Source organism: Haliotis rubra, unplaced genomic scaffold (genome assembly GCF_003918875.1).
Source record: "Haliotis rubra isolate DU_JTF1 unplaced genomic scaffold, ASM391887v1 Scf46, whole genome shotgun sequence".
NCBI classification, from domain to species: Eukaryota; Metazoa; Mollusca; class Gastropoda; order Lepetellida; family Haliotidae; genus Haliotis; species Haliotis rubra.
In genome coordinates, this window is record NW_025767146.1 from 972,770 (window position 1) to 1,044,858 (window position 72,089).

A 72,089-nucleotide genomic window follows, 5' to 3' on the forward strand; every position below is an offset into this window, starting at 1 on the left:
ACACGTGGTAAGTAACAGCGACAGTGTGTTACGAGAAACACGTGTCAGGTGAAATCGTTATGGTGATTAATGTGACTCAGAAGCTATTGCAGAATTCATATTGCCAATTAAACAATACCGACCTTCCGCTGACAGTCACATGACAGTCACGTGAAGCATTCGTTAGTGGCGCCAGATTAGGACTGTAATTAATCGATACCACTCTAGTCAAGACGCCAGCTTCAGGACAGTACAGGTTCGAGAGCCTTGATCTGGGAATAAATAGATAGTTGAGTAGTCTGATTGGATATAAATATGTGATAGAGGTAATGATTGCAGTGCTGTGGCGTGCTGGCGAAGCCGGACAGCGCTACTACCAGGGCAGGTGTGGGACTTGGGCTCCCGGGGACTCCGCACTCCGACAGCCTGTGCGTGAGAGGGTTGTGAGGGAGGCCAGAACGCGGCTGTTAACTCGGGAAATCTCAAGCCCTCATGCAGACGAGGAAGTCACACCCGTGTGCTGGATGTAGTGTCGTACCCGAGGGACGGACTCTTACGTTTCCACATCTTCTGGCCACCACGTGTCTACCGCCGGTCTCCTCCAGGACCTGTCCTCTGCGATGGACGTCGTCTCTTCAATTTGCTCACGTTGGGTGCGTACATATCTTGTATGTCATTACATGTGTTTCCCACAGCACCAGCGGCAACTGAGAGGCACAACCAGTGATTTCCCTCACAATGTTAACACACTGTGCATTGTCCACCCACCGTATGTTGTAGAGCCCAGGTATTGCTAGTGTAAGGAGTATTGATTTCCAAGCTTTGGGAAAGAGACAGTCGAAAAGGGCACAGAGGCTTCCTCGCTCGCTGACACACCGTTCTGTTATGACATGCACACTCAGCGATAGTTATTACACTTCATACCACGAACGTATTGTATACGCTTTGTGCTACCTGATACTACATTGTATCTTCAAACTATCTGGTCCACGCCCCCAACCACACAGTGATCTCCTCGGAATCCTACCCTGTGTACAAACTATTCTAATGTATTAATGCCGCACCTTAGAGTACTCAATGGGAGTCACAATGACAGTCAAGCCCCGCATACATTGTCCATTAGAATAGTTAGATCCTGAAAACATGTTTCCGAAATATTCCAGGGAAATATTTTTCCATACCAGTTGAACCCCTGGATGACATTTGATAGGGTTTTGCTGCAAGTGCTGTAGGAAGTGCCAGGGTTATAAATAGGATTAGAGACGCTGTCAGTGCCGCGCCGGTGGGAGGGGAGAACGTGGTGGTAAGTGTCTCGTTCTGCCGTCACTGGCGAAGTGATCACTGTTCATGTTGTTGATGTTGTACCCGAGTATGTACCATCCATGGCGAATCTGAACATCGTATATAGGATCAGGGTTGTTTTGATCGCTGGGTAAACAGTGCGTACGTTGCACGTAATGTTACGCCGTGTTTCATTGTCTTGGTAACCGTTAGATTATTCGTACGTCGTACATATTTTGTCAAAATTTGTAGTTTTCATAAGTTGATGGATTGTGCATACACCGTAGGTTGTTTCACAATGTCTAGATTGTCTTGGAGTATATAGTGTCATTATGTATGGCTAGCCATTAGGTGTTGTGTACGACGTATTGATACGTATTACAAAAAATCACACGCTATTGGTGTAGCCGTTTGATGGGGATCTCATTGCTCATAGTGTCTCTGTGTCTATCTACCCGTTATATGTACACGTCGTAAGTATTGCTCATAGTGTCTCTATGTCTATCTATCCGTTATATGTACACGTCGTAAGTATTGCTCATAGTGTCTCTATGTCTATCTAACCGTTATATGTACACGTCGTAAGTATTGCTCATACTGTTACGAGGGCAAGCAGTACGACATTTCTAATTGTACACGATCTGGCTAATACCGTTGTCTCCTAATTCTGACTTCACTACAATGTCCTTACGTATCTCCGGAAACAAGTCGTTTAAAACAACATCTTCATTTTCAAATTGAAATGTTGGCCCAAAGTGTGTGAGTGAGATATAAATGCATGCCGCATGATGTCAAGTTCAGTTGTGAACCTAAATGAATTCATTAAGATGTACATAAATTATTTGACTGACATTTCATCTGGCAATCCCCGGCTCACTACGGTGATTGGATTTGTATAATTATGTAGCCGAATTCCAGATCTATGTGTGGCTGCCATACACAAACCTTTCATCGTGTTCTTAAACCATTGTGTTAGAAACCGCCACGACAGCTGGTCTGAAACTATGTTGATAGACAAAAACAGCTTGAAATGTTTTAAGTCATCCTTGTCAGAAAGGATATCATTACCAACCACCATACTGCGGCAAACCTTTCTGCTGAAAGCATCACGGTAGGTCAGATGATAGTTGAAGTGTATGGAACCGGGGGAAACACTTTACATATGCATGTGGTGATACGTACTTCAATGTAAAAAAGTCTGTTACGGCATAAAAAAACGTGTTTGACATGTTAAGCTCTAAGCGTGTATGGAATTGTGTTTAAAACCTTAAGGGAACAAAGGTTGTGCGCGTTTTATCTTAACACGTTTAGGATCTTAATACATGAAAGGGGCTAGGATTTCTTTAAATTCTCCAAACATCCCTTAACGTTCCGTCTGTGGAGGTCTAAACATTTTTAGCTCTTAAGCACATTTAGATCATTTAGATTATGACCATGTGTAAACTTGAAAGGGTTTCAGGAAGATCTTCTGTCATTTAAATGGGTATATGAAACCTATGAATAGCCGTAGGTAAGTAGGAGAGTGGATTTATGGCCGCTGTGAACATATTCCAGGTACGATGAACATTGAGAAAATACTATCACATCATAATTGCATTAAAGATAAGCCAGAATATATATATATTCATCCATTTTTAATAGGATTTTTCCGTCTGAAGCTAACTTTTTTAACTGAACAATATTTTAATGATATTTTCTCGTCGAAATATTTGACTTTGTACAGGACTGTTTTACTCTCAGTGAATTGTAGAAAGGTACTTATTTAAAGTGACATGTGTTAACTTGGAAGCTCTTGGAATTGCCCTTGATGCTGAAGTCTTGCAATATTTCTTTTTGCTTCTACGAATATACAACCGAATAGTAGTTACACCAGCTGAAGGTCATGACAGAACTATTCAAGAATCTAAAAATTTGGATTTGGTTCTCAACTCGTTTATATTATGAACACTTCAAATATTTTTTACGAATGTATTGACGTGTTTAGGCCCCTGATCGCGGTTGCGTTACCATCATGTGCCAAGGAACACCACGGGGTTTGTGTTTACAGTTTTCATACAACGTGAACAAAATGAGGTATCGCTTTGTGTCGACAGTTCTAAGATGCATGTAGCTCAGATTGAAGTTTGCTATCCGTGTAACAAAGGTGGGAAGTGCTTAAAGCATTTTCTCGTCACGATGATTCCCCCATGTATAAGCTGCATTAGATTCCTGCTTCCCCGTGCGGTGCCGTGATGTTGCTCCAACATCAATACCGTCATTGTAAAACAATACTCTTTCAATCACTTTCCATACAAGCCATATGAGATTTGCACGGACGAGGTCGTCACGTTCAGTTCCATTACTGCAAAACCCCATGAAGATCCGGGTTAGAATCGAAACCCATGTTTGTCATAGGAGGCAACTAACATGATCGCGTGCCAAGGCTCTCTGCCTTGTGTAATGTAAGTCCTCATACCAAAGTTGCATAGATCAAACAAATAAACAAACAAATTTGAAAACCCCCGATAATGTTGTTTATGTATTGTATAAATTATACAATACGAAGTAAGAATAATTCTCATGAAGTGTAGTTCACAGAACGATTCAATGGTTTTCCAGTTGTTTATTTCGATTCATTGAGGTAAATAGCATTAAATGTTAGCTGTTAAAATTCCCAGAACAAACAACCACTTACTGTTTAGGGAAAATATATCGTTTCATATGATTATGTGTTATCTCGCCGAAGACCTTGCTATCATCTTGAAAGGCTACCATAAACGTGCCCTAAAGTGTCTGAACGTACACGCTGTAATGTTGTCTAAAAAGCGTTTCGTACCTGTAGGTGGTTTATATATACATTATATACACATCCATACTTCGCCAGACCTACCTTCCACTGTAAAATAATGCGCAGCAGATCTGTTGAAGTCATCTCGACTATACTGCTTTGTAGAAGCACGAGACTCGAGGAAAACAATAACATTTCCAACAATAATGCTGGTATCTCAAGTAGAAGAAAATCTGTTGTTGAATCAATGATAATTACTTTTGTTTTTTTATTCTATCCGACCGTCTCACCGTTACCGAACGAGACATGTCTGTGGACATGATCATATGCAAATTGTTGCTCGCAAGGGTTTCCTAAGAAGTGCTCGTCTCTCCACGATGGTTCCCGGAACTTATGGAGTGCCTCACGCGACAAAAGCGTGGTGTCTGCGCGGGTGATATTAGACACAGTCGGCATTCCCATACATTTAATTGACGGACATTTTTGTTGGTAAAAGGCAGAATAAAACAATAAACGGCAAGCGCAAGGTGATGAATAAGGCATATGTACCATTCAATAACACGCCATGAATTGCATTTTAGAATACATCCATTTGTATTGCAAAGATGTGCAACAAGAACACGCGCCCATGTTGCTTTCCGATTGAAAAATTACGACCTAATGTCGGTAATTTTAAACGAACAGATTTTGGGCTGTGTATAATTTTGTGCCTGTAATAGAACTGGAGACGTGTTTCAAACATCGATGTAGCTTTTGGTGTAACATCCCTTTTTTGCTTGATCTTGATGGATTGTAATCTTTGAGAAGCTCACAGGGGCCTTTTGGCACTACGCCATTGGTAGACTGGTGTCAGAGACATGATGCTGTACTCAAGTCCTTCTGCTAAAGGCAATCAGTGAGAGGACATCGGTGTGACTGGAGCAGCGAGACGATCCTGAGACAACACCAGCAGCTGTGACCTCTGCATTCTCACCGGCTACATGGTGTCATGGCTGGACGGTGATTCCTGAAAGTAGTTGGTTCATCAATTTTACCCTTAATTTTGTTCCTTTAGTATTTTTTTCTTTGTGAGGAGGATACGAATAAGAGTTCTCCGAAGGCCACGGTGTTTGATTAACCCTCCATACGTTCAGTGTCAGATCTGGAAAGACAGATGGAAACCGCCATGGTATCTCAGCACAAGACTTTTCCTGTTCTTGTTTTGTGTTGCATACGTTGGTCCTGCATATAATTTTTGTGATCCGATATATTTTCTTCCAATTTTGCTCAGGAGTACGGAAAAAAAGCGAAGGAAGAATGGTCTTGTTTCTTTTGTTGTATTTGCTTCTGAAAATGTTCATAATGTATCGTTGTTTCGCTGCTCAATGTATGTCCAAACACAAGTGGAATTCACATTGTGTTTATGATAATGCTTGTATTGTCCTGGAATGTCATCTGACATTTGTGATCAGTGTATTATTGTAGGACTTACAAAATAGTGTATGGCCGTATTAGTCATCACTGAGATAGGAGATGACCATGCCGTTTTATCAGGCATGTTTATAGGCATCATCGACCATGTTGATTCCTGTGTTGAATTGTAATGTTAAGTGTGGGCATTTTGAGCAGCATTTGACCATGCTTTGATTCCCCAAGAAAATTCATGATCTCCCACTTGATGTATGATAATATACTGAACAGCAAAAGAAACGCAAGTCTGGCTTTTTGTCAAGTTTTTGAATAGAAGACAACCCAAATTATGTCTAATCATTTATTCTATAGAAAACACTGTCAATGTAACAGCTAAAGTTGCTGTTGACATTAAATTGCAATATGTTCAAATTGATCACAGTCCGTCAAATGGAGATACCCCTGAATGCGAAAAGTGACAGTCTCTTTAGTAGCGCGTATAGCCACCTTGAGCTCGCACACAGGCCGTGCAACGTGACCTCATTGAGTTCACTAGAGTCTGAAAGAATGCCTGATGCAACTGGTTCCGCTCAAACACCAATCTCTATTCCAATTGTGCAAGTGTGAGTGGCTGTCTACCTGCAGCAATCCTCCGTCCAATTTCGTCCCAGAATGTTCAATGGGAGCCATATCCGGGGAAAGAGACGTTAATGTTGTTCTGAGCCAGATAATCCATCGACACCCTTGCTGTGTGAGGGCTGCAAACGTCGCTGGCGTTGTTGACGTGCCAAAATTGGCCCCAATATGGCCTTCGGTAGTGGATTCCAGCAGCCCGACGACGACGCCTATGTATCACTTGGCGCTGCTCCCCTTGACCCAAGAACTAAGGCTGCTTTTACTGTTGCTGCTTCAGTTCGGTTCCTTAGATGAGTGCCCCGGATGAATCGATGTTGCGCATGAGTTGTCACTCGTTGCCGTCCGGTACGGGGACGATCAGCAGCATCCCGCTTTGCTGATGACGTTGAGGAAGTCGTGTAATGGTGGTAAGCTGACAGCCCAATTGTCTAGCCACAGCGGTTGCAGTGCTATCTCCGTGTAACTTTCCAATGGCCATTCCCCTCTGCTCAGTCGTTAGTCTAGGCATCGTTTGTGTGGCGTGTACACCTCCTAGCGTCAATACTGAACTGTTTTTGACACAAACCTTTATAAAGGATACCTCAGAGTGAAATGCATGCTTTTCATCCATAACCGTCGATGCACGTGCTAAAATTATGGTTTTGCTGCACTGTTGGTGTGTTTGTGCGAATGTTTCGTATGGACGTCAAATTGTATGACATCATCTCATCTGGGATCATTACGTCACTTTACCATGAACGTTCCATAAACATGCACGCTTACCTTCATGAGATTTCATTTTTTTCGAAACTTGCGTTTCTTTTGCTGTTCAGTATATTTCCGAAAGCCCAAACATATCTTACTATGATAGGGAACCTGCAGAATGTGGGACGTCATAGAGTGTGGTCAGGCTTGTGATTCCTTGATAAAACAAGCCTATTTAAGCATGCATGTATGTGCTTGCATTCTGTACATGTATTAGAAGGGACGTGATAATCCACCTGACCTCGGGTCAGTAGATACTATCTTGGCACAACTATTTAACCTTTAGTTTCGTTTGGTGCAAATTTGGCGTAAATCCAAAACTGGTGAAAATTATATGAATGGATCACTAAAAATCAGTGTTGACACCGGGTGTTCGTCAAAAACGTGAACATGCCTTGTGAGCAAATGATGAGTTGTAACTATTTCAATACGGATGGTTTATATAATTAAAGTTACATTATAACAATACTGGTGTATGTGAAAGTACATATAATAAATACAGCGTGGGTTAGCAGAAACAACATCACTAGTCCTTTTACCCCAAAAAACCCCAAAGCAGCATAACACAATAAAGTTGCAGTTATGTTCTTGTAAGGCCTTTACAGTGTAACACATATCCATATGGCTGTTGGCAAGTTCTCCCACCACGTCGCTACATGCATGACAACGTCCCCCACGACAACCAGGCTTGTCAATGATGATGTTGTTGCTCCTGCTCCGGGCCTCTCACCGCATTGCTGTCGCATCATGTTCGATGGCGTAAAAGGAATGCTTGAGGTATTCTCTGTCACTTTGCCACTGCGAATTAAGCAAAGTACTGCTCCCGGGATGAAGCTTGTTACGAAGTCTTCTTCCGTGGTGCCCTACATGCCGCTCATATCGTTTAAGATTGACATCCTCCACTCACTGTTTTCCCTGGGTCCCACAATGGCCTGCCGCCATTGGCCCATGTCACCGTGTTGTCCTCCGTCCCCGTTGCACTGCAGCTATTTACGTATCTCGCGTACCCCAAAAGTCTGGAACAAATATTATTCAATCTCGCCCACCTAATCCGCTGGTCTACCTATCTCTATCCATCATAATACTCCACGTATGTAACCTAACGGTCATATAATGCAATAGTCGATCGTCGTTTGTAGCTTACATTGTCTGAGACCTCTACAAGATTAGCCCCTAACATTGACATGACCCAATATTGCCTCACACCGACATTGTGGTTGATATGCCACAAAAGAGCACCTTCATCATATTTCCGTCTTGATTTTTTCTTTGACGTATACCTCTTTAGTAGACATGGTTAAACGTTCAACATTTAACTCTTTTTGCGTTGCAATGTTTGTTGAAAAGAACACTTGATTTACTTGTTGCCTCACGAGCTAAGGAATTAGGACGAAAGCACACCTGGCGATATCTTCCTGTTCTAAGTGATGACGTTTCTCGTCTTTCCATATGCTTGTGAGTGTTCAGTATACCACTGTTTGGTATTATTCCACGCCGACACTGGTAACTAACGACAGAGGAGACAAGGAGATATCGCATGTTAATTGCTGAAGCTGTCAGAGGAATTGGTTGTGTTGAAACGAAACTGACAAGAGTGACACTGAATATGTATTCACATATTATTCCAGAGCTATAAGCGTGCTCCTCGTCGACATAGTTGCTGCATGATCTGGCACCATGGTGTTGTTACAGAAACACTTCTGCCCAGAAACGTCATTGTTTTGCTGTTACCATAACAACCCGAAAAAAGGTGATAATGTGATTACTATGGCAATTTTGGTTGCTAATTGAACAACTATAACCCGACAATAAGGATGTATTGCCGAGCCTAAAAGCGGTGATGCTGATTGTCCTTGGGCACTTTCACAACACAAAACTACAAATACGAGGCGAGTACTGTTAATTGCAAGTGACGCTGATTGAGTTTTTCTAGCTCGCTATACACGTTATTAATCAGTGATATTTGCGTCCCAGGGGAACATAATTTACGTAACTGTATCCGGTTGTACGCTGTCCAGAGGACCTTGTAGATAAGATTTTAATATGATAATATAATAGAGCTGCATTTGGGATTTCGGATTGTTCGATAAATGATTGTGTTCCTTATAGCCTCTACTTAAGTGTTCTGTTTTGTATGTAACATACGAGTATTAGTGGATGGTGTCACTTCTCTGTTTAGGGTAATGTATCATCAGTTGCTCTTTATGCTTGGAGTGGATGGAGATGGTGAAATATATGATTCCATTTCAAATACCCGAATCTTACATCCCTTAAAATACATAGAGGAAGGACGCCCATTCAGTCCCGTCTTTGTTCCAGAAGTACCATCTATTGAGGGCCCGTTGGTACAATTGGTACAAATATACCGTTAACCTTTTGTTTTTTAGGACTGAGGACATTCCTCTTCTAGTGGACCATTGGCGAGATGTTTGTTTACGGGTTCCTGTCAACGTTGCTGTTCTTTCTTAGCTTGTGTGGTAAGCATTACCGAAAGACGAAAACATACGCCATTATGCACAGCACACAGTACTATACACATTGACGTGATCACCATTGTTCCACGAAGATCCAATTTTTCCCCCACACGACACCAATACCTCCTGGATCTCGGTGATATTCGCCATCACATATCTCTACGGGACCGCCTCCGTGGTGTAGTGATTAGAGCGTCCGCCCGGAGAGCGGACGGTCGCGGGTTCTATCCCCGACCGCGTCATACCAAAAGACGTTAAAATATGGTACTTGTTGGTCCCTGCCTGACGCTCGGCATTAATGGGAACAACAAGGACTGGTCGGCACGGAGTCAGTATAATGTGTATTCATGCTTCACTGCGGCATGGTATCTCAGTGAGCTAGCACTATAAAAAAACCCAGCTTAAGTCTAGGCTAATACAAGCGGCCGCACATACACATACACACGCATGCACGTCGTCATATGAGCGAAATAATCTCAAGCACGACGTTAAACCCAATTTCACCTCACCTCACCTCCAACACTACGGAACGATGGAACCAGTACCACCTGGTGTTCTGTGGTATTCGTCATCACATTTAACTTCCAGCAAGATAGTACACGTATGCATTATTAGTGTGATGTATGGCAGGTGAAGATATGAATCCATCACCTTGAGCAACATGTAAAGATACAAATGTCGGTGGAAAGGAATACCCAGTCTAGACTTCAGAAACAAATTCCGTTTGGTGTAGAGGGAAAAGCAGATCAGAAAAGAAATATGAATGGATCACTGAGAATGACACCAGGTTTTCGCAAAAATGGTACGTCCTACCTGCAGAACACGCTATTCACCCCAAATGCCGAAAAACGGGAGTATTTGAGCCTGACGCCGCACCTTGCGAAGATAGCCAATAAACAAACAGACAATCCAGTGATTGACGGAACAGAAAATCCAGTTAGATAATTTTGAATTACGACTACTGTGTGGAAGTACAGAGCTTTATATCTATACTCATAGTAAAGAAAAACGTTAGTTAATAGATTTGTTTTACAACATATTAGGGGACACTTTTAATTGTAAAGACACGCCTTCACCACCTACTGTAAATTGTCATGTGATGACATTGTGATGACATGTTCCCATCACCACTGTAACATGCTTCAGCATGTCATACATGGCGATAGATCCGTTACAAAGTACAACATGTTATGTTTGACCAAGTAAGCATTACCCGTGGCAGCCTGACATGTTATGTGTATATATATATTTCAGATTCCAAACGTCCAATAACGACACTGTCCTATGAAGATCAGCTTGTGAAAGAAATCCTGCACAAATACCGCGTGCGAGGCAAATATGGCCGCCCAGTCCGGCGTTTCAATGACACTCTGAAGGTCGCGTTTGGAATGCAGTTGATACAGATCATGGATCTGAATGAGAAGGATCAGATTCTGACGCTGAACGTATGGGATCAGTATGTAAGTATACGTCTCAAGTCAACGGACACTGCACCACATTCACGGATGCACGCGGCACTATCACGTTGTTTTCCTTGGGCAGTATTGCCATACATCTTTACTAAACTAGCACGCCACCGGCACCACCTACACATCTGAAATAACCGTTCATGTACATATCTCAAGAAATCACATCCTGGATGTATTAAATAAGCACGTGTTGAAAGTCCTAATGAGTCCCTACAACTGTTTATGTAAACAACATTTAAGCACATGTCAGGTGTACGCATGAGTATCTGATACAGTTGTGACGATTATGCAGAAACCATGTGTGCTGGGTTCAGCCCCAAATATGTCATGTCATATTTCACTCGTACTTACTCCCGGATGTCGTCGATGTAAAGTTTCACCGGACGTGAACTGCAGTCGGGTGATGATGATAATATGTGCATTACTTCAGAATCAAATCTCATGGGCCCTCTCATGGGCATGCTTTCCAAAATTAATGATAGTTTGGTTTAGTATAGTTTATATAGTATAGTATAATGAATGTCGATCCCTGCAACGTGACAAGGGTTTATTGTTGAAGCCCTGTAAATATTCAGCAACAGAAACGATCCCCAGTTGCTCATGCTTGCAACATAGATGGCGATCAAGGATGCAAATCTCTTGAACGTGTCATCGAATCATAAGTGTGGGGATGGTCACTCATGACGTCACTCACTTGTTGGTCCGGCCAAGATCAGATTGTTTTCTCTAGTGTTAAACAGCATCGCATCTATACATTACGACGTTGTTTCACTGTATCAACATCAACAGCTGAGATATTACTGACTGGACTTTAAACATTAATCACTATTTAAGTCTCTACAAATTTGACCCCAATCCTGGCACAGCGTGTTAACTCCGGGAACTCTTATAGCCAGACATGAAATTAATATATTTCTTCCTCCTTTCCAGACTGCCCTCCATCCTACACATTTATGAGCCCAGTGTGAACGATTTAAATGACTGTTACTTCCTGGTTTCAGTTTATTATTGAGTCAGTTGTTCCTGCCTCTTATTTTATCTTACTTTCAGATCAGCGTTGTGTGTTACTTTTGAATATGCCTCACGAGATTAAAGCAAGGCAGTATAGATCAATACGGTTTACATGTATTAAAAAATGCATGGTGGTCAAAACATCATTTTGCCATAATATTAAGCTGTTATGTGTATTATTGTATGATATTTTCTATAATAAGTGAAATGTGAGGTGAGGGGATATGAGGTTTAACGTTTAACGCATTTTATTGCTAAAAGAACAACCCGCATGCACTTGTGTGCAGGTGCAGGTGACTGTATGTGTATTTGTGTGCGTGTGTGTAGGTGGGTAAGTGCATGAGGGTTACATACCTTAGCCCTCCGATAAACCATGCCGCACAGAAATACACAACTGAGACTTACATACTGACTCAAAGCCAACCAGTCCCTCTCCACCCTCGAAATACTGTCAGAGCGTTCGGCAGCTTATAACATATACTAACATCTGCATATGTATGTAATATGAAATTTCCTCACCAGCTCAGAATTAGGTGTTCATTCGGTTTGTGAAAATTCCAAAGTTTGTTTGTTAATAGATTTTATAATTTTAAATATATATGAACATGTATTCTCACAATCATGATCGTCTTTCCTTTACAAGTTGTATTCTGGTTTGCATGTTGAGATAGGTGTAGAGGTGAAAGAACAGGCTCAAACTGGAAGATAATTTGTGTTCCGCAATTTAAATGTTATAATTGAGTAGGTCGATAACAGGTGTAATTGAGTAGGGTGATAACGTCTGTAATTGAGTAGGGTGATAACACGAGTAATTTAATAGGACCACGGAAGAAATAATTGAGGAGGATGACAATATGGGTAATAGAGTGCATCGTCGTTTCTTACCATTTCAGACTCTTTACAAAATGTGCAATATGTACGTACTTTATTAGATTATCAACAGCTGATGAGGAATAAAATTAAGCCATGTGGAAATACCATCAATATAGCCAGAAAATATCATTTGTATAACCTAGTTATGTGTCATTCATTTGCCTTAACTAAATCGTCAAAGAGATGAAGGAGTAATTATGGTACTCTACTCACAGACGAGTGCTTACGAAAATGTTTAAATGGCAATTTCTTTGAAAAACACATTTACTCAATGCAAAAAAGTAACATTATAAATTCAGTACATATTTCTCAACTTAGTTGATATATACTAGGAAAATATATTCTTAGATTGTAAATAATTTTGTGAAGAAATATTTTTGCTGAAAGGTGTTTGATTCGTCGAATCAATGTGGCAATCCCCAGGACGATTTGGAACTTTACATTGTCCAAGAACGACAGTAAACAATGTACACGTCAGCTAATCATGAACAATCCCATTGTGTTAGCTCCTCCGAACGTCTTTTCATCATCAATTCTCATTTGCAAATGAAAGTATCACAACCCTTTTCCGTAATCAGAAAGTAATCCCTACTTTAAGCCAAGTCCATCGCGCGATTCCCACCATATCATAATCATGTGCTTATAAATCACAATCATGTAGTGATTTCACCAAACATCATTTTTGTCACGTCAAAATCTGATGCATCAAATTATGAAATGTCCTCCACATGTCTACTATAAAACTCTTTTTGAAAGCAGAACATGAATTGTTGAATCGGTTGAAAGGTGGTTAAGGACTTAAACACGAACTGCAGAACGTTGTATTGCAGGAGAAAATAAATATGTTCATGAATTATCTGTTATTTAACAGTGGGTAGTAGCGAAGGTGCATTAAACAGTAAAATAGAAATGATTGTAAGTTTAAGGGTGGGATTACATATCAGTATCTGGGCAACTTATATCGAGGAACTATTTTGTTGCCAAAGTTTGCTTGAGTCGAATATAAATGACGAGAAAATGGTTAATCAGTAGAGTACAATATTAGCAAATAACACTGAGACAACATTAGCAACTGATAAAATAACAACACTAGCGATGATAAAATGACAACATTAGCGATGATAGAATGACAACATTAGCGATAATAGAATAACAACAGTGGGGAATGATAAAATGACGTTAGCGAATGATAAAATGACAACATTAGCGATGATAGAATGACAACATTAGCGATGATAAAATGAAACATTAGCGATGATAAAATGACAACACTAGCAATGATAAAATGACAACATTAGCTATGATAAAATGACAACACTAGCGATGATAAAATGTCAACATTAGCGATGATAAAATGACATGAGCGATGATAAAATGACAACATGAGCGATGATAAAATGACAACACTAGCGATGATAAAATGACAACACTAGCGATGATAAAATGACAACAGTAGCGATAATAGAAAGACAACAGTAGGGAATGATAAAATGACAACGTTAGCGAATGATAAAATAGTATCATTAACAAGTAACAGGGTAACATGAGAACCTTGTAGGAGTACAAAATAGGGGTTATTCTGAAGTGATAGAACGGCAGCAGCTGAAAGTATGACATCATTAACAACAAATATGTTCTCATCATTATCAACTGATAGGATACCAACAGGGGTATTCCAGAATGATGACAACATTAGCAATCGAGCAGAACGGACAATATGAGTAATTGAATTGCTTTACAGCACTGAATAAGCTTGTGCTATTTGCAGAAATGGAGAGATGACGACGTTGAATGGAACAAGACAAAGTATGGAGGCGTGGATAAGGTCCGCATTCCCTGGAGCAAGGTTTGGCTGCCTGACATCAAACTGTACAACTAGTGAGTGTTTGTTGTTGTTTGCGGTAGAAATTGCACACCGCAAGAGTCATTCCTGCATGAAACAGATAAGGAATGTTCTTTCGCCATTTTTTATATGTCGGCGTTGATGGAAATTACAAAGCAATACGTGTGCCAACTGAATATGTTTTTCTCTCGGCTGGCTGTGAGTCATCATTATTTACCGCCTCTAATTGAAAATCAAATATTAGAACTGGCTAACAGTGTACATGCCACAAGTAGAAATACCTTCTCCCTTTCTACAGGGAGCGTTGACCTTGAAATAGTACTAACCTATGTTGTTAGAACTTTTTGTCTGAACAATTAGAACGTGCCCTTATTCAAACCCACATATCAATTTTGCAAGCAGTGGTATTCTTGTGGCGGCCGCACTCCCCTGTATATTTGCGCGGAAACCAATTCGGCGTATTTTGTATATATTTATTTCAACTCAAGTAGGTTGGGTTGTATTGTGGTTAAAGTGTTCGCCTGTAGCACCGACGGTCCATGTTCGCTTCCACTCATGGGTACAATGTGTAAAGCCCATTTCTGCTGTCACCAACTGTGGTACTGTGGGAATATCGCTAAAAGGAAAAAGCATACACTTAATTTGAAGTGTATTTGTCTTGTACTTACTTGGTTTGTAAACAGTGTCATGTTGTACTGGTATTTCTGAAGATGTAATGTAACTTACGTTCAAGTGTTCGCTGAATCTTTTCAGTGTCTGATACAGTTTGAATTGTTAACTCTTTCTTTATCAAGATAATTCGTGTACTGATTCAATCCATGGATTCGTTTTTCTGTTAAGATTGATACAGATATCAAGTTTGTGTGCCAATTATTTTTACGACGTTGATACTGTCAATAGTACCCAACAAAATATATTTTTGCGATACTTGTTTTGCTGCCCTTTTAACATAGAGACAGATATTGTTGTTATATAATGTGATTAAATGGAGCCCAATGCTTAGAGTACACAAATGTAATTGTTAGGCGTATTGACGTGTTCCACTGAAAAACTTGCAATAGGCGTGTTCTACTGGAGTTGCGAGTTCGAACTTGATGAACAGCAGTTGGGATTACAAGTTGTCTTGGTGTGTAGGAAGTTGTGGATGTGCTCCACTAGAGATGTGAATAGTGGGAGGCGAATGTGCTTTACTTGAGTTGTAAATAGTGGGAGGTGAATGTGCTTTACTTGAGCTGTGAGTAGTGGGTTGTGAATGTGCTTTACTCGAGTTGTGAATAATGGGTTGTGAATGTGTTAAATTGAGCTGTGAGTAGTGGGTTGCAAATGTGCTTTACTCGAGTTGTGAATAGTGGGTGGTGAATGTGCTTTACTTGAGCTGTGAGTAGTGGGTTGTGAATGTGCTTTACTTGAGTTGTGAATAGTGGGTTGTGAATGTGTTAAATTGAGCTGTGAGTAGTGGGAGGCGAATGTGCTTTACTTGAGTTGTGAATAGTGAGAGGTGAATGTGCTTTACGTGAGCTGTGAGTAGTGGGTTGTGAATGTGCTTTACTCGAGTTGTGAATAATGGGTTGTGAATGTGTTTAATTGAGCTGTGAGTAGTGGGAGGCGAATGTGCTTTACTTGAGCTGTGAATAGTGGGAGGTGAATGTGCTTTACTTGAGCTGTGAGTAGTGGGTTGTGAATGTGCTTTACTTGAGTTGTGAATAGTGGGCTGTGAATATGTTAAATTGAGCTGTGAGTAGTGGGAGGTGAATGTGCTTTACTTGAGCTGTGAGTAGTGGGTTGCAAATATGCTTTTACTCGAGTTGTGAATAGTGGGTGGTGAATGTATTTTACTTAGTTGTAAAATGTGGGAGGTGAATGTTTTTTACTTGGTTGTGAATAGTGGGAGGTGAATGTGCTTTACTTGAGCTGTGAGTAGTGGGTTGTGAATGTACTTTACTCACATTGTGAATAATGGGTTGTGAATGTGCTTTACTTGAGTTGTGAATTGTGGGTTGTGAATGTGCTTTTCTTGAGTGCCCAGGCGGTGTAATCCTATGGGGCTGTGACGGGTTGGTGTTCTCTGCTTTGTTGGGATCTAGTCCTGCATGATATTGAGTGCTGGGACTGGTGTCCTTGGCATGTTATGCAACGTACTAGAATAGGTAAGTTGCTGACGGCGTACATTACTGGAATAACAAGTAGTTTTATCAAACTGGCTGTCTTTTTGGGTAGGAGTGTTTGGCGTGCGCCATTGTATTAGCGAGTTGTTTTTATGTTGACTGTAGACGTTTGATCATTCCAAACCTTATTTCTCATTCTGTAAAATTAAAATTTGGCTCTTTGCCCTTAACCACTATTTAGACATTCTCAGTGGAAAATCCATGTTTACCCTCGAGACTGTATTTGATGCCTTTAGTTTGTAAGAGTGGTGTCAGGTTTTATACACAGAATCTTATATATCTGTGGTTTAAATTGTGACATTTGTCGAGAAGTGTTGATTTGATTCAATTTATATTATATCGAATATCGTTCTCCTCAACAGGAAATATACAAAGTGATAATTATTCAATGTGAGGAATCCATGCGAAAAATACCTACATGTTGCAACTTTGCGTTGTTCCGAAATTATAGAGCGAGATGTGATTCGCCCACAGACCATTCCCACTGATCAGAAAATCATGTACGAGTTCCCGACACCAAGTGGCGTCAGGTTACAGCGTCGCTATGCTGTGACGTATTCCCAACGTTTTGATCCCTCGCTCAATCAATTCCTCAATAACCAATGCGGTCGGTATTTCTTACGGCGATTTCATCACAATATCAGGCTCAAAAATGCTTTTTTGAGTTTAAAATAGAAAAATTAGGTGAAATTCGAACATTTAAACCTCGCGATAATGTTTATGTCAACAAACCAATGGGTCATCAGGAAAGCAATATCTCCTCCACATAGCTTCTGTGCTGCCAGAATTAGATAATAAATATCCGCAGATAGCAAGTGTCAGTACCAACATGTATGTATCTACACCCATGTAGAGGAAGCGAGTCAGCCTCTTCCTCACGCTTCCTCTACAGCGTTGAGTTATCTGTGTGGGTGCATCAATGCGAGAGTATCTTGACGAATGTATCTGTACGGGTGTACGTTTGACCAGCATGTCAGTAGAATCGCTCAGTAGTTCTGTGACCCGACTGCCTCGCAGCTTGCTTTCCAGTTTATTTCCACTTCAGCTTACGATTATTTTTGGAAGCTAGGAATGCGAGTTTTTATACAGCTTTGCTTGTTGAAACGAGAACCTGTTTCTCTCCAAAGTAAAACACAAGATTCTACTTTAACAAACAGTGTATATTATGGTGGAACCACAACAGTCTACAGATCATTTGCATGCAAGGACCGTGCATTCTAAAATACTACGGATCAATATGGTCCTATCAAGTGACTACTAGCTGTCAGTTTGCATCCAACACACTACAACATTAAGTACATTAAGGCAAGCACTACGGGGCCACCAGGGTCCCTGTGCTCACAGTGTGTGCTTCCCAGGCCATGGGTCGTGCCTTATCTTTGGGAGATGTTGTGGAATTGTGACTCTGACATCTGACTTTATCTCGACTGACAAACAGGTTGTAGAATTGTGACTGTGACATCTGACTTTATCTGGACTGACAAATAAGCTGTAGAATAGTGGTTGTGCCATACAGTTTCTATTCGATACGAATTATGCTGAAAAATAGCGAATTATTGATAGAAGATTTACAATTATTTTCGGTGAATAATATGTTGCGGAATAGTTACTTTGTGAATCGAAACTTTGCTTGACAAGCAGCATTTTGTGACCCTGTGGCAAGTGGGTTCTGTTCTGGATGAACAATATCAATATACGATACAATATTTACGAATGACCTTTGTGATACGGAATGCGTGGAATACTCGGACCAATTACCGAACGTCGGGCATACGTAATGGTTTACGTGAATGTTGGTGTTTATTATTTTCACTTTTATCGTAAGATTTGATTACACATGTTAGTTCACAGTGGATTGTCCACTGGAATTGATAACATTCCTCTGAAATAACGTCTATCGAGTTATAGAATAACGCGTATGAAAAAGACACATTGCTATGCGACCAAAATGGCAGGCATACTCAATCTTGACATTCTGTACTCGATACCATATTTGCATCTCCTGGGTATCTGCATCTCTGGCACTAATATTGTCTTTAAACACGATCAGGACCACAGCTGAGACCAAGACCGTGGCCTAGCATTCGCTGCCTGAAGACTCGGCTCCCTGTATGTGGTGCAATGCGTGAAGCCAAAATCTCGTGTCCCTGTCTTGACATTACTTTGTATCTGAAAAACTCCCGGAGTTAAACCACTAATTTACCCTTTAATGCATAATATTATCATAAAATTAAAAAAACCCAAACGTTTCGTTCATTACAACAACCCCCCCCTTTCAAGTACTCAAGCATCGCATAAACATTATGAAGTGAATACGTTAATACTATTTATTTATATAGGGATACATTATTGTAGCAAGCCCTCCATTTATTGAAATCAGTATTGAGGTGTGCTATTTGTCCTGAACTTGATATATCGTCGTTGAACACTTAGATGTCGTATTCTTGTTTCTTCTACCACTCTCAGACTGCAATATTCCAGCTATATGACGGCATGGGGTGTAAATATTCAAATATGGGCCATACCTAACCTGACCACCTCTTACGACAAACAAATGTTGTTGAAAACCTGCGCTGAAGGCTAATTGTCAGCCGGATCTGTCCCAGATAGCATTCAGACGTTGGCCCAACGTCCGAATGCTATCTGGGGTGTCATAAACTTTATATCGGTGACATACATGAACAGTAAATTCATTGCCGTGATGACCGTTGTAATCATATCCACACCTGGCCGCCATTTTGTCCAATTAATACATGTTTTAATGATCTTGAACCTGTTCTTAGTGATCGCGATTGGGTATTGTAGCACTATGGCACAAACCAATACATTACGTAACAATCGAAGAGGAGGTTATGAAAGTTAGTGCTGGGTTATCAATCCTGTCTAGATCTGGTAGTCTGGCTGAGGTGCGTGATGCGAGACAGTGATGGCATCCTGTCTTCAGTTGCTCGGTAACTCAGACGCCACTCACCAACCATAACGGGGAATCGACACAAGGTGAAGCTAGTGCGAGTAAACAGCATTCTCCTTGCACAACAGTCGTAGCTCGCTATAACTGACTTCCTCGAATACTGCTTCTCACTAATGGATGTTCCTACCAGCTGGAGACTTTGTGATCGTGAGTCCTAGTGATCCGACCTCAGGGTCGAATGCCTGATTGGAGCACCAATATCTTGTGTCCAGGTGCTCTGGGGTACATAATGACGTATAGGTTTCAATTCAGATTCCACTGACTCCATAACGCTGCGTTACAGGATATTGTTTGACCAGTCATAAAGACTACGGGATCTTTTTGAGCGGTAACCAGATTTAGAGAATCTATTACATCGGTGTTCGCATGGTTAATCACTCTCGCTGAAAAGTGAGCTTATCGTGTTAACTTCTCCATGATATTTCGGTGCAATAAGATCTACAGACGCACTAGAACGCATCGCAGACGCATTAGAGACGCGCCACAGGGATACGTCGAGATCGCCGCAGAATGAATATTTGAGCGCAACAAGAACTTCACTCAGTTCTGATGATCCAGTATCTCTATACAGGCAGCAGTGTCACAGTAATATGGTGTTTATCGTTATGTCATTGATTCACTACAATACAAATTACAATCAAATGCTACACCCTGATTTGATGAACCCGTGAAGGTCCGGGTTAGAATGAGCCTTCAGTAACCCATGCTTTTCGTAGGAGGCGACTAACGGGATCGGCTGGTCAGGCTCGCTGGCTTGGTTGACACATGTCATCGGTTCCCAATTGCGCAGATCGATGCTCATGCTGTTGATCACTAGATTATCTGGTCCAGACTCGATTATTTACAGACGCCGCCATATAGCTGGAATATTGCTGAGAGTGGCGAAAAACTAAACTCACTCACTCCCTCTGATTGGATGACCCTGTCTCTGTAGATGTGAGCACACGCTACAGGTCATATCAACCACGAACCAAAGTGATATCCCCGAGTTAGTTGCAGTGAAGAAATGATTTAGGCATTTTAAATGTTATCGTCCTTACGCTTACTGTCCATAAGGTTTCTCAAACGTAAACTTAAAGTTCCCTGGTACCCCCAAACCTTCAGGGATTGACCCGGTCATCAGTACCCTAACTTACCCTGTATATCCAACTTTAGGGATGGACTATTTCCCCACTACCCCTAACTTTAAGGATGAACTAAAACCCTCGTGATGATACCCCTAACTTCCGAGGAGGACAACGTCTGCAGTACCTCAACATCCGGCATGGACCAAATCCTTAGAACTCCAAACTTGATTTAGCGTCTGATGAGGAAGATGTGAAGGTTGCAGTGTTTGCCGGGTCGTCGTGGTGCGTCGATGTTGATGTACCTTCCATCTAGTAATTACCTATCAAACAATATTTGATAATCAAATACAAAATATAAGATGTAGCAAAAGTGTTTAATACAAGTGCACTTAAGAACAAAGTCTTTGCATTTTCTGCAAGAGATTGGTAGGGGAACTTTAAAGCTATGCATTTAACCAAGTTTTCAACTCCTCACGACTCCTATTACCTGTAAACTAATGACGTCATTCATACCAGCTTACTTTCACATACATACCTAACTGATTTACCTTTATGGCCGGATACATATTAGTTTTACAAGGCGAAACAAATCGTAATGATTGTGTTGGATGTCGCAGCGACAACCCCAACAACCTGGCGACGGCTGAGAGTATCTATTTCAAACGGAGATAATTTTTCCTGTTTACAATTTTCATGATGCATGAAATGTTCTGTGGTGGAACGGTTCAAAGGCTTAATTTGTGTCCAGATAAGGGAAATCGATTTGTAAATAGGCTTGAAAGTAGGTAAATGCCAATGTTGGTACACTCGGCTGCTACACAAGAGTGTTATGGCGAGACTGTTTGGAAGAGATTCCAGTAAACAAAGAGTATTCCTTCTCACATAGGCATTAGTCCTCTGACAGCGCGACAAGTATCTAGTGAGGAATCGCTTTGATGCTACAGCTAGTGACGAGTACGGGCGTACCAATGTACACATAACAGGTTTAGACGTTGAAATATCCGAACGTGTTTTATACAGACACGCTTGTATGTGTGCAAGGTTGTCAGATGTTTGAAGATGTTGACCGACGTGTGTGGAAACTATCAACACGTTTTCTTCCAAACTGTCCAACGAGGAATTATAGTGTTTCAGCAAAGGTTTTATTACTGAATCACATTGTTCTTGTAAACTGACACGTTGTTGTAAGACATGTAATCTGGTCACATAGTCCAGTATGAAGCTTTGTTGCACGAAGATGAACCTTTGTAAAGCCACTGGATCCTTTTCCTTCTTGATCTCTTTCATGAAGACCATATGTCATTCATATATTTTACCCTGTCTTCAAAGCCGATATCAGATGAAAATGTTGCGATAACTTGCTTTACACAATTCCGCTGGAGAAGCCAATGAGCATTAATGTTAATGGTATCACACAATTTAACTTTGATCCAAGCTGAGTTATTAAAGAATCACTATGATCAATGTAGGCTTGAAGTATATACACCTATCAGTTTCATCAAGAATGAAAACTTTCCAATGTTTTCAAACATCAGCTGATGCAAGACTGATGTATAATTAGTTATGACACATCCCATTCTGACCTATGGGAAACAAGTTTTTCCCTTTGGTCGAACAAAAAAAAATCATCCTGATCAGAAAGGTTGCCTGTTTTTATGATAGAAGTAAAACTAGAAAGTGAGTCTGTTGCCCCATGAAGTATGTATTTATAAACATAGGGGAGGGGGGGGGCAGACAAAGTTTTGATATATACTATATATTAAAAGTTTGTCTGTTTCCCCCATGTTAATATGTATGTATATGTGGTCAGTCATATGATTGTACATATACATGAGTGTGGTGATGTTGCTCACAAAGATAAATGTACTGTTACTAGATGAAGGGAAATGGCCTCTTTTTAATGTAACCATATTTCATCGCATGCTTGAGATAACTTAGCAAATTTATATGATTTTTAACAATTATTCGGTATTCTGTAAAAGGATATCTGATATAGGTTGTTAAAGGTGAGCTATATAAAATCTGAGTCTATTAGACTTTGAAGGGAAAATTGTATTTTTTACTTTGTTCATGTCCTGTGGACATTACCGTCATCAGCATTGACATCTCAATGTGTGTATCTATATGGAGATGTAATTGACACAGAAATCGGTTTTACGTAACATCTCATTAAAAAAACTTATATTTTCACTAAGAGCAATCAATTAAATTGTTCCATGTTGAGTATTGCAGTAAATACAAGCATAGTTTATCATTATTGACCAAACTGTTGAGAGCAATATGTAACGTGTGGTGTTTATGTTTCCAGTGCTGACCATCGCTTGGACGAGCAGCGGAAGTCCCTGTGCGTCTTCCACCACGATGGCTCCATTCTATGGATGCCACAGGCCGTGTATCGCAGTTCCTGCCAAATTGACGTGACCAAATTTCCATTCGATATACAATCGTGTCATTTGAAATTCGGGTCGTGGACCTACAATGGACATAAAATTGATGTAGTTTTCTACGAAAACCACGACTTCATAGATCTCGCAGAGTACGTGACGAGTAACGCCTGGGAAATCATCGATGTGCCTGCAAATAAAAACATAAAATACTACAGCTGCTGCCCTGAGCCTTACGTCGACCTGACCTTCAGGTTGATCTTCCAGAGACGAGCCACCCTGTACAACTACATCCTGATCCTGCCGTGCGTCCTCCTCACCTCCATCACTCTCATCCTCTTCTGGATTCCCCCGGAATCACCTGCAAAGATGCAACTTGGTAATGCTATACTTCACTCATTGTCATTATAGCATTCACGTTTAATGCAAAATGAGCCACGATTTTAAATCTTATTAGATCTAAACCATCACATAAATGTGATTCACCAAACTTATTCTCATGCTTCTCATTGTTGCTAATGTTATGTAAGTAAAACGACAAAGCATGATGTCTCTTCACTTAGTCCAAGACCAGTAACAGCAATAGAGGCTACCAGATATTGTTAATGAGAAAATACTGCTTCCCTTTATGCTGTCCTTTAGTAGATATAGACATGTCTGTGCAATTTGGTATCTGCTTCTCTTTTGTCATGTATTTTTTTCTAAAAATCCCGCATCCTTTCACTGCACCAGATGTAGAGACTAATCGTTGCCTTCCGTCACACGTGCATGTGAGGGGTACTTCAAAGACAACAAGCTCTCATATTCTATTATATTTCGATCAATGTAATGTTATATTCCATACCCATTCACTCAATGTCACGTTTGATTAATGGTAGTATTTTAACCACATGCATGTCTGCAGTCAATGGAATAATTCATCTAACACACCTGGGTATATTACGTGCCTAATATTATTTGACACTTTAGACATTTTTGATGAATGCAACTAATCTGCTAATTTAACTACCACCCCGTGTTCCCGTGAATGTGTCTGTATTGGCTCTCAAACTGAAGTTATTGTTATGTGGATGCGAATATCAGCACGAAACAACACTGAAATATAAAACACATTACTTTAATGCGAATGTTTTCTTTATTCTTGGACGCTATATTCTCCTTTTCATCACAACAGATTATCATTCCATACATAGCCATCATGTTGGCAAGTTCGGCAAAGCTAAGGAGGCCATGTGCTTCTTGAATTCAGAATCACGGTGAACTCGCGTCAAGATGAAGCCACCTAACTCCTCTGTTAGTGAATAAATGGCACACAAATATATCTTACCATTAATGTTGTGGAACCGAAATGGAAAATGAGAATAACTAATACAAAAAGAAAATGCCTGTTAATTCTAACCTGATAACAGTTATCACCACGTGGATCTGTAAATGAACTGATGAGAAAATGACACATTTGATTAGGTCGATAAACAGCGCAATGTGTCATGAAAAATACAGATCAGTGTTGCAAAGTTTCTTTATTGATGTCTTCTGTGATGATTAAACTGGTTTTCCCTGACGAAGCCTCTCAATAAACATTAACTTGAAAGAGATGTAAACATGAAAATTCACTTTCGCAAATGAATGTAGTGCCGTGTTATTTTGCCATCGATAACGTCCACGAGGCCATGTGTTATGTGTTTTTATGGAATGTATAATGTACCATTTAATTAGGGGATATGCAGCTTGATATACGAAGGGATTGAAAGGGAGAAGATCGGTTCCAGATAAACCATGGGTGCCCGTTACATAGTGTTGGAGGGGTTTACCTGTATATATTAATGGTCTTTGGAGGTATTGACGTTTGAAAGACGTCCATGCAGAATATTTGGAAACGGCGTTGTTTTCTCCGAATGTTTATTCTCGCTAGATGAGGTATAGCGTCAATTATAGAGATGACAAATAGCAAATGTGTATTGTACAAATGTAACACCCGTAGATTCGACAATGATTTTGTAGGGCCATCTTCCTTTGAAATGGGATGTGTATATACTGCTGTCTAAATGCTGTCTATATATACCTTTTTCTGCATCATGTGTAGATATAGTGCTGTCTAAATGATGGGTATATATACGTAATTATTGCCTGAATGATGTGTATATGTAGTGATGTCTAAATGATGTGTATATAAACCCTTTTCTGAATGGTAAATGTAACCACACTTATGTCTGAATGATATATATGTATATTCTGCTGTCTGAATGATATATATGTATATTCTGCTGTCTGAATGATATATATGTATATTCTGCTGTCTGAATGATATATATGTATATTCTGCTGTCTGAATGATATGTTTATATGCTTCTGTCTCAAGCCTCGGTATCTAACGGGGCTGCCTATATGTACAAGCTTCAGTCTCCCTTAATGATATCCCATAGTCAAGGGATTTTGTATTTATACGCCTGTCTGGGAGTGATGTGTGCATATGTTTCAGCCTGTCAGGAGTTTTTGTATTTGATGCTGTCTGTAACAGATAACTTGCCGCCATTTCTTTTAGAAGTTCACCAAGACATTTCAGATATCAGTTTTTTATCAGCTCACCTTGCGCGAGGGCAGCATGAGCTATGTTCCTTCACGTATTTGCTGGGTGTTCATTGGAACGTCATCTTCATCCATGATTGTGAAGCAATGTATGATAGGGCAGTTTGTATCATTTCAAATGTTGGTTTTTATAACCTGGCTCTCTTACTCGCCACATAAGTCATGCTCCTTCCCATAAATGAACTTCTCCCCCAAACACTGCCGCAATGTCTGAACCTCTGAAGAGACGTTACGGTTTTTGGCCGCGCGTTTAATTGTGATTGTTGCGCCCTCTCGTAATCCAAATTTAACGCCAGGGAAGTCAAATTAGATGTCACCACCTTCATGGCCGGCACTGCTGCAGGCGGAGCTAAAACAACACCGCGGGGATGATAACCATATGTCTTTGTTGCTCAGACATCGGATATAACCGCCACCATCGCACTTCTTTGAGACAAAAGTCACAATAAGTGTTTAGTAATGATTAAAATCTCCGTCACTTGTCAGAAGTATCTATAACAATATGTGATTGATACTTATAGTAGTTACACGGTTGCAGCCCCAGCAGCGTCGGTCAACTTAGTCGTAATGTTGGGATCACAATTCCACGGGTTCTTTTTAACAGCGTGATTAATTAGGGTGTAGCATGTGCGGGGCTCAAGATCATAAATAACATAAAATATAAACGGACTGGTATCTTACTTTCATAGATAGCTATCCACAGAAATTACTTAAACTGAAACACATTGAGTACACTTTCACAAACAATATCTAGTAGTGTTTACGAGTATTCCAAATTGTATTCCTAATTCAAATATTCCTTGCAGCACTGGTGTGTTCCACATGACTAAAGATTGTATAGTAATAACAAATAATGATTCTCTCTGATGCAAAACTGTGACACAACTTAAATTTAGTTAGGTGAGCTTCAGAACAGTACATTCTACTTACCCTAGGCCTGTGTTAAGTGTGTTTACAACATTTTATGTTTCTTTTGTGTTCAGGGCTTACCATCTTCATAGCGTTTTTCATCCTGCTGAAACTTTTGGAGAAAAATTTGCCTCCCGGTACAACGAAAATGCCGGTACTAGGTAATCAAATTTTTGCAGTATGATCACTAATGTGTGAAAATGTATTACTTTTAAACATTTTTGGAGAATGTTTATGAACGATAAAATGAATAAGTTGTTGTAAAACATTAACTTAAGAATCAGAATTTTTACTTGATAACTGAGAAGGTGCTTTGTAAAAGTGTTTATACTTGAGAATCAAGTTGTGATAATATTCCATACAATTACTGCACCATGTCTGACCATGGCCGTGTGGTTGTAGGTATCTACTACTGCCTCAACATGGTCATCATCACCCTGTCCTCCTTCCTCAACGTGCTGGTGGTCAACCTTGCAGCATATGGTCAACGAGCAAACCTGCCCGCTCCGGCAAAATCAGTGAGTCGACAGTGCCTTGCCCCGCATATATGTTATCACATACCGATGGATTGTATATCTATAACGCATACCATTCGACTGTATATCTATAACGCATACCATTCGACTGTATATCTATAACGCATACCATTCGACTGTATATCCATACCATTCGACTGTATATCTATAACGCATACCATTCGACTGTATATCTATAACGCATACCATTCGACTGTATATCTATAACGCATACCATTCGACTGTATATCTATAACACACACCATTCGACTGTATCAGGTATACCACACACCATTCGACTGTATAAATATACTACACATCATTCGACTGTATAAGTATACTACACTTATATAATTGTATAATATATATAATTGTGCCGTTTAATATCGGATTGAAATAATATGCCACATTCCATCAGATATCGCATTTAATATTACCAATACCAGAAGTATATCTGATACTATTTCACAAAGTGAAATGTACCCGGTACACTAGACGGTATGGATTGTTTTTTTGTTCCTCAACACATTTCATATAATCCTGCCCGTGCCATCTTGTACTGTTCTAATACGATATGGTGTATGTTTTAGATCTAATAACTCACGCTTCGTGTTTCAGGTATTGTTTGATGTGTGTGCAAAGGTCCTCTTGATGAACGATCTCGTGCGGCCATTCAAACCGGATTCCCCAGGCAAACCAGGGGCAATCGTGAAGGACAAACTGGGAGAAATTGACAACAAGTGGAGCGATGATCCAATGGCATCGACAGAAGTTCTCGTCCATCTACAGAAAGACTCTAATCTAGCGCCACCCCCTGGGCTACCAGAGGACAATACGTTAAAACAGTCATCAGGACTCTTGGCCTCCATTGACACAAAACTGTCAGACTTACGGGACTTCATTCAGGGTCACAAGCAGCGGCTCTCAGACAAGGACAAACGGGAACGCCTCGTGAAGGAATGGAAAGCTATTGCTCTCATTCTGGACAGAATCTTCTTTGTTATATACTTTGGCATTATCGTTGCATCACTTGCTGTCATCATTCCAATCATCACCTTCAGTGTTCAGTACACCAACACAAGGATGGCAGATGCTTCGGCAAAATCTACATGAAAATCGTTGTCCCTGAAGTCTTTATCAATACATTTCCACCAGATGCCAAATTGCTTCATGGTTTGGTCTGCAAAGTTAAGGTGGATGACATGGTATTTACGAAAGCTTCCAAGTGTAATGACAATTGTTTGCTATAAATATATATTTACGTAGCGGTATCATTATGTAAAAGGATATTTGAGCATATGAAACAACTCATGCATCATTGAAACATCTTTGTGCACCAGTGCCATGTGCTGCCATTCAGAAAGGCAAATGTTTGAGAATGAAGTAATAGAGATGACATTTTACGGTGCAGATCATGCGTTCATCGAGACTGTGCAGTAAGACATGTATTTATAAATGGTGAGGAAGAACATTGGTTTTGAATAATTCATGAATAGGTATCCGAGATGTGCCTACCACTGTGCCATTTTTAAAGTCAGGCATCTGGAAGGACAAAATCACTTGAATCGATCCCAACGTTCCATTTATGCACAGTCAACAGGCTCAGACACAGGCTCAAACACAAGCACAGGCAGATGGAACAGTTGTGTCATAGCCTGTGCCTATGTAAGCCATATGTAACACAGAGACACGGGGATATGGACGCACAATTGTCCACGAAGCGTTAAACATGACACGCACTGACACTTAAGACTGTAGTACCTGTGTCTCAAATACGTGCTTTTGTGAAGCCACAGGCACAGGCACAGGGACATGCACAGGAAGATGGACAACCTAATTTCTTAAGTACGTGTGTTGTGAACTGTACAAGTTAAATGCCACAGGTACAGGATGATAGGCAGCCACTTTCATAAGTACGCTGTGTTGTGACCTACAAGCTACGCGTTAACAGCTACATGACAAACAGATGCATCATCAACCGCGAACAAGGCACCTTTAACTAGTATACATTCAAACTATATGCAACATGCACAAGCACGTGTCGTTATGGACATAGACATTTATACAATATAAGCTTTTGGGCTAATGTTTGACATTCTACAGTATCTGTCGTTAACAATATGCATGATCCACAACGGAAGCTGAAAGGGTAGGGAAGGGATGCTGGTAGCTCTCATCTAATCTCATCAGCGAGACGTAGTTGTCCAACTGTCGCCAGGACCCTGACGGCCGAGTATAATACGGGGATTGCTACTTCCACGATCATCCTTTTTAAGTGAATTATTGTGACTTTTTAGACAAACGACGTTATTCCACTTTTGTGATCCTTATTCCGGTAGTGAAATTGATCGTGTTCCATGGCTGTCCCTGAGCTATTTTACATATTCCAGCAATAAGGAAAAAAACCCATTACGTTGAGATTTTTTTCTTTGGACTGTCTTACATTCTAGCAATAGCATAGTGGTGATGCAAGAGCATCTGCTGATGTACCACAACATAGCATATTAAATGAAACGACATATAGCTGACAATCCCACTCAAATTGAATCGTCTGAATAAAGACATGTTCGAGTCAGTTCACACCTTGGGTAGCAGTCACATATAAGAACCATATAGTTAGCGTTCGGAATGTGGGGTTTCCAGATTGACGAGATCCACATTACCAAGGTTTCACAGATAAAGATGATACAGTATGAATCGAATATAAGCTAACATCCTAAGGGAGATGATTTCAATGCATTCAATATCAATTATGTTTATACAACGATGTCGATGTGTTTTAGACTGACATTGATATGTGTTTCATTGGGAGTTGTCGTTTGACGTCTTGACGTTACACAGAACGAGAAGGATGGCAATAAAATGGCACTTTGATGTAGTAACATTCATTATCAGTTTATCATTGAGGCACCTATAATATGTACCCAGGACGTTTTGGCCTGAAACTACATAAAATGAGGCCCTATATATATATATACAACAATTTGTCAGCGCTAAATCATAAACACAAACTGGTCAGCTCTGGAACGAAAGGTCAACTGCTAAGGACAAATCTGAGCCCAGTACAGTCTTTGGACGTAGAACAGTTAACGTGGCATTTGTTCAAGGACATCGGCCCAGCTGTCAGATTTTCTGATGTGGAGCTGTGTGGAGTATCGTTTCAACATGTGCGATAAATCCGTGTTTCTTTCAACAGGCCTTGTGAATATTGACACTACAATGTCTCTCAATGCTGCAATTCAGATATTCAATATCCTACGTAAAATGTCATATATGTGCGCTTTATGCCTTGAAGACAAGCAATTAAGATTTAGAGCGCGAAATGTTTTGTTTCCGCTACGACAGTAAATCATGTGCTTTTACATTCCTTAATTTCTTTCCGATCGTTCAGAAGTTTTATTCCTTCATTTGCTGGGCATGACGCATTGTAAACGCGGCCGCGCTGAACAGCCAGTATGTACATTACTCCCGCCACCTCCCCAAGTAACACATTACTCTGTAAGCTGCGTGTCCGCATGACGCGTCCAGCTCTGCGACATCTGCGTCTCCATATGACACATCACATCTGCTGGTTCCTACCACTCTTCGCTTTACCCAATATCTGGTGGTTCCTACCACTCTTCGCATTACCCAATATCTGGTGGTTCATACCACTCTTCGCATTACCCAATATCTGGTGGTTCATACCACTCTTCGATTTACCCCATATCTGCTGGTCTATACCACTCTTCGCTTTACCCAATATCTGCTGGTTCATACCACTCTTCGCATTACCCAAAATCTGCGGTTTCCTACCACTCTTCGATTTACCCAATATCTGGTGGTTCCTACCACTCTTCGATTTACCCAATATCTGCGGGTTCCTACAACTCTTCGCTTTACCCGATATCTGCTGGTTCATACCACTCTTTGCTTTACCCAATATCTGCGGGTTCCTACCACTCTCCGATTTACCCAATATCTGCGGGTTCCTACCACTCTTCGATTTACCCAATATCTGGCGGGTTCCTACCACTCTTCGCTTTACCCAATATTTGGTGGTTCCTACCACTCTTCGCATTACCCAATATCTGCGGGTTCCTACCACTCTCCGATTTACCCAATATCTGCGGGTTCCTACCACTCTTCGCTTTACCCAATATCTGGTGGTTCGTACCACTCTTTGCTTTACCCAATATCTGCGGTTTCCTATCACACTTCGCTTTACCCGCTATTTGTGGCTTCCTACCACTCTTTCCTATACCTGATATCTGCGGGGTCCTATCACACTTCGCTTTACCAATTATCTGGTGGTTCATACCACTCTTCACTTTAACCAACTGTTGTTTCCTACCACTCTTCGATTTACCCAATATCTGCTGGTTCATACCACTCTTCGCTTTACCCGATATCTGCTGGTTCATACCACTCTTCACTTTAACCAACTGTGGTTTCCTACCAATCTTCGATTTACCCAATGTCTGCTGGTTCATACCACTCTTCGCTTTACCCAACATCTGGTGGTTCCTACCACTCTTCGCTTTACCCGATATCTGCGGGTTCCTATGACACTTTGCTTTACCCAATATCTCCTGGTTCATACCACTCTTTCCTTTACCTGATATCTGCGGTTTCCTACCACTCTTCGCTTGAACCAACTGTGGTTTCCTACCACTCTTCGCTTTACCCAATATCTGCGGGTTCCTATCACACTTCGCTTTACCCAATATCTGCTGGTTCATACCACTCTTTCCTTTACCTGATATCTGCGGTTTCCTAACACACTTCTCTTCACCTGATATATACGGCTTCCTACCACTCTTTACTTTACCCAATATATGCGGTATCATACCGCTCTTTACATCACCAAATATCTGCGGGTTCATAGCACACTTCGCTTAAACTGATATCTGTGGGTTCATACAACATTTTGCTTTACCTGATATCTGTCTGTTCCATCACATTTATCCGATCTCTCAGTTGGACAACACACGCGTCCTTCGTTACCATTTGACACAAGTTTTCATTATCCGTCCTAATATAACACAATACAACTCATATCATACCCAGTGCAACATCACATATCCCACACGACACTATCACTCATGTTACACAATACAATAATACTCATGTCACACTATGCAATATCACTCATGTCACACAATACAATATCACTCATGTCACATAATACAATATCACTCATGTTACACTATACAATATCACTCATGTTACACTATACAATATCACTCATGTTACACAATTCAATAATACTCATGTCACACTATGCAATATCACTCATGACACACAATACAATATCACTCATGTCACATAATACAATATCACTCATGTTACACTATACAATATCACTCATGTTACACAATACAATAATACTCATGTCACACAATACAATATCACTCATGTCACACAATACAATATCACTCGGATCCCGCAATACCTATCGCACAATGCATAACACAGTTCACACAGTACAGTATAACTCACAGGACACAACATCACACATATCACATGTTAGCACACAATACAATTACACACGGTGCATGTACAATGTCACATATAACACACGATACAATTATATCACTCAGATAACACATGGCATACGATCACAACGTCTTGTTAAGATTCCATGTAACAGAGTTAACACACTACTGTAACAACAAATATACATATATATCTATATCAAATATATATCTTTTCATGCAACAGATGACACATCATACTGAACCCGTTACAGTACTGTTTTTCGCATCAGCGAACACAGTCGATGTTCTCACAAAACTCTCCATCAGCTCATTCCATATCACATAATGCCCTTTCAGTGATTTCGGTATCACCCTAAGGCTCATCAACCGTTTTCGTTTCACAAGTACGCCCCTCAAAGACTTCCTTATCACACAGTACGTCCATCAACATATCTTTATCACACATTACACCCGTTTTAAATGTTTCCGTTTCACACAAATATGTATCAGATAAACCTCCCCCGTATAACAAGACGCCCTATACACCCACGACACCGTGTCGTACGTTGCAAGTTGGACGCCAGTCTACACTAGACTACACATGGTGTCGTATGCTGTAATTTGAAGCGAGACATACACTGTGCTGTACTTCCATGTTCCTCCAAACACCCTTCTGTTCTTGCAATAATTTGATTCAAGAAAGCCCGTTGAATACAAAGCACTGTGCGTTACGCTATTATTCCCCCAAGCCACCATCATTATGGCAGTAGACAGAATGGTGCATGCTGTCATACATCGCAAGTCATCTCATCACCAACATCACTCCCTCCCAGATACTACGATGTGCCTCAAAACGCCCTGCCCTGTGCTTAACTGTGCCATAATACACCTTTTGTGTACTATCACTTGACTAAAGACACCCTGCCCTATACTATCATGTAACGCGATGGACACGACTCACTATGTCATATATCCTATGTCCTTGTGCATGTCAGTAGGAACACTTTACCACTGTCTTACACTTGCCAAAGACCACGATATTGCTGCATGTGTATCATACTTGCAAAACAGTTATTAAATGGTGCTAGATCTACTCCGTGTATTTGTCATTCCTTCGTGCTGCACTGCAGGTGAAACGTGCAGGGTTACAGTGGTCCAAGGCAACCTATCCGATGGGGTGGTCAGGTGAGGTGGCTAGATTGATGTCAACATAGCTCGACGGTGTGGACCATTGGTCATGGTACAGATCACTGAACTGTCTGGTCCTAGCTCCAGCATATACGGGCTGCCGTCATATAACAGGGGTATTATCTAGTGCGGGGTTTAACAGCATAACACACACACACACACACACACACACACACACACACACACACACACACACACACACACACACGGACGTATCTGGCACACTGAATGGATTTGGATACAGAGTATAATCAAAGGCAGACCAGGAGGGCAGTTGAAAGTGCAATAGACCAACGGGCAATATATAATATAGCGAAGAATTAAGCACAAAAAGAAATTAGATGCGCCCAGTATACCAACACGCTGCAAAATGAAACAAGGGCAATGTACCAATACATGAAATAGTGCAACGAGACACGTCCAGTCTACCAACACGTTACAGTGTGAAATAAACACAAACGCAGTAGAGCAGTACGTTACAGAGTGAAACAAGGACATACACAGAAGAGCAGTACGTTACAGAATGAAACAAGGACATACACAGAAGAGCAGTACGTTACAGAGTGAAACAAGGACATACACAGTAGAGCAGTACGTTACAGAGTGAAACAAGGACATACACAGAAGAGCAGTACGTTACAGATTGAAACAAGGACATGCGCAGTAGAGCAGTACGTTAGAGAGTGAAACAAGGACGTACACAGTAGAGCAGTACGTTACAGATTGAAACAAGGACATGCGCAGTAGAGCAGTACGTTATAGATTGAAACAAGGACATACACAGTAGAGCAGTACGTTACATAGTGAAACAAGGACATGCGCAGTGGAGCAGTACGTTACAGATTGAAACAAGGACATGCGCAGTAGAGCAGTACGTTACAGAGTAAAACAAGGACATACACAGTAGAGCAGTACGTTACAGAGTGAAACAAGGACATACACAGAAGAGCAGTACGTTAGAGAGTGAAACAATGACATGCGCAGTAGAGCAGTACGTTAGAGAGTGAAACAATGACATGCGCAGTAGAGGAGTACGTTACAGAGTGAAACAAGGACATACACAGTAGAGCAGTACGTTACAGAGTGAAACAAGGACATACACAGAAGAGCAGTACGTTACAGAGTGAAACAAGAACATACACAGAAGAGCAGTACGTTACAGAGTGAAACAATGACATACGCAGTAGAGCAGTACGGTACAGAGTGAAACAAGGACATACACAGAAGAGCAGTACGTTAGAGAGTGAAACAATGACAAGCGCAGTAGAGCAATACGTTACAGATTGAAACAAGGACATGCGCGGTAGAGCAGTACGTTAGAGAGTGAAACAAGGACATACACAGAAGAGCAGTACGTTACAGAGTGAAACAATGACATGCGCAGTAGAGCAGTACGTTAGAGAGTGAAACAATGACATGCGCAGTAGAGGAGTACGTTAGAGAGTGAAACAAGGACATACACAGTAGACCAGTACGTTACAGAGTGAAACAAGGACATACACAGAAGAGCAGTACGTTAGAGAGTGAAACAAGGACATGCGCAGTAGAGCAGTACGTTAGAGAGTGAAACAAGGACATGCGCAGTAGAGGAGTACGTTACAGAGTGAAACAAGGACATACACAGTAGAGCAGTACGTTACAGAGTGAAACAAGGACATACGCAAGGAAGGTACCGAAAATCAACAGGCAGCAGAGAGAAATCATGCACATGAAACCAACGCGTGGAAAGATGCTTCAACTCATTTCTTGAATAAACGACAAACACAATACCATTAAACGACAGGAACTTCCCTCTTTATGGCTTGAACAATACCATAAGCATGTGTATGTCAATCACATAGTGATAACACCAGTGTTCGCGAGGGTATCCTGTCACACTGGTGGCGCCCTTTATAAACACATGCAAAGGCTGTCAATTGTTCAGCTGAAAAAAATATACATTTAAATGATGCAGGTCAGGGACATTTGACCTATTTTTGACAATAGTCTCTTGTCTTATGGAGAGTGTGAAACTGCTCACCCCATCTGTCTCGCGGCTGACAATACTTCAACACGATACTTCTACATGATCGAGCGGATGTTGGATAGCCTGAGTCTCCAGCAGAGCCGAAGTGTCACAATGATATTGGTCAAGGTGTTTATGTGTTGGCCAGACCACGCAGAGGGGGATTCTGATACATATTAGCTTTGGCACTAATGCCAATTACACGTGCTTTTCTATCAAAAGGGATGCGGAACATTAGATTCATCTTCAGGGCACTTTCCAGCAAGTCAATACCATTTACTTAGTTCCATAAGAACAAACTCACATCATCTGGATGCTTAGACAGTCTTTTAGACTAACAACTAGTCTCTGAAATGAACATATTTTACTGAAAACAAGTTCATAGTAAAACAATATATATATAATGAAAAGGAGCCCTGAGACTTTCTTCATTTTCAGCTGAGGAAATCTAGACTTGACACAGTTTCTAGACTTGCGTGGGCTTTCTTGGATATATTTACTTCAGGGTCTGTACGACAGACTAACAGTCTTTCTGGGTGTTCATATTGTTGTTCTTGGTTGTGCAGATTGGAAAGGATCAAAGTTCAACCATTCAGTTCTGCACATATTAGGGTGTCAAACGTTTCGTGATCTAAGAAAGTTTAATTAGGGTTTGATCAAGAGTAACGCCTCACAAACATTTCTGGTAGACATGTCGTGGATTTTTCCAAATATGATATCTGATGCAGTTCGATAATGTACCATATATTCCTAATAACAGACTGTGCTTTTAGTTGAGATTGCAAACGATTTTGGATTTGTATTCTGTCAATATTTATTACGAATGTTACATTTAGTTATTTGATGGGTTTTCTACACACAGTAGAGTGAAGATATGTTGCAACATTAAATGATCTATTTTTAAAAAGTAGGTCTTACTATATAAGAAAGGAGTTGAAATAATCGCGCGTGTACACGGTGCTCGTTAAAAGCCGCTTTAAAGGGTATTTTAGCTATATCACGGTTCGCTGAGGGAGGAATGCAAGGGTATTTTAGCTATATCACGGTTCGCTGATCGAGGAATGCGAGGAGTGACTCAGGTCTCGAACCCACAACATGTCACTGCGAATGCCGTCGCTTTCAGATTTTCAGACTGTAAATATGTTTAAGGGCCTAGGGTATAGTTCACATAAACTTGTATCTTACCAGGGTATGCGAAAGGGAGTGGCTGTGTATACTCTAATCACTAATCAAGAGAGGAGAAGTTCGCCAGGAGAAAGGATTAGGCACACGTCACATAAAGGACTAGGCAAGTCGTCTTATTGCAGGACTGCGTCAGTAAGTCGTACCAGAATCCGATGTTCTTGGGTTCAATTCGCCCAGTCATGATTGCACATTATTTGACACCAGTAACGTTACTAATATCCTGCCCAGAGTGGCATGAACCCAACTCCCTCACTCACGCACCGTCTGCGATGATTTATAACATGTTGTAGAATCAGTCAGCAGTGTTGGAGAAATCAATATGTTAACCCTAACCTCACACCACAGACGAATACAGTTGATGTTGAGTCAATACGGCTGACTGTAGAAATTATGTATCACTGATACAGTTTAAAGGCAAATGGTTCAAGACCAGAGTCACCTGTAAATGTCTGAAACCCAGAATGTGACAGCCCGTGTGCACCACAGGTGTATGACAGAGATGTCAATGACTTACATGCAGTTCATATGCCAAACATGAAACACAGTAGAAGTTCATGTAGTACATACATCAGAGGTGTATGGAGGTAGGATATGGAGGTTAATGCAGTATAAGTAACAGGTGAATGGAGGTTGGGTTATATAGCTTAATGCTGTACATGCGTCACAGGTGGGAGGAGGTTGGATGTGGAGGTTAATGTACATACGTCACAGGTGGGAGGAAGTTGGATATGGAGGTTAATGTACATACGTCACAGGTGGGAGGAAGTTGGATGTGGATGTTAATGCTATACATACGTCACAGGTGTGAGGAGGTTGGATATGGAGGTTAATGTACATACGTCACAGGTGGGAGGAAGTTGGATATGGAGGTTAATGTACATACGTCACAGGTGGGAGGAAGTTGGATGTGGATGTTAATGCTATACATACGTCACAGGTGTGAGGAGGTTGGATATGGAGGTTAATGTACATACGTCACAGGTGTGAGGAGGTTGGATATGGAGGTTAATGTACATACGTCACAGGTGGGAGGAAGTTGGATGTGGAGGTTAATGGTATACATACGTCACAGGTGTGAGGAGGTTGGATGTTGAGGTTAATGGTAAACATACGTCAGAGGTGTGAGGAAGTTGGATGTGGAGGTCAATGCACATACGTCACAGGTGGGAGGAAGTTGGATGTGGAGGTTAATGGTATACATACGTCACAGGTGTGAGGAGGTTGGATGTGGAGGTTAATGTACATACGTCACAGGTGTGAGGAGGTTGGATGTGGAGGTTAATGTACATACGTCACAGGTGTGAGGAGGTTGGATGTTGAGGTTAATGGTATACAAACGTCACAGGTGTGAGGAGGTTGGATGTGGAGGTCAATGCACATACGTCACAGGTGTGAGGAGGTTAGATGTGGAGGTTAATGGTATACAAACGTCACAGGTGTGAGGAGGTTGGATGTGGAGGTTAATGTACATACGTCACAGGTGTGAGGAGGTTGGATGTGGAGGTTAATGTACATACTTCACGGGTGAATGGAGGTTGGATATGAAGGCTACTGTTGTACAAACTTCACTGGTGTGACAAGGTCGGATATAAGGTTATTGTTGTACATGAATCACAGATGTAAGGAGGTTGGATGTGGAGGTTTGAGTGAGGATGTAAGAAACCTGTAATACATGAGTCACTGATATGAAGAGGTGGGGTATGGACGTTTATCACAGTTGTAAATATAAAACGTCAACTCCCGAGAATAAACGATCTCGATTTTCCCGAAGAATGTAACGGACTCCACTGGGCGTAAAAGGCAAAATAAAAAGCAGTGAAAAGTATATGAGTGGATCAGTGAAGATGAGTAATGACACCACGTGTTCTCAGACGGGGGGAGAGGAAGCTATGGAAGTCAATATGCTACATACATCACTGTTATAAGGAAGGCGACGATGGAGGTTAATGCAGTATATACACCGGAGTTGTAAGGACGGGAGGATATGGAGGTCAATGTAGCATTTATATATGTTCTGAAGAGGATCCCGCGAATTTTGTCGATAAGTCGTTTTCGTGCGACCGGGAGACTCATTTTGGCAGGTGGCTGGTGTCAGCAAAACGATTTAGTGTTCTGTATCGTAGTGCAGTTGGCCAATTTATTGGCTACTATGTAAAGCGGGGAACAGGCACAGCAGCTCATTCGTATATGCAGAAGATCTTAAACATAACGATACATGCTTCATGCAATGGGTAGTGTTGGTTCAAGACACACACTGATGTCTGTCCAGGAGATGTTGATGGTTCTCGATGTGCGTGTGATGTAGACTCCACTGCAGTGTCATTGGTCATGAATGATGGATCCGTGACGTCAGCCTCCTCGCCGGCCCATCCATATTGTAGTGGCGATGTGTGGGGAAGATGACAGCCAAAGACAACGCAGCTCGTGTCCTTACCGACGCCTGCACTCTACACTCAGACCGCATGTGTTAATGTTTTATGATATGATATCATGGTAAATAGGTTGGGTGGGTGTTGTTTCCGAGCGCCAGGTGTAACTTGGGAGGTGTTACGTAAGGAGCGTTCTTCGTACCTGTTTAGGTCACGTGACTGCGGCCGCTCCTTGTCTCCCGGCCAGAACCAAGCTGGACACCTTCCATCTACGCCTCTCTGTGTAGCCCCAATCATCAGCAAACTAGATTAAGAGACAATTAAAGCACCTCCCATCCCGACTGTGTCGGGTGGTCACGAATACATACGACCTTCTCAGCGTTAATAATTAAGTAAAGTAGTCTGCACCCTGACTGACTCGTCATTGCCACGTGCGGGCACGTTAATTACACATAGAAAGACCTTCAATTAAAGAAATACATATTAGTAATGAATTAATGATCTGCTTCAGTCACGGTTGGTATATGTGAGAGAACACCGTTCAGAGTTACCCCCCTTTGATAATTCCCCCGTGTATCAGTTTCTGTTTCCTAATGTCGGTTCTCAAGCAAGTCATCTCTATGACAACTCTCTGACACATGAAAGCAGAGTTTCTGAATTGGCCAATGATCGTTGTATGTGGAGCCTCGTCACAGCCGATGCCACTCCTCATCCAGTCCACGACCCTTTTGTGCCTGAACATGGACAAACGCCTGCCAGCAGGTAATATTCAAGGTGTTATACGTATAAAGATTACCGGAAACAAAAAGAACCCTGAAAACATTTGCATTCTCAGCTGAGAAAGCAAACCATTGCATATTTCAGTTCACATGTAATAGAATTCTCACCACAAACAACACACAAGCACTATTCAATGTTCACCTGCTCTATATGTTCTGCACTAGATCTACTTCAATGGAGGGTGAGGTTTTGCTCAAGCTTTCTCTGCGGCAGAACCAAAATGTCAGCCTCCAGAAAAATACAAAAACAAAACAAAACATGTTGTAGAACGACTTTGCCATCGGGTAATGTTTTCACGGTAGCGTAAAGAAATTGTTGTGCAACAAATGTGCCACTGCGTAGTTCTACGAGATCCTTGTGCACACAAGAATCCCCCCATCACTGTGGCATCTTATGTGCAAGTTCCCACACGAGTGCTCATCGTCATTGGTGACACTGGACGCGCCGGTATAAAATTATATACTCTATAAAATTATTCCTCACCCTTGCCACTAGACAATAGTTACATGTAACACAGCGATTCGGATCATGTTTATCGTCATCTGTACAACCACAAGTCAGAGCTCTTTGATGCCCTTGTAAACATCAATCGTCATCATGTCCACATGTCTCCAACAATCTGGTCAGTGCGCATGAAAATCTCTACCATCAGGAGATAGTCGTGTACAACGATCCCATCAATGATTGTCCTGACTGCCTCTAACACTGGACAATGCTGTACAACCATCTCATCAATTTGTATCGCCATCGCCGCCAGCAGTCCACAGTAATGGACAACGACCACTGGCCAGTCAAATCATCATTCCTTACACAAGAGGCGCATGTACTGGAACCAAATCTGCGAATGCAATCCTGCAAAAGTTACAGCCCCTGCTTATCGGCATCAGCAGAAGTTATGCAATATAATTGTCTCCCCGTATCATCACCAATGCTACCAAAAGAAATATCTGTGCTAAAGGTGATCTCCGTCACTGCCAGATTGGACGTTATCTGCACAAAGAGCAAGCCAATGTATATCGTCATCCCTCCCACCAGAAGATATTGCACAACGAACAAGCCAATGCTTATAATGCTCACTGCCAACAGAAATAACATTTGTGGGCCGATCTAACTAATGTTTATTGTCATTACCGCCCTTAGAAGCAGGTGTTATACAAAGACCAAGCTACACCACAAACCATTACACTCCTCCAATTTAAATAAATGGATTCCAAATGGCTGTTGGCAATAAACTGTCTCCACCTTCAATTCCAGTAGTTAATTAATAATTCTGAAGTAGAGTTTCGCAAGCGAAACACACAAAACGGTTATTTTGAGGAGACCATGCTCACGCCTCTGTACAAGACGGTATTTATAATCTGTACAATGTCACTGTATTACCACTTCAGTTCACAGACGTAGGAGCTGTGGCTTCTGTGACATGAAACATGTCGTTATTTGTATCTATAGGTCTAGAAAGTATGGCTCGTTCCTATTGGGAAACTGAGATGTTGTATTAGAGGGTAACGCTGAACTGTGTAGGTCATACCATTTGAAGCTTGTTGTGTATGTGGCGGGTACTCCCGGTAGAGGAGGGCACGCTTATCTATTTTCGTGAACACCTGGTGTCATCACCATTTTTTAGTGATCCTCTCAGATGTTTTCAATCACAAGTCGGTATTGTATACAGAATGGAATCTGTTTATATTGGAACGCATAGGTGCAACGTGTTCTAAGAAGGACATAATCTACGTATATCATACTTTAATATATATGTTATATTATAATCGTGGGTATAGTAACTCAGACAGTGACTTTGCCTTGTGAAGCTGGGACCCTAGTTGGATATATTTTATGCAAACGTTTATATTTACACTAAACCTGATAATTTAATTACTTTTGAATTTACATGTTTGGTAACATTGGTTTTACCTGGCCCGTGCGTTACTTGTATGGCACACTGGGATTGTTTTAAATTGTCAAACTTAAAACACTAAGTAAATTCGTTTAACAGAACTGCAGAATTGTCCCTTCAGTGCTTCATATCATCATGGCGAGTAACAATCCGACGGTTTACAGCGAGGGAGAAATCGTTAGCATCAACAGAATCTAGTGATTTCTCAGATTTTAATCGTGATGGTTGACGTAAAGTTTCGCAATTTCGCTTCAAATTTACTTTAACTGTCTTTTCACAAAATACACTTTCAAATGGCCGGTGAAGTCCTCACTCAGAATCGAGGACCAATAGTGTTGCGTCATTGTTATTCTTAGAAACACATTGTGTACAACCGAAACCTAAGTTGACTTTTTGCTCTCTTAGTTTGTGCTCTCCTCTGTTTTCAACACTTATGAGAGGTTGAGGCGTGCGCCTCCCCACCCCGTTTTGATATGCGGATTTAACACCCTCAACAAATATTGCTAGATTTTTTTTCAATAAATGTAGTTACATTCAAACCTCTCCATTCATGATGGGAGGTCAATAAGTAAAGATTTTGGTGCTACTTTCAGGTTAGTGAATTCACATCAAAATATGCGTTGATGGCTGAAAGTCAAACAAATACGTCATTATTGATTACGACACAGGTTATATAAAACTGATTTAGAGACTAGACCTACTGTGAATTACTTGTGGTAATATTTCTACCAAATCAATAATTTGGCAGCATTACTAGTGTTCTTGTTCCTGCGTATAATTATAATATTATATACGTAGACGATACTTCGGAGAACGTTTGCATTAAATTGTTTCCATATATTTCGGCCGAAAATTGAGTAAGGGTTTTTCAGGGATAACCAATGTGGTCCTCTTTTAAGGTTAAACTCAGCTGTTTACAGGAAGATTAACGAACTAAAATCACAAATCAGGGAATCACAGTAAGTTAAGTTACTTTTTAGCTCCTTTCATGACTAGCATGGATGCCTACGTCAGCGTTCATAACAAGCAAGGATGCCTTTTGCTCAATATGACGGTCTACTTCCTCATATATGAGTCTAGGAGGCCATCTCCTCTATATGGATTGTTTGCATATGCCACTATCTTGCAAGCCCACTTCTCTATATCTGAGACAATATACTCCCAGAAGCTGACTTCTTTCTTCATCTGTTCCATAAAAGATGTTTGTTACTACTAGTGCAGGGGCTTGTGTAATACATGTTAATTTTTGGAACCAATACTAATTGTAATCACTATTATGTATGGATTCAGGAAAAACATGGTTCCATTTTTTCTGTTTGCTATAAGTGTCATTGTTGGGTGATTTATATGAGTTCCCAAAATAGCTTGCGACACCATTTCGAGAAAAACAAAGTTTTCATAAACCTATCACAACATAGTCATGTAGCATATCAAAATGCAGCTTATGATGTATGACATAGAGATAACCACATAATATGCTTCTAATTTCAATTTGGTGACATAAAATATGACATAATCATATAAATTAATCAAATATTGTCTTTCCTTCATCGGACACCAACATTGTAAGTTTTGACCTATATCAATGGAAACCATTTATTCCATTAATGTGTTCTCCGATTTCATCATATATACTACCATGACACACTTATGTAGTAATAATAGTACCCAGGTAAGGTTAATGTCACTATCATAAAGTCATGCACAAGTGAAACTCGTGTCTGGGTAATTAAATGACAAATGACATAAAGCCAAAACTGCAGTCAATACAAACTGAATGTATTAATACAGGAGTGACAAATTATATCACAGTAAACACATAACTACATATTTCAAGTGGGGTATGCAAGTGCAATATATAATGTGCACTAGTATATATATTTTTCACATTGTTAAGTAACTTGCATAGTCAATCAATCCGTCATTAACCTAATGTATCTTGACCCAAATGTATCTTGCAAATTCATCCAAGACCCTTGCAAATATTGGATGAGAAAATGGGACGTCTCAACGGTGCCCACCGAAATATTGCCATTGGACGATTACAAGCTGCCGAATCCAAGAGTGTCGTGGCGAGGACCTTCAGCGTTCATCCCAGCACCATACCTCGTTTGTGGGATCGTTTTGTGCACTCCATGTCGACAAATGACCATCCACGACCAGGAAGACCGTGAGTCACCACACAGCCCAAGATCACTACATCCGGGTAACCCACCTACGTGACTGCCATCATTCCGCCCGGGACACTGCACAAGAACGGTTTGGAGCCCGGAGAATGTCCGACCAGACAATCAGGAACCGTCTCCGAGAGGTAGGTATGCGTGCCAGACGTCCACGAGTTGCCCCCTCTCTGACACGATTACATCAACGTCCGTGAGTCAGGTGGTGTAACGCGGTGCAGCCATGGAGCCTTGGAAACTGGAGGCAGAAACTGGTCCAATGATGAATCGCGGTATCCCCTCAAGCGACGTGACAGAAGACAACGTGTCTACAGACCACGCAATGAACGTTTTGCATCCAAATCCATCAGGCAAGTGGACAGATTTGGTGGAGATGGTGTGATGATGTGGGGAACCATCTCATACACCTGCAGATCGGAATTGGTGCTCGTCCAAGGCAATCTTAAGGCCACGAGATATATCGACCAGATTATCTGTCCTCACGTGCATCGTCTTGTCGACCGCCAAAGGGAGCTGTACCACCAGGACAACGCCAGACCTCACACAGCACGTGCTACAGTGGACTACCTGGACAATAACAACATCAATGTCCTCCCCTGGCCCTCCAGATCCCCAGATCTGAAACCAATTGATTATGTGTGGGATCAGATAGATAAACGTGTACGTCAACGTCGTAATCCGCCATTGAGGCTTTAACAGTAACTGTTGTTCAACACGCTGCAGGATGAATGGAGGATTCCACAACGAAACATCCAAGAACTGATTCAATCTGTGTCAAGGAGGTGTCGTGCAGTTCTAGCAGTAAAAGGTGAACGTCACCTCGTGGACAGCAGTAATGACTATGATGACTATCATTCTTGTGAAGTGTGCACAAGATACCAATGTATTGCTCTACATAATTTCAATCCTGTACCGTTTATTTTCGTTGATTTACATAATTTAATAAGACCAAATTTTTCAATGATATTTTGCTTTTGCGTTTCTGTTTTTGAAGAGTGTACTTTTTCAACACCTAATTGATTTGTCCTGGGGACATACCCAAGAGATCCAGAAAGTTTCATTGAGATCCATCTAGTAGTATTTGTGTAAAGATGCTAACACATAAATACACACACACACACAAGCAGGGTTGACTGCATACCCTCTGCAACAAACCTTCAGTTTTGGCAGAAGCACTTATGATCATAGTGATTATTATGCATAATTTATTATTGAGATTCATGATATATAATGGTAGTTGTAAAACACCCATCACAAGGTACATTTTGACATACTACATGCCTATGTTGTGATAGTTTTATAAAAATATGTTTTTCTCATATTGGTGTTGCAGTTCGATTATGGGTACCGATGTTCAGTTACCCCAGAACGACACTGATAATCATCAGAAAAAATGGAACCATGTTTTTTCTGAATCCATATGCAATACTGATCAAAATTATCAGTGGTTCCAAAATTAACATGCACTTCCCACGGGAAGCATTTTTGCTACATAAGCCCCTGCACTATACCTGTATAAGTTTGTATTGTCTCCCATGATTCTCATTTTGTCACCCGAGAAGCAGACTTATCCACATAATGCTGAAGGAGAGGCTGACTTAGAATTCAGCTTGCCGTTATCTCATATTTCTCTCGTCTGTGTATCTGAAAGCCGGTAAACCAACGCTTAAAAACCCCAGGCGGAAATTTTCCATCCGAATGCCTAGATCAATCCACTAATAACGTGAGATCTAAAACTGTGTTTTTCTGTTAAGTAACTGCACTATGTTGCCACACATGTCAGAACCATCTGTGAAACACTGTCGAATCAGTGAATGTCACATGCTGAGAAGCTGATACGTCATAATCGTACCATGATTACAACCTTAAACCGTTCAGCTCCAGCATATGGACTAAGGCCTAATTAATTTGTAACGTTTTGGAAGTTGGAACAAAACATTAGAACAGAAAGTGTACAATTGGTAGACCAGGTCTCAGTGAAGAGTTCTTGTAAATACTTCCTCAACTATGCCCGACTGAGGCTCTCCAACACATGCTTCACTTAATTCATTCATGTCTACCACCCGTCAAACCCACCGTTCAATATCGCTGTTGTCAAAGATGTGATGGTTGGTGCAGTGGTGTTTACCGTGATGGTTGTGATGGTGTAAACTGTGATGGTGTTGGCACAGATATGGCTTCGGAACTTCAGAACGCGGTCCACAAAGAAGATAATTTTGTCTCAATTATGTGTAAGGTTCGTTCCTTCTGAGTTGTTTCCCTTCCTTCAAAGACATGATCGAGGGAAGTTCGTTACTGGGGCTTGACCTGTACTATGCGCAAACGCAGGCTGTAAATAAGCTTTTCATCTGGTGATCATGTGACATAAATCCACAACTGGCTTCCGCCTGGCGGCCAGCAATGAGCTCTGCTTATCTATAACACACCAGACAGATTCACCAATTACCCAGGGCAGTAAACACATGCCATTAATAACTCTCAAGACATGCGTCAGCATATGGCTGTCTTGGTTCATCATCCTTTTCATTATTTCACAACTGAGTCATATTAATCCTCTAAACAGCTCACTAACCGATCCTCTCTTGCATTAGATTGTACCATAACAAACAAACCCTACCATCACAAACATGTGCTAGGACAAGTATGAAAGATAAATTGATGAAGAGTATTTGTTGTACGTTTATGAAATTGTAAGAGCTGTTAGACGCGTTTTAGCAAGATAGTTTATTTAAGTAACTGATGATAAACAGTGAAATGTATATTTTTTTAAAAATGAAAATTGAATACGTTTGCCAAAGCTTTCAATACATGGCTTGTTACTACTTTGTAAGGTTCTGATTGAAGCTACAGCTGGCTTATGTTTAATCGTTATTGAAGACTAACCACACCGGGGTGGTATTTTCTTTCATCTGGAATGAATAATGATAATCGGAAATATGGATATTGATCAGTGATTTAGAAGGTCAGCCCTGAAAACATTAAACGAACGAACGTGGGAGTATCAAACATAATCCAAAGAAATAGTATGTAGAGGATATTACACGAATGTTTGTTGGTGAAACAAATCTGAGCTGACGGGTCACCAGGTGAACATGTATTAGTTAATCAAACTTGAGCTCAGTGGTCATCAGGCGAGTATATACTACTCAAAGTTTGCTGAGGATCACAACTTTGAAAGGTAATGTATCAAGTTGCGTGCGTGTGTGTGTGTGTGTGTGTGTGTGCGTGCGTGCGTGCGTGCGTGTGTGTTGAAACGCCAAAGTCAATATTGCGACTATTCCAATGAACCAAAGTCGGTCGTCACGTGGTGCACAATGTCTACAATCAGTACGACGATGATAAGATGTCTCCATATTTACTCTCAATAGCGCGTACGTGATCCATGTGGTGCGATCATAGTCTCGTGACGTTGTCTCTTACTCACTATCAGTGCATGGATGGTTCCACTCTTCAGTAAGAGCATTGCCGAGTTGGACATGTGTTTTGGGTGGGCATGAGCAGCCCTGACACGATGATGTCGTGCATTTACTTCATTAAGAAGTCCGGCCCAGACTGAACCAGCTCTTCGTGCACGTATATGTCCGTAATGTCATCCCTGTACCGCACACCCTGCCATCATGCCCCACTGTAAGCCATGGTAATTGCTCTTCCAGCTTTACAGACGTCACCCGAAAACAATTGAGGCCCCTCTATTGAACCACCTCCAAGTCGGATGACGTTGGAATCCTGAAATCTTTCTCCTCGTTTACGCCAAACGCGGGCACAACGGTCTGTAAAACTAGACATTACCTCCCTTCATGAGTGAAAAGTACGACCGCTTTGAGTTGAGGAGGCATAAGTGCATTCAGTTGTTGCAATCATCAGTAGCAAATGTTGTTGTACTCATTGATGATAATGTGCAACGATTCTGTCAGGATACATCTAAATACATGATTTCAAGCACTTCGTGCACATCGGGCTATGACTGCCTTTCTCTGTCCGTTCATCATGAAATTGAGGTCTTGTAGAGGTTACCCAATCGGGATACCTCAACTTTTATTTGATGGATTATTATTTGATATCATCAAAACTTGATCCTAAGCAAACTTTGAGAAGTATAAAATAGTGCATTTAAACTGGAGCTCATAAATAACTATCTAAACAAATATTTGTGCATCATACATGAGCGTAAAAGCATATAACGGTGCTCATAGTGCATGAGCTCAAAGGCACTAGGCCAGCATATAGCGGTACATCAAACATGAACTCAGGACTCACGGGGTCAATACATAGTGGTGCAACAAAATTAGGCATACCGAAAGTGATGCTACAATTTGAGCTGAAGGGGCACTAGACCAGTATAAAATGTTGCATCAAACATAAGCTCTAGTATCACTGCACCTACCTAAAGTATGGATCAAACGTTAGCCCATGGGTCACCAGACGTACCTAATTGCGTGTATCAAACATGAGCTCAAGAATCACTTCGGTTAGGAGTTCGTTACAGTAATGTCGAAGCATATACATTAATTCGCTCTTTATCGGCAGGGAAAAGACAGATTTGCCGTTCGTGGCAGACGATGAGAGGAACCTAACTGCCCATATAACAATGGCAGTCAATGACGTCATTATATATTACGTGAACACCGAAGTCTGTTGAGCGTCGCCCACGGTGTCTGCGTTACGTCAACATCGCTGAAGACCGCGGGCATAATTATCAACCACTCGCTTGGCATGAACTTTTATTAACTCGCTGATCTGGAAACCAAGGGACAACCTTTGAATGAAGCAAGTGATCCTAAGCATTACACGTACTGTAACAGTTTTCGTTTTATATTGGTGTATCAAGTAATAGTGTCTCAAGTAACATGATGTATGTAATATAGCTAGGATAACGTCTTCATACGCTCTATAATGATCTACTAAAGTATGTTCATGAAGGATTGCAAAAACATTTTTTAGTTTCGTTGAGCATTAATTTCAGTCATAACCCTCAATGTAAAACTAGCTTTTTATTGCGGGTTTATCAAATCATAAGCAACAGATCAAAGCAAAGAATAAACCCTCAGCTTGTGCTGAATTTTCTATAACCACTGGAAGTGTATTATGGGCCAGCGACACCACATATACAAATGATGCACCATTGCTTTCCTACCTGGAACGCCTGATTACCAGCAAAACACGTGTTTATTTTCTGTGGGATTCAAGCATGATATGCAATCCTCACCAGATGTAATCATAGTGTTGAATCAAGGAGGATTCCCCAGTCACAAGATGTTCATACTTGGCTGAATGAAACATAAGGCATAGAACCCCCAAACACACAGAGGGCTGTAACAAGCTGGATGCATCATTACCAGGCATATAGAAAGGGGCTTACCTCGGCCAGAGGAATCTAATTAACCAAAGCACACGTCAGATATGAAGGCATAAATTACTGGACGTGTAATATGAATTATAATCATACGTTGTCGATTACCTTAAGTGTCTCAAATTATTTGGAACCTATCAGATGAAACAAATAATATATAGGTGTGCAGAGCAGTTACCAATTACAGCTACAGCGTCTGTACAGCAGCGTCCAGAATCTAGTAATAACACCACCTGTAACCGTATCTCCCTAAAAATATGCTTCCATAAAAAACCTACAATCTTTCGTCAGTCGATTTTATAAAAAAAGCGTGATATATTTAAATGACTTAATCTTCTCTGTGATTGGTTTGAAATCGCGAGGGTAAGGTACAGGATGTTTGTCAGGTGTAGTGTGTAAAACGCACACCCTCCGAGTATTTATGAGTGACTTTGACTTGACGCATTTACCCTTTCAGGTAGTGAAGTGGTTCAGAGCCGTTTGGTGCAGATCCCTGGAGGGTGTGTTTCCCTTCTGTGATGAGGAGGGGCGGAAGGTGTGGAGGCAGTGTTGTTCTATTGTCATTAAAGGGCAGAGCTCCGCAAACATGGAAGTGATGTGGCAGTTAATCGTATTCGTAATGAAACAAAACAGGTAACGTTACCAGAGCGGTCTGTAGGTAAATATTCGGTTGCCTTTTACCTACATCGGCGAGTGTCCGGTATCCTTCCGGACCATTCGTTCTGATTGCGGAAGGCTCAGATTTCTGCGTCGATCTCTTTACGCAGAGGGGCCGTAAATACCGCCACCTGTTGGCACATGTTACTGTGATGAGGAGCCGAAATGTGTGTGATCTGGCTAAATGCCCCTAATTATCTGCCTTCATGCACTGGGTACAGGACTCGCCATCTGGGCTGCCTACTCGATCACTTCATGTACACAGCAATGAGCAGCGCTCAGTATGCACTGGTTATAGTTGTGCAGATCAAGTCGAACTGGGGCAATAAGATGGAGCTAACTCATCCATATTACTTGCCAAACTGGCAGTTGTGCATATCACAAGAACGCGTCTCATATGAAGGATAGTGGCCCCGAGGATATACTGTTATTACCAGTTTTGTCACATATATCAGTGGCACGCTGGTAAATGGTGTATTTCTATAGCAACGGGTAGATGAGCTCTACGTCGTGGATTTTACCTGTCAATCATCGTGGATTTCACCTGTCAGTCATCCTCATACGGACATATAATAACTGACAAATATATCATATGAAGAATTTATGCCATGACCATCACCTGAATACATTTATATCACACTCAGAACACACCTACCTACTGGGACAACTGATGACATGGTATAAGGACATCTAAATTACTCACTACATCCTTTTGTGAACATATTATAACAGATGAACCAACTATATTTTGACATTACCCCCCTAGATGTCATATTTGCACATCACCTCATGTGCCAATATATATATCACCTTCTATATAAGCTCCTGGGTGAGTGTGAGTGAGTGAGTTTATTTTACGCCGATTTCAGCAATATTCCAGCAATATCACTGCGGTATAAGCTTCTGGAGTTGCGTCATCCATATTGGTAGTCTGTCTCACAGTCCCTGAACCACATTATTTTCCCCACTGCCAAGCCCTCTCTGCAGTGCTAAAGCCCTAAATAAAGCAAGTCTAGTCTCTGGTCTACCTAGGGCTCCTTTTCAATCTAAATGGGCTTGTTTGTTACTATCAAAATTATATATATATTCAGAGACTAAGCCTTTGTCTACCATATTGGCTACGCTTGTATATGTGCCTGACACGTGCATTTGTATGACTGAGTGATAAGAGGGAAGGCTTTTCTTTCATGCCAAGCACTATCCCAGCAGCTCCTATACCTTTACAGTCCACATGCTACAACTGTTGAGGTGAAATCGAACATGGTACACCTGCCTTTACATGTATTTGTAACGGTGTCACCGATGGAGCAGAATACGCCTGAAATCATCACCGTTGTCTGTGATTTGGGTAAGACACGGTCATGATGTCACTAGTAGTTGGGCTCCTACAGTGGAATGCTTGTGATTATGGGCATGTTCTTATCACATATATTTACATACAATGCATGGTCCATAAGGCCCGTACGATGTACTATAATGAATGTGAAATAAATAGGGACATACGTATGTGTGATATTGTATGGAGTAACCAATATGGATAGACCCGAATAAGTCTTGGCCATCGATAAAATAAAGGAGTTCAAGATCTATCTAATTACTTTAAGATAAAATGTACAACGATGGTCTTGTGATTGGACCCCCTCCCATACAGAAAACAGGTAATGTTTCCTGTACACACAGGCACGCATCTGTTTCATATACATTTGACGGAATAGCAGAGCAAATGTTGCACAGTATCTCCGACACAAAAACCTACAAGGATGTGCATTGGTATTCAAATGCATTTGAGATAACACACACACACACACACACACACACACACACACACACACACACACACACACACACACACACATTTACATTAATATGCGATAAATATGACAGCTTAAAAGTATTCATTTATAAATAAATCCACTTTAGATAGAATAATATCACTTATCGTCTAATCATTTCGCTAGAAATAGACACTGTGCTGTGCTTCTTGACATTTTAACATATTTCTTTCAAACACCGTCAAAACAACATTTGGTAGTATTCCTACGTGATCTTTCGGTCTTGTAATACATCGTCTTCTGTTTATTGAAGTAATCTTAAATAATAGATAAGCAGTGTCAGTTATTTTACCTGCCACATTGTTGCATGTGTATGTTACAATATGTGATAGTATATGTGTCGATGGCAAGAAAAAGCCTTATGTTCTAGAAGCGGTGTTTGTGTCATGTATATTAAATGCCATGCTTGTACGTATGTACCTTGGTATGATAGAACCTAGTTTGACATGGCTGGAACACAGGATCTGTCAAACATAATCTGCCATGCAAGTATATGTGCATATCACAAAACTCATACCCCGCTGTCTTTATGAGAATGTCACAAAGGCGAAGGTTGTTGATATGCTGGAATTACTTGTAAATATTTGTAGTGTATGCCTCACCTGGCAAGCCGTATTTCAAAAGAATTAGTCTGGTGGAAACACTTAGCTTGTTGTACCATCTATATTACCTGCCATGCAGATTATGGTGCTGTCAGAACCAAGCATGAAAGATGAACCAGTTATAGGAAAGCATGAATGCTTTCAGAGTAGCATCTTAGGTTCGTCATGATGCCGAAATACATTGTATGTTTACATGTCCGCGATGCGTGTAGGAGTTCTGAGAACGGGCTGATGCAAGCCGTATGGAATGAAGGCAGTCAGAGGCCTATTTGATATACTCCACGAAGCATGTTTCCGGGATCCACGTCTTGCACAACACGAGGCATATCCCCATCCGATGGACTGTACAGGTACGAAAACATTCACAGATCAATCTGATACTTCCCATTAAGCATGCACGTATAGACAGAAACGTATCTAATACACTTCAAATGTCAAGGTTTGATCTATCACATGTATTGCTAAAGGATAATCACATGCAGAAACATATGAAGCATAACATAATATTACTTCATGAACAGAGTCATGTAAGACGCTTTACTGGTATAGTGTGAGGTGAGGTGAGGTGAAATTGGGTTTTACGTCGTACTTGAGAATATTTCGCTCATATGACGACTTGCATGCGTGTGTATGTGTATGTGCAGCTGCTTGTACTAGCCCAGACTTAAGCTGGTTTTATAGTGCTAGCCCACTGAGATACCATGCCGCAGTGAAGCATGAATACCCCACTCAGACACATTATACTGACTCCGAGCCGACCAGTCCTTGTTGTACCCATTAATGCCGAGCGCCAGGCAGGGACCAACAAGTACCATATTTTAACGTCTTTTGGTATGACGCGGTCGGGGATCGAACCCGCGACCTTCCGCTCTCCGGGCGGACGCTCTAACCACTACACCACGGAGGCGGTCTGGTATAGTGTGGACACATGGAAAAACCAATAGTATGACATATGTAGGTAGAATGCATTCATAGATATTCAGTTTTAAATGATTAATGATTTTGCAGTATGCCACAACGATTGGTTTTCATATTTTCAAACCGTTCAATCATATTACCTGCTCTCACGGCACTGAATTGAATATGTAACCTAAGTATACATCAGTACACAAATGTACATATTGCACAACACTTTTAAGCTCTTATACTGCTCGGTACTTTCTTGTGATTGGGAAGGGACATTATACATTTAGATTGCTGTAATGTGAAGTTCATACAAGACAAGGCTTTAACCCAGGTCCAGTTGGCGGTCCGGGAAATCTACGCCTATAAGCGTACAAGTGAAACATGTTGACGATCCTACGTGTTTTTACGAGAGTGTATTCTAGAAATGACTCCTGTCACATTCCTGAGAAAAACTCTTGAGAATTCGCCTGAAGCATGAATAAGTACAAAAACCTTTTGTGACATATTTGATCGCGTCGACACTTTTGTCATGAAACAGGTGTTTTTCATACAGAGAAAACCAATGCTGTTTACTACATGTCAGCGGTAAAACATCTTGGCTACAACCCATCCAAGTTAACAAACCGAAGACATCATACCAGAAACGATCGACTCAGCGCCTAGACTGACAGTGACAGTCAACAACATTCTACAGTGAATTTACTTCAGCCATGACGCGATACCCTTGTGTAATCTTCTTTCAGAGGTAGGCAATTCCCTGCTGATTATAACCAGGCACACGCCCCACTTTCAGTGACACAACACTCTGGAAACCTCTCCAATCGAGCTGATCGCGTCGGCTTTCTAAACGCCATGGTGTTGAAGTCAATGTATTACCACACAATGCAACTTACTTTGTTAAGTTGCCCTCAACGAAATCTAATGATGCTAGAACTCAAATCGGCTGGCGAGGCTCAAACTCCTCTCAGCAGCTATACAGAATAACTGAGGTATGCCATGAGAATTGAATAATGGTTTTTGTGTTTGGAAATCTGAGAGCGGTACAAGTGGGCTATGCGAGTGCCATTAACACTAAGTTGTTATGATGTTGGCCTAAACTAGTCCTCTTCAGAGAGGTATTGCTACTTGGAACTCCGAATCCTAACTCTCTAAAAGGCTTTGGTGAATAAGTGCACGACCTCTTTTCATTATTTCATTTGGAACGGGAACATTTAAAGAGAACGTTTTCATTAGCCCAACACCCAACTCAGAACAGTATGGAAGGACGTGATTGTTAACTGTGGTACGGAATTGTATCTAATACTGAATGATGATAATACGAAAATAGAAGAAATAAAAAGAATGGTTGAAAGTGACCTAAAATGAAAATCTATAAATGGTTATTCCATTGCGAGTTATTTGATATATCATAGGCGACATTTGAATCATCAGTGAGCGTCTCACAACATGCACATGATGTCTCAAGGAACATGAGGTCGCATTTTCACGCTCAGTAATAGGCAGAGTGAGGTCTGAAATTTCAATTGTGTAGTTCCGTTTGTCCGTCAGTTTGCAAAAGAGTATAACTAAGTGAGTGTCATACAATTCTTACCACCGTATAATTTTTATGAATCAATGCTTGTTATATATCCCTTTCAATGGTATATGAAGTAAAGTGTGTTATACATCCCTTTCAATGGTATATGAAGCAATGGGTGTTATACATCCTTCTCAAGAGTCTATTAAATTAAAGCGTATTATACATCCTTAGCGCCGCTATTAAATGCCCAATTGCTGATGCGGTATAAAGCAACGTTCATTCACTATAATTCTTTACAACAGTATGTAAAATAATGACTGTAACACATCCCTTAAAGCAGTATGTGAAATAGTGCGTATTTTATAACAGTAGATGAAGGAATTACATACCCCTTACAACAGTATGTGAAATAATTGAGTTGAAAGAGGCAACGCATTTCCTCTGAGTACAACTACAGTGTCTGAAGAGAGGTGGACTCCGCTCGATGTAAAACATGAAAAATCTCTTCTCTGACAGACCTTGTGAATCACCCAACGTCTACATAAAGTCCTTAAAGATTAACAGTGCAATAACAACATGTATGAACAAAAGTCTGTTTGATATTTAATCTTTACAAACATTCCCTCAGGTGTTCTGGGGTTCACATAGATATACTTCTTCTTTGCTTAACCTTACAAAGGACCCTATCTTCACACTGATGCATGCGATACAACGCCCTGAATGGCGGAAGGTACACAGATAACCATTCCTCTGCTTCATGCCACACAAACATCCGGATCGAGGAAGAGCGAGTTTCCTCATAACGTTAACGTACCACGTTGAAGGTTCCAATAAAAACGCCATCGGGGTCTTAATGAAGGTAACAGATAATAGTTTATCGGTGATGATTGCCAAATATAAACATGTTCATAATTTGGGGAATAAGGACAACATTTTCTCTCTGTTGAAAGTAACAGACAAAACGTCGTTTATGCTTGAAGATACGGACACTGTTTCCTCTATTGCATAGCCTAAAGATCACTCTTCCTCTACAGTTTACAATGGTTAAAGCCATACTTTATCTCGGACGAAATTCACTTTGCCTGCGATAAAGACTGTGCTTCATCTTTCCTGATGAACGCATGCGATACGTGTTTTTGACGAAATAACATTAAGTCACTTAACATTTCTTCCAACACTGACTGCATCTGTAATCAACTGACCAATCAGCTAAGACAAATACTGTACACCAACAAATGCTGTAATGTTGTTAAACTACATCATTAAAGTTGAACCCTTATGGGCGATAATATCTGTATGCACTCGGTGCTGGACCGACAATTGTTGCAGCTGAGCGGGAAGAGTTAATCATTACCAATGCAGAAATGCCGAATACTTCCATTTATTGGCCATACGTTGCTTTGTAAATCCTCATTAATAATAATAACATGACGAAAATGATCCTACGACAATGTGTAATAAATACTGCGAAATAATGCAATCACATTACAGTGCGCAGTTGTGTTTGTTGAAGACAAGTGCATTGTGGTAATTACGTAGGACCATTGAGTGTTTCTTTCAGAAGAATTTGTGTTTACCGTTACCAAGACCTATGTAAGGTACTCAATGTTTAGTGCCTATTACCGTAGACTTGTAGTCTATGTAACCGAAGACTGTGAAGTGCGTGTTTCTGATGATTGTGACGTGCATGCTGTTGGTGACTGTGCAGTGTCTGTAACCGGAAGTTGTACAGTGTCAGTCATGTGTGCAGTGTTCTCACATGAAGCGAATGTAATAGTTTACTGAATATTGCATGTTACTGAAAAAATAATATCGTTTGTTACTGAAGACTAGACACATTGACTCACTCTATACATTGGCTCTACTCGCTGGGTACGAGCATTGTTCCATGCTCTTGCACTCCTACTAAATGTCTCCACATCTGTTTTTCTGACATATCTCGGTATCGACTGCTCATGTCACAATTTGTCAGTGGCTTTTGTACTTGCCTTATCATAACGAGACTGTTGAACCATAGAATTGTCTTAACTGTTCCTTTGAGGTAAAATATTTGATCCAAGCATGGTCACTGTTTGTCTTCATGATATGGGCCAGTGGACGATATCTTTCTTTTTCCTGCTCACCAGGGTATAGACTGCCTTTCCTCTGACCCACAGTCACTCGAGATCAAGGCACAGCAATAAAGAAGAAAAGAGCCTTTCTGTTGTGAGATATGCCTACTGCTATCAAAAGTCAAGGCGATAAGGTGTGGTGAAGCAACATAGGTTCTTTTAAACACGGTTGAGTCTCTACTTCTATTCGCATTGGTAAAGAGGCATTCGGTAATGGAAGTTGAGACAGCGAATGTGACAGCATAACACTGTACAGTGTGCATTGAGGAAGACTTCGTTCGGACCTTGGCCACCAAGACGGGTGTTGCAGCTATTGGAAGTATAACCGACTGGTTGGACAGTTTGTGAAGATACAGAATGGCTGTGTCGTTTGGAAATACAAATATTGGTGGCTATTGCACATAAGCTATATACAGTGGTGGCTTTTGTTTCCCAGGGGGTCGTTGTTTCTTCAGGATACAGATACTGTTTAATAAACTGGGAGTGTATCACGGCACATCAGGAGACTCCCGAAAACGGATTTGACACACAGGTAGGTGTAACAACGAGAGGCAAGAGCAGTGAAATATGTTCTGAAACAGAGTTCTTTGAACATTTATAAGTATATTCATGTCGCTGATACTATACATGATACAAGTCAATACATTTCCACCAACAACGGGTAAATAGGTTTCGTTTGGGATCTGAAATTATTCAATAAACTAAAGTGACAAAACCCTTTCCATATTTATAGAAAATCTATACAAAAGCAGGACCATTGTTTGGTTGCCCCTTCATGATGGTCTGGACGTTCTACCTACACGTTTTAAGTGAAATACAAATGAGTTGGAAGGTAGTTCTCAGTTGTTTACAGATTTGTAACAGGGTCCACCAGACCGCTGAGATGACTCAGAACTGCCACTGTTACAAAACCAATATACCTACAAAGCAGAAAGCATTAATAGAATACTAACGTCTGTCGTGCTATTCAATCTATTCACAATTCACGCCGTCAGAGGACCTTCAAATGTTTGATGTCTGTGCTATAATAGCCGTATACAAAACCTCACAAAGGGCAAGTCAAATGACTAATCGGCCCACTGCTCGCCTGTAATGGTAACATTTCCAACCTGCCTTTCACGACACGCTTCACAGACAGATTATTGCCATTTTTCCATTCGATGTATTTCCAAGTGATATCATGTTTGCTCTCTATGACAGCGTGGAGAGGATGGGTCGATATATTGAACAAGCACAAGGCTCATCGCTAGGTCGACAAACTAATATTCATGGTATTCTCGAAGTTAAGATCCCACATATCCTTTTGTGTGGGGATATGTTACATGGGTTACACATTTATAGAATACTATGGAAGGAAGGCTAAGAATCAACAATCCATCCATCCATCTAACTATCCATCCACCCATCCTCTGCCCGTCCCTCCGTCCATCTGTGTGTGCACGTGTGTCTATCTATCTCTCTTTCAATCACACAGGAGAACAATTCTTGTCCTGTGATTTTATACATTTCTTTATATCTCTTGTAGAAGGAGCTACTTGGAAATGACCTGAATTTCCATCCGTATACAAATGTTGCTTTCATTTCATAGCTCTGTGAGTTTCAAACAGTTTTGGTTTTTGGTACCTGTTCCTCCTGTCTATTTGTTCCAGACTACGAAACATTGAGTATGTTTTCCAGTGAATGCTGAGTCAATAACCTCGAAACTCTCGTTGCAGACGCCCAGCGCTTGTTCAAACACAAACAAAGAATGGAATCAAGTAAATCATAACTTTATGATAAACAGAATCAATCAGAATTGTAATGGTCCACAGAGATTAATCGACTTTCTGTGAAAATGTCAAATCAAGAGTGACATCCATACGCACTTGTGTGGCGCGACTGTGTTGCACGTGCAAACTATATGATGTGTTTTGGTTTTACAGACACAAACATTTTTCAAAGGGCGTTTGTCTTCAACTGTTCTGATACTTGGTATTAGCCTCTATATTAATCTCATTTTGAAAAGCAGACATGTCCGAATGTACATTAGTTAATCTTACCTAGGTATTTATTAATACGTGCACATGATTTCGTTTAGTATTTCAGCATTAGCTATACAAAGTTCGGGTATTTGTGTTTGTCAAACTCTATTATGAAAGATCATTCTCCGTTCAACCACTCTTCAGTCTTCGTATGGAGTGTGCTGTACAAATATAGGATCATACAAACAAATATAAAAATATATATATACATTTCTATAGGATTTTACAGCAATAGAGGTCACACATACCTACACACGTACATGAGCCGATAGACACACTACCTTTAACGGACTTAAGAGTAATATCGCGAGACAAGCACTGGTATGGCTGTGAGGAGCGTACATATATAATATGTATCCGCTTGGAGTAATCTTTTCAGTTACTGTAAATACTCGTGAAATTCATACATAAGATCCCTGACCAGACCTCACGTATAAAACACGCTAGTTCCCTGGAACCGGATAGAAAGCGTAGAGATTATCATTATGTTTTGCAGAAACGGTAGACGTATATAGATATATATAGTCTTTGGCCTTGCTTAAAAATACATTGCTATCGTGCTATGTTTACATAGATATGACATTCTGTCACTCATGTGTATATTTACATGATCCATACTGATATACATATAGTTACATTAAAACAGGTTCACTCTCGTGCAGGCTTAAGAGTTAGGGTGTAAGGAATGAGCGCTCACGATTGTTAATGCTTAACAGCTTATTCATATCCCAAACTGTATCATTATGAGAAGTGAGTGAGTTAGTTTAATTTAACACCGCTTTTGGCAATATCACGTAGGGGACACCAGAAATGGGCTGCATACATTGTATCCATGTGGGTATCATTATGAAGATTGTCATCATCGTTTCAGTAATTCCTGTGTACCTACTGTCGGTTACAACAGTGTATCTGACATAGTGTTTAAAGCTGAAGTCATCCAGACTTGTATCTGGTTCACAGTGAATACAAACGAACCCATCCCTAAATAAGAGTTACACCTGGCCACGTAGAACATGATTGTAAAATATATTCCTCTGAAGACCTCCTACCATACATTCATCCATACCTGTTTCTCGCTTAGGATTTTAAAGAGGATGATATGCTGTATACATCTCAAATATTTTCAAGTTTAAATTTGCTTAACAATCCTCTGTTACCGGTTATCTACGGTGTGATAATGAATTATTTGTTGTTGGAAGATTGAACGCATGAACAGCTTGAAGCAGCGGAGAGTCAAGTGTTGTAGGAACGACCGGTTCAGTCAGGTTGATCCAGCTTTGTGGGCGTTGGGTGATCAAGTGTTTTAGCGAGGTGTTCCCAATCCATTTCGTAAATGGTCGTAAAACTTTATATGAGGATGCAAGTGGTTGTGTGTTTATCGGTTAGTAGCCAATTTGTCACCTCTCATAAAATGGACTGAAGTAGATTGTAAAGATGTGTGAAGAGATTGTTGTTTGTAATCACTCATACAGTTTAATAACAGATTGATATATACATATAGTTCTCTTATAGAACCTTGGTATACTTGAACGTAGCAACCTTATAAGGCCGATACGTCTCACGAGGCGCTACTTTCGGTACTAAGCTGGTTCCCGGTTCCCTTTGCACACGCAAACTTGCGATATGCGAGACGGGGCCCAGCTTACTTCCGGTACCAGATTTCCTGTGACGGCGTATATTCAAGAATCAGTTCTGGTTCCAAACTGCGTGACGGCCAAATATGACTTTACTGAACCGGACCAAGTGTACAACCATGCTTGGCTGTCACAGCTGTTGACGGTCGTAATAATTGGCTAATTTGGGGATGGTTAGATAGGAAATTTGTTATTCCTGCAAGGATTATCGGTTCCTTACTGTCAACTGACAACCATTCGAAAAGGTATGAAGCGTTGTTTGTCACCGGAAGAACTAAGGTCTCGCGAAGTGCCGTGATCTACTTACAGGCCCTATTGGTTATAAATTTCAATGCGATATTTTCAAACTCAGTTCAGCTTTAGGAGGTGACCAACAGTACTGATGAACTGAAGTGGGGCTTCCTTCTACAGCGGAGGTGATTCTCAAGTCGGTATGTTATATGGTGCATTAAACCAACACGTTGCATATATAAGCTTTAAAACAAGGTTCAAGTTTGAGGTAAAACTTAAAGGTCAACTTGACCATCGACCTTTAATTTCTACCTCAAACTTGAGTCATTGTTTTAAAGCTTATATATGCAACCTGTTGGTTTAATGCACATCAAACATGGCTCAACAATTCAATACACTCTTTTCAAGCAGCATATAACATGTTCTGAATGGATGACTATGCTGGTAACATTTCGGCTTCAGTATCAGTGAAGGGGAATTGGGAGGTTGCCGAAATAGGATGTAGACTAATAAAACATCGAACTGTTGTAGCAATGACCGGTTCAGGCATGAAGATCAAGCTGTATAAGAAGTGGAGAGAAATATGTTGTTGTCGTGAACGATTCAACCATAGAAATTCATCTGTCTTGGAGGGGGCGTGTAAAGTGTTATAGTGAGTGAGTGAGTTTAGTTTTACGCCGCACTCAGCGGCGGTCTGTAAATAATCGAGTCTGGACCAGACAATCCAGTAATGAACAGCATGAACATCCATCTACGCAATTACCAAGTCAACGAGCCTGATCACCCGATCCCGTTAGTCGTTACAACAATGCAAGCATGGATTATTGAAGATCAATTCTAATCCGGATATTCACGGGTGGAAAGTGTTGTAGCGATGACACGTGAATAAAGGGTTGTAGCGATGACACGTGAATAAAGTGTTGTAGCAATGACAAGTGAATAAAGTGTTGTAGCGATGACCAGTGAATAAAGTGTTGTAGCGATGACACGTGAATAAAGTGTTGTGGCGATGACCAGTGAATAAGGTGTTGTAGCGATGACCAGTGAATAAAGTGTTGTGGCGATGACCAGTGAATAAAGTGTTGTAGCGATGACCAGTGAATAAAGTGTTGTAGCGATGACACGTGAATAAAATGTTGTAGCGATGACACGTGAATAAAGTGTTGTAGCGATGACACGTGAATAAAGTGTTGTAGCGATGACACGTGAATAAAGTGTTGTAGCGATGACACGTGAATAAAGTGTTGTAGCGATGACCAGTGAATAAAGTGTTGTAGCAATGACCAGTGAATAAGATGTTGTAGCAATGACCAGTGAATAAAATGTTGTAGCGATGACTAGTTAATAAAGTGTTGTAGCGATGACACGTGAATAAAGTGTTGTAGCGATGACCAGTGAGATCAACACAATTTATCATGGAGGCCAATGTGAGAACATCTGGGCTGTTAACAGTAAACTGCTGCGCTACACTGCCTGTGTACGGCCTCTAAGTATACGTGGTGGGGATAAGAGAGCTCGGTGCTCTGCACTATCACCCACATTAATTTGTTAAAGAATTAACGTGTTTTTTACCTTCCAAGTGATACACATCTTCAGTTCGAGCGAATATTAGGATTAAGAAGCTGTACGTTGTAAGTCAAATTAGGCTTAACTTACATACTAAATCGTACATTAATTATCTAAAATAAATTACTGACTCATTCGTTATGTTTATGGCCTTCTTTAAGAACTATATAAGATTTGATGGTTGATTAGATAGTAGGTATCAGATTTACTTGATATGAGTTTCTTCATTTCACCGAAACCTCGAAGAGTTAGTTCCTTTTGATTTTCTTCCGCATTAACACTAAACGCAGTGAAATACATTTTTCCCGCAAAATGTTACATTTTGAAATTATCGAAGGGTGAGACGTTATTAGCAACACGGTTAAACCGTTTCACGAAACTATCAACGGGAAGGGTCTGATGATTATATATCACAGCCATGTGCAATAAAAATCGGGTGCCTGTTAATGGAATTATTTCGTAAAAGGAGACCACTGTTCTGTGCGTATATTGATACTGTAACAGTCAGCGTGAATTGACATGTAACTACTCAAATACTATGTCTGGAAAATTTACTGCCTCAGGGACTTTTTTTATTAAGGTTTTGATAATGTTTATGCATAACGTGCAAACAATAGGTTTTCACCACAGTCTACCTAAGCGTTATTTTCAAAGTAGCGAAACAGATTCATATTGACGTTCTTGCTAGTCTGCAGTTAAACTTATTTTATGCATACGTGTAGGTATAGAATTCGCCTAATACAAACCATTGAACAGCTGGAATAATATAATCCAGACACATTTTAACTTGACGCTAAATCCCCGTAGACTGGAGCAGGCCCTGAACAGCTTCTACACATAGACCAGGAGAGACCTATTCTGACTTTAGAAGTAGCCACCAATGCCAGAACCAAGCTTTAAGCATACTTCTCCCGTAGTCTAGTAGATTCGAACTCAAGGCTTAACTGCTGTGTGTCAGAGTTTAGTTTTACGCCGCACCCAGCTGTGTGTCAGAACCAAAGTACATATCTCTAAACATTCTTCATGCAAAGGTTCGGGACTGAACAGAAAATAAAAGACATCGGAAGTTAACTCAGGAAACAGATATGAAATTCTGTACTCCCTCATTAATAACATTTGCGTGAAAATAATGACATCAGTTACCTCATTTGGACAAATTGTGCTCACTTATTTACTGATCTGAATTTATGCATTATGAAAAAGAATTTCTGTTGCACTGGCAAAACAAAAAACATAAATATATGATATGATATCGTTCAGACAGATCAAAGAGCAAATTCCCTTCTGCTGCTGACTTACCTATCTAAAAATTCAAGAGACCCGATCAATTTCGTATAAATATCCATGTATAAACAAACAAGGTGACAAAACAAATGACTCTCCCCAAGGCAAGGGGAATGACTTCCTGCTATACAGTCCGTTAATATCTACATTTTGCAACTTTTGAGGTACAACATGCTCTTTCTACGGCGATTTTAAAGAGAGACACTGCTTATGCTTAAACGTTGTTCAAATCTTGGTCATGGTTCCAACATTCAAGACCTCAGTGAAGCTTTCAGAAGAATTTGATAGACATATGGACGATTTCCAAATTTGACGCATTGGTGATATTTCATAAAACTCTCAAATTTTACGTTTCGTACATATGTCCATGTTATATATGTGATAATTGACTTGGCTGTGAATGTGTTTGTGACAGTGCAACCGATGATGTAGAATATGCACACCTTTTCTGAAAAGCCTGAAACCAACATACTTTATTCATGAATATATTCTCATGATATATTTGGAATCCTGCTGAAATAGCGTTTAGAAGAGAATTCCTTTGATCATTTTCCGTCGCTTGTATTCACACATAAGCTAGCACCTTCAGTCTTAAGGCTTAACCTCAGGGAACCAGAATCACTTTCTAAATAGCGATCATATTTATGTTATCTTGGGTTAAGAACGTATTTATATGGGCTTCATGCTTGTATATTATATAAATAGGTGTAATACATCAGCTTTACAGTTCACCTTTGTGGGAAATTGCTCTCGAGGTCTCGATGTTGTGTGTCTGGATGGACTTGCATGGTAAACCCGCATGTTCACATTGAAAGGATAAATGTGTGCTCTTCCACTGGCTGTATTTAAGCATTACATCATTGCAGTGGCTCGAGTTTCCTCCTTAGAAACGAAGTAGACGAGTGCGTTGTGTGCGTGGCGTTGTTGTCGAGGCCGCAGGTAATGTCCCACCATGGAGAAAGTGCCGCATTGCATGATCGCCATTATTCCGACATCCATGTTTCAGAAACTCGGTATTCCAATAATCTATTCAATGCCGGGTCAATGTCACTGTAGAGGGTAATGAAACGTAAGTGATCAATATACAACATCATAAAAAATCATTTCTGATTAAACTGAACATTGCACACACAGCTAAAGGTATCGGGGTGCACTGCACTATGTCCGAGAAGCGGTGAGGGGTAGCTTAGTGGTGGGACCGCCGGTTTCTCATTATAATGAGCTGGGGGAAGCTCATTCGCGGTGTTCCATGCCTTAAAATTGTTTTGTCGCTAACACGGTTTTAAATCAAAATCTCCCAAGTGTAACAGTGCAGAATAACGCTTTCAAATCTAAATATAAAGCATCAACGCCCGAGAATAATCAGTTTCTATTATCTGCCGAGAAACATTCCATTGGGGGTAAATATTTAAATAGTAGTGTGAAATTGTATGAACGGATCACTTAAAATCAGTGAAGATATATGTGCACATTCTCGTTGATCAACTCGTTTTGGTGCCGGCTCATACTTAACTGCTCCGCAAACTGAGGTTTTGACCCATTTTTGATTGTGACTAAAGACGAAACCAGTCGATGGCGACGAATTTCATATGGCGTCATTATTAAAGGTGTGGACATTCAGTTTCCATTTTTTCGGCGACTGATTTGTCCTCCGAACGTTCTATAATGTTTGTATATTTTTTGGTAAGATCCATGTTTGAGCACTTTTCTTTATCAGCTTCTGAGGAGGGTAGAAATGTTTGGAAGATGAATGGAACAGTTGTGGGACTCCGTCAAGTAGTTTGACCCCGGACAGATGGAGGATACACTTCTCTAATAGTTTAAGCCTCAAGTTAAACACACTTTCCGATTAGACCCATGGAGGTGAATGTGGGGATTGAGAGCATATGCTGAGACTGATTGCTGAGATTGAGTTTTGATGGAAATTAGATCGGGAATACATGTCAGGTTAATTCTTGTGAACTGATCCAGAACGATGACGTCATGTGATCAGCATCAATATGTCGGAGCCGTATTCAGCAATATGGAAATTAATTAAAGCAGAATCGACTTATGGACTTTAGTGTATTTTATGCGTACAATCTGACGTTTCGGTAGCAGGTTGATGAATGTATTGGCACATGTACCAAACGTACCATAGAAAGAACAAGACGTTGAAATCCAGTTTAGTTCTGTATTAAGTTGTTACCAGATTTTTAATAGCAACTTGAAGGTACTACTACGACTGTATTAGAACGGTGGTGTAATGTGTAGGCATAAACAAACAGAACAGGGACGTGATGAGGTATAAAACATTGGCCTTTGTCCCTGATGGTAAAAAGTGAGTAATGTCATCTGAGCAGCGTCAATAGTTAATCAGTTCAGTGGATTGATTTCTCAAAAAGATCCTTCCTCTGTGGTATACAAGAAAAGTATCTTTAGATGACGATAATTTGTATTTAACAGGATTTCGGTTATATACTGTACACATAGCTGGCGAAGCAGACATTTTTTTATGAAAATTGTACAAACATATAATCAGAAACAGATAGATAAACAAGCGGGTATACAGATTCTACGCACGCACACACACACACGCACGCACGCACGCACGCACGCACGCACGCACAGATATATTCACGCTCACAGGTAGTTATCAAATATATATATTTTATGAAATTTGCAAGGTTTTACGTTTTTTGTATTTGATAACATTTAGGGACCTGTGTATTACATCAAGCGCCTATTCCACCCACGAGCACGAGAGGAATGACCTATTCTGGTATGGAATCGTAAAGGCTCGTGTGACCGACATGTGACCATTTTGGTTCGTGAAATCCCCATGGATGAGGTGACGTATCGAGCCATCTTTTCTCTCTTGGTTCGCCACGTGCAAGATGATATATTTAGAAATGTATTTCGACAAGCCTTTGCTGATCTTCTGTCTTGGATTTAAATAGCGGAATATAGTAAGAACCGATATCTAGAGGTGACATGATAGAAACCACGGATCGGTTGTCTGTAAATAATTGCTGATCCACTCTTAACACTAGTTTTTGGCCTCCTTATTATCCCTGTGGCTGATATGGATTGGGGGCATTGTTACATGTTAACACAGGTGCTGAGCAAAGATGGTAAAATAAAAACAATAGAAAGAAAATGTTTTGGTAGTGTGACAGAGTGTTTATGACTGTAAATAATTAATGATTTATGTTTTTTGTTAAAATCACAATATTGTTTGAAAGACCATATCGCATATCGGTTGTTGCGGGCTGAGATGAAACTGTGTTCGATCAAAACACAATATTTACTCAGTTCTGAGTCCTACCCATTGTGCTGTTTGATACGTTAATGTTTTATGACCCACTGGGAATCATCGGAATTTAGTTAATTCTTGGTAAATTAGATTCCACTAATAGGAGTGGATCTGGCAACGGTAAATTTGAATAATAAACGAAGCCCTCTGTAATTTGCCCCAGCGTTAGCCATTTCTGTCAATTTGCCAACAGAAATTTCACCGCTTTTATTATTAGATACATACAGAAGCCATAGCGCAGCATTCCATTTTCATTGCTTGAACTTAATCTGTCGTTGCTTAGCGGAGCCGCTAACGTTTGCGTTCCATCCAATCCTCGTTGTATTTCACTCTATCCTTTTTAAGTAAACACGCAGGTTAACTTTGCTCTTAGTATCATTTGTTGGAAGCATGTGAGATGGTCTGAATTGATTATATATAAATAATGTGACGTTAAGTGCATCTCGAGATTACAGGCTTTGCGATATTGTTAATACCATTTGATACAGGTTAACTATTAAGTACAGTATGACCAGAAATTATAGAGAATTTTAGGAATATGTTTAATTGGATTTCTAGTATAAACAAACAACCTTGACCAGCTATCAAGTGATTGGTTTCATTCAAGAGAGACAACTCCGTTAATCCTTTTTTCATTAGTTTGTGAAGAGTTATCCCCCTTTGCTTACTTGCTAGCAGACGACATTTTCAGAGATCCTCAGTATGGATGATTTAGAGAAGTGGATGTTCATTTTAGAGTATAACAAGGACATCAGATCAGCTAAAGTGATTTAAAGTAGAACAGGCATCCCTTTGTCCACTGTTTATCGTGTTTTGAAAAATATTGCAAATGGATATGGCATTGGGCACCAGGGAGGCGCAGGTAGGCCTAGAAAATTGACTGTCGGTGACAGGAGGCGGCTTGGTATTTTTGTTTCTTAAAACAAACGAAGGGGTTTAGAAAACTTAAGGCTGGATATGATTGATAGAGGAACTGTGGCTGGCTGTAAGGAGACACTTAGAACTGAGCTGCATGCAATGGGTTGGCAGAAAAGTCGAGGAATTCCATCACCGATCATAAAACCTGAACAAAAGGAGCGAAGGTTGACCTGGTGCTTACAGAATAGAAATTTTAACTGGGACAATGTGATTTTCTCAGATGAAAGTTCTGTGTGGCTGTTTCCTAATACACTGAAATTCTGAACCAAACAAACTGAAAAACCTTTGTATCAGCGCCCAAAGTACAGTCCGAAATTTAACGTGGGGGTGGCATATCTTTGTTAGGGGCAACGCCCCTCTGTGTATTTGAAGGGAATATGAAGAGTGAGCGGTACACAGATATTTTCGAGGGGACATTTACTTCCATCTGCTCACGTGTTCTATGGAAATATTTGGATTTTCCAGCAGGACACGACCCAAAACATCGGTTCAAAGCATTCACAGGCCTGGTTTCGGATCCAAAATATGACATTATTAGATTGGCCAAGCTATAGCCCTGACCTAAATCCAATAGAAAATGTTTGGGGACTTATGAAGGAAAGTGTCAATAAGAAAAATCTGACAAATATTGCTGAAATGAAAAAAGAGGTGGTCCGATATTGGGACAGCATGGACCACGACTTTCTAACTTCTTTGATCAGTAGTATGCCCCGCCGCATTGAAGCCTGCATTGCTGCCCATGGTGACTGACATACTAACTGTTCACCTGTCTTTAAATTTGGAGTTATGTTCTGCTAATATTCACATTTAATACGTGAGTAATGAGTGAATTTTTTTAAAGAAATTACAATCTTTAAATTCTCAATAATTTCTGGTTGTACTATACAAGCTCTACTGTTTCACGTGTAGGTGTATCCAAGTACTGTGTTGTAATTGCCGTGCCCAGCTGGTCCTTATCATGTCAATGATGTCATGGCGCTTATAACGGGCATATTAATATTCCCGCGTTCTGGTGAGGATGTAACTGGTACGTGGATGATACGCCATTTGAGTTTACTCATTATTATCTTTATGATTACTCCATCCCCGAACTTGCTCGGGACATATGGTTTTAAGGATGTGGCCTGAGAATCGCAGAAGGTGATCATTAAATCCTCCAGTCATCCGTGTGTTTATGGGTCATGCAAGGCAGTAATGATATTCATCTTGCCGTATTACAGGACCAATTTCTACCAACCTTTTACCGAGAGTGCACCTGGCAAATTGAACCGTACGGCATCATACTTAGAATGTGTTATCTTGTATGTTCTGTAAACGTTCTGCATACATATTTGGCCTTGATCTCCAATAACAATCTACGGTGACCAGCTGGTTGAGATTAGTTATTCCAATCAGAATTGTTTTTATATGTATTATATTCTTATACTATAAATGCGGCGAAGGGGAAGAGCCATCGTGTAAGGATGTCTAGGTGTTTGTGATCCTCAACATTACTAGAATCTCTTGGTCGGGGAATCACTGGTGAGGTGAGGTGGAATTGGGTTTTACATCGTGCTTGAGAATATTTCGCTCATATGATGACGTGCATGCGTGTGTATGTGTATGTGCGGCTGCTTGTACTAGCCCAGATTTACGCTGGGTTTATAGTGCTAGCCCACTGAGATACCATGCCGCAGTGAAGCATGAATACCCCACTCAGACACATTATACTGACTCCGAGCCGACCAGTCCTTGTTGTACCCATTAATGCCGAGCGCCAGGCAGGGACCAACAAGTACCATATTTAACGTCTTTTGGTATGACGCGGTCGGGCATCGAACCCGCGATCTTCCGCTCTCCGGGCGGACGCTCTAACCACTACACCACGGAGGCGGTCGGGAATCCTTGGTTATTACCGAGGTTCTGTTCAAAGCTGCCTTAAAGTCAACTCACTAACAGCTGGAGCGACAAGGTACATTGTGTTCACGTATCTGGTGGAGTATAATGGGCTACATTAACATTCACCAGAACGGTATTGGCACACGGTACAGGTATTCGGTATTGGCACATGGTACTGGCACGCAGTACTACCACTCGGTAAGGGTACATGGTACTGACCCACAATATTGGCACACGGTACTGACACACAGTCTTGGCAGACGGTAGAGGTACACACTATTGGTACACGGTACTGGCACACAGTACAGGTACTCGATAATGACACACTGTATTGGCACACGGTGCACACGGTACTGGCACACAGTACAGGTACTCGATAATGACACACTGTATTGGCACACAGTACAGGTACTCGATAATGACACACTGTATTGACACACGGTACTGGCACACAGTACAGGTTTTCGATAATGACACACTGTATTGGCACACGGTACTGGTTCACCGTTAGAATTCAGTATAAATGCACCTGCATTAAACTGCAGCGATGACACATGTGGTACACGGCGCACACAGTATATAGGCACACAATATTGGTACTCGATAATGACACACTATACTGGCACACTATGCACACGGCTCTGGCACACAGTACAGGTGCGCGGTGCACACAGTATAGGCACACAATATTGGTACTCGATAATGACACAGTGTACAGGTACACGGTGCACACGGTACTGGTACACAGTACAGGTACTCGATAATGACACAGTGTACATGTACACGGTGCACACGGTACTGGCACACAGTACAGGTACTCGATAATGACACACTGTATTGGCACACGGTGCACACGGTACTGGTACACAGTACATGTACTCGCACACAGTACAGGTACTCGATAATGACACACTGTATTGGCACACGGTGCACACGGTACTGGCACACAGTACAGGTACTCGATAATGACACACTGTATTGGCACACGGTGCACACGGTACTGGCACACAGTACAGTTACTCGATAATGACACACTGTATTGGCACACGGTGCACACGGTACTGGCACACAGTACAGGTACTCGATAATGACACACTGTATTGGCACACGGTGCACACGGTACTGGTACACAGTACAGGTACTCGATAATGACACACTGTATTGGCACACGGTGCACATGGTACTGGCACACAGTACAGTTACTCGATAATGACACCCTGTATGGCACACGGTGCACACGGTACTGGAACACAGTACATTTACTCGATAATGACACACTGTATTGGCACACGGTGCACATGGTACTGGCACACAGTACAGTTACTCGATAATGAAACACTGTATTGACACACGGTAGTTACTCGATAATGACACACTGTATTGGCACACGGTGCACACGGTACTGGCACACGGTACAGTTACTCGATAATGACACACTGTATTGACACACGGTGCACACGGTACTGGCACACAATTACAGTTACTCGATAATGACACACTGTATTGGCACACGGTACTGGCACACAGTACAGGTACTCGATAATGACACACTGTATTGGCACACGGTGCACACGGTACTGGTACACAGTACAGGTACTCGATAATGACACACTGTATTGGCACACGGTGCACATGGTACTGGCACACAGTACAGGTACTCGATAATGACACACTGTATTGGCACACGGTGCACACGGTACTGGCACACAGTGCAGGTACTCGATAATGACACACTGTATTGGCACACGGTGCACATGGTACTGGCACACAGTACAGGTACTCGATAATGACACACTGTATTGGCACACGGTGCACATGGTACTGGCACACAGTGCAGGTAATTACTCGATAATGAAACACTGTATTGGCACACGGTGCACACGGTACTGGCACACAGTACAGGTACTCGATAATGACACACTGTATTGGCACACGGTGCACACGGTACTGGCACACAGTACAGGTACTCGATAATGACACACTGTATTGGCACACGGTGCACACGGTACTGGCACACAGTACAGGTACTCGATAATGACACACTGTATTGACACACGGTACTGGCACACAGTACAGGTTTTCGATAATGACACACTGTATTGGCACACGGTACTGGTTCACCGTTAGAATTCAGTATAAATGCACCTGCATTAAACTGCAGC

The 72,089-nt window shown here is 40.9% G+C and overlaps 1 protein-coding gene across 3 annotated transcripts; it reads left to right on the forward strand.

Annotated features, from left to right (window-relative positions):
* Window positions 1–229: 229 nt before the first annotated feature.
* Window positions 230–29,941, forward strand: LOC124290237 (neuronal acetylcholine receptor subunit alpha-10-like). Of its 3 annotated transcripts, none has more exons than XM_046726950.1 (8): window positions 230–632; window positions 9,184–9,273; window positions 10,525–10,730; window positions 14,392–14,501; window positions 22,978–23,432; window positions 26,623–26,709; window positions 26,951–27,066; window positions 27,682–29,941. In XM_046726950.1, the coding sequence occupies exons 2-8, from the start codon at window positions 9,222–9,224 to the stop codon at window positions 28,174–28,176; spliced, it is 1,521 nt and encodes a 506-aa protein (XP_046582906.1). In that variant the 5' UTR covers window positions 230–632; window positions 9,184–9,221; the 3' UTR covers window positions 28,177–29,941. The 3 variants fall into 3 exon arrangements, with proteins under 3 accessions (XP_046582906.1, XP_046582907.1, XP_046582908.1); XM_046726951.1 differs by lacking the exon at window positions 230–632 and adding an exon at window positions 1,211–1,282; XM_046726952.1 differs by lacking the exon at window positions 230–632 and adding an exon at window positions 2,268–2,371.
* The last annotated feature ends 42,148 nt before the right edge of the window (window positions 29,942–72,089 follow it).

Bases quoted from the DNA above. Each gene is read 5' to 3' on its own strand.
- LOC124290237 (XM_046726950.1), top strand. From the start codon at position 9,222: ATGTTTGTTTACGGGTTCCTGTCAACGTTGCTGTTCTTTCTTAGCTTG. The intron at 9,274-10,524 runs GTAAGCATTACC...TATATATTTCAG, and splicing joins GTTCTTTCTTAGCTTGTGTG to ATTCCAAACGTCCAATAACG. The intron at 26,710-26,950 runs GTAATCAAATTT...GTGTGGTTGTAG, and splicing joins AACGAAAATGCCGGTACTAG to GTATCTACTACTGCCTCAAC.